This window comes from Ixodes scapularis, unplaced genomic scaffold (genome assembly GCF_016920785.2).
Source record: "Ixodes scapularis isolate PalLabHiFi unplaced genomic scaffold, ASM1692078v2 PGA_scaffold2__306_contigs__length_199485367, whole genome shotgun sequence".
Lineage (NCBI taxonomy): Eukaryota > Metazoa > Arthropoda > Arachnida > Ixodida > Ixodidae > Ixodes > Ixodes scapularis.
Window position 1 is genome coordinate 27,188,557 of NW_024609857.1, and position 72,089 is coordinate 27,260,645.

The 72,089-nt window shown below is 45.5% G+C and overlaps 1 protein-coding gene across 1 annotated transcript; it reads left to right on the plus strand.

Annotated features, from left to right (window-relative positions):
- The first annotated feature begins 27,362 nt into the window (after nt 1-27,362).
- Nucleotides 27,363-44,308, plus strand: LOC115323602 (filaggrin-2). Its single transcript, XM_040504547.2, has 4 exons — nt 27,363-27,377; nt 33,690-33,804; nt 35,513-37,010; nt 44,042-44,308. Coding segments are annotated over exons 1-4 (1,629 nt in total). The 3' UTR covers nt 44,043-44,308.
- The last annotated feature ends 27,781 nt before the right edge of the window (nt 44,309-72,089 follow it).

Consider the following 72,089-nt stretch of genomic DNA (forward strand, 5'->3'; position numbering starts at 1 on the left):
ATTTTCCCTTGCATGTAATGCACAAGTCTCTTGGGCGGCGTATGCAGCCGGTACTTGCAATCAGGGTCAAGTTCACGAAAAATCTTCTCGCTTAGAATGGAGACATGAGAACCAGTGTCAATGAGTAAGCGTAAGGGAAGTCCATTTACCTTAACGTCCGCAATGAAAGCATTCATGCGGCTTCGATCGAAGGTTCGTTGTTCCGTGGTTGATACAGGAACGGCGTTTTCCACGGCTGTTATGCTGTAGTGGTAATCGTACAGGGGGACGTAGTCCTCCTCTTCAATGGCCTCGACCGGACTGTTCGTCGATGCTCGACTGCTGTACTGTCGCGCCGCGTTGCGACCTCTTGCCCGGGACGGAAATGCAGCCGGGCGTTGATCTCGCGGGAAGGACGTCGGAGGAGATTGACGGCTCCGGCAGACAACGGCGAAGTGCCCCATCTTGGTGCATCGAAAACACTGCGAATGGAGCGCTGGGCATACCTCCCTGGGATGGTAGTTCCGGCCGCTGAACCAGCAGTTGTCGCCTCCACTTTCCCACTCCCTGAGACGATAGGGAGGAGGTTCTCGTTGCGGTGGTTCACTCATTCGAACTGGGGCGCGTGGTACATGTCTGGCCATCAATGGCCTACGGGACATCCCAGGAACGACCGCTGGGGATGGCCAAGAGAATCCAGGCGGGTAGTTGTGATGGCCATCTTGCCGAGGCCTTCGTGGGCTGGTGCCGCTCGAGGGACCTGGAACCTCGATGTACTCGACAGGCACGCTCGTCGTTGGGGTAGCAGGCATTAGCCGTTGATTAAACTCGCCAGAAACCCGCGCCAGCTGTTCAAACTCCCTTGCTAGCTGAACTGCGCGCTCGAGAGTTAGCACGTCGGTGCCCACACACTCACGGAGGATGCGATCTTGCACCCGCTTCGACTGGAGTCCTTCCAAAGACGTTTCACAAAGGTGCTCATCAAGAGTGTTACCGTACCCGCAGAACGAACCTTGATGGCGGAGGGCCGCAAGGACTTCCTAGACCGTCTCGCCGGGCAATTGAACTCGCGCGCGCAACTTCTTCTGCTCCAACACGATGCACCCCGAAAACTCGAAGTGTTTCTCTAACGCGCTCACAAACGCGTCGAATTCATTTGCGTCTTCAGCGACGGGCTCAGCATCAAGACGAAAAGCGGTCACAATCCGCTGACCCTCGACGCCTAGCAATGAAAACAGAATTTGCTTCTTGCGCTTTGGCGCAACACCGTCTAACCCAGAAGCGCCAAGAAACGACAGGAATGCTTGCTTCCAAGATGGCCAAGCCTGCAACGGCAAACCAGGGACAGCAAGGAAAGGCGCAGGAAGGGGAAGCGCCGCCATAGCCATAACGACGACAGTTCAATGAAAGCCTAAAATTGCTTACAGCAACGGGCCACTACCCAAGAGACGGAACAAGACTTGGAACTGTATCGAATTAAGCAAGTATCTTATCCTCGTCGCCATTGTGTATTTTGCGAGGTGAATCTCCTATGGGGCATACGTCGCTGGCCGAGTGTTCATCACAACGTAGCCTAGGGCAGGTTGCTCCAAGCCAGCTCACCTCATTTGAAGTTCTGCCGGCGGTAGCCAGTTGAGTCGAGCGAACTCATCCCGAACGAAAGAATCACACAGGACACACGATCTGTCAGGCAGAATCTCTCTCGAATGATTCCCCGTGCTCCCTCTTTTTCTTTTTCTTTTATTTCCCAAGGCGCACAGTCGCGCCATCTACTTCGATTGGACGAGGAAGTAGAAGAATTTGAAAACACTGCAGTCAGTCCTTCCGCCCATGTAATCTACTGTAATCTAAGGTGCTCTGGATCTGGTTTTGCCTTACGGTGATCTCTTTGATATCGTTGGCCATGCATTTTTGCCATTCAAAACTTTCTGCCACTATCCGTTCTAGATTTGTTGGACCAGGATTTGAGTGGACGTCACCAAAATAGCATTAGTAATATATTTTTATAACACGATGAAGCATAAGAACAAAGCACTTTAGAGAACAGCAGCAAGGCGAACAAAAACCTATGGTCGCTTTTATAGTACTTACCACAGCCACATTCACTAACCTGAATGAAAAACAAGAGTGGCATTTTTGACGTGTCCTTCGCGGGGTTGCCGCTTTGATGATTGTCTAGTTGTTTTATTACGAATTGCTTTGTGTCACGAGTTATAGAGAAAGTGATAATTAGAAAAAATGATGACTACGCTATCCCCTTTTCGCTAATACTCGCAAATAGCTGCCGTTTTGGTAAGGTATAAACTGATTGAAAGGGGAACTAAAAAAGTTTCTGGCAGCCGTGTTTTTAAACAATAATATTGAATTATTGTTTTTAAGAACGTGACTGTTCTTACTGGAGAGAAAATTATTGTGAAAGATTGTGGCCACTGTTTAAATAAAAAAAGGAAAAAGGAGGAACAAAGAAAAGAGAAAGTTTATATTAAAATAAACACGAATGTTATTAGCTATAGTCTGGTCGGTAGGCACCGCGTTCACGAGATAACAAAAAAGCCGGAAGATGAAAGGAGATGTATTAGGGCTGCCATTCTCGATTCACAAACAAGCTCCCACAGCAGAATGTCGCGTGTACATTAAAACCTGCTATTTATTTGACACGAGACTCGGAAATTTTCTGCGACTGCTCTACGTGCCTACGAGCGGACAAACGTTTTGGTAAAATTTCGTCTCAAAACTTTAACCCCAACAGAAGTCGACCCCTCCAGTCACACAGGTTCGTAGGTTAGCGCGGAAGGCCTAAAGAGCGGCTTTCCGCCAAATCTCGCGTGTGTTTCTTCTCTCCCCTCGATTAGCCGACGCGCATTGTAGATCAGAGGTAAGTTCCTCACCCCGACGTTCTGGAACACAACGAGCACGGCATAGCGCGTTACTTCACGGAAATAATCAGTACGTGATAATTTGTCTCAACGAGATCCTCGACTCACAGATTTTTCGCCATACTCCCCTCTCTTCCTTTGCCCACATACAATCAAGAAACACACACGCACACACAAAACCTACCGAGACGTCCCCGGGGCTTGTCTATTCCTTAATTTTCCTTTCATCAGCACCTCCAACGTGTAGCTCCGACGCTGAATAGCCCCGAGAAAACCTCGCGGGTTCTATATTAACCTTCCGCCGGCCTCTTTATGCTTGCATCGTTTATAACCCCAGATACACGTAGTATGGCAGCGTTGTCTCAAAACAAACGTGAGCAGGATAGAATGGAGGGTAAGCCCCCCCCCCCCCCCCCCCCCCCCCTTCTTTTTCAACCAACAAGATGCCGAGGAGAGGCTAGCTGCAATTACGATGTCAGAGGTTGAGGGATAAACTTAGATATCCCCGACAAGTTGCTGAGGAGGAAGGCAGGGGCTTCGCTTAGCGTCCGGCTAAAGCTATCGAACTTTGGGAGATCCACCGCGAGTGCCGGCGGGATCATATAGATAAGTGTGAGATGATAATCATTTCGAGAGGATTCGCCTCGTCTGTGTTGGCTCGAGTTACGGAGGGTCGTGTAAGAATCGAACGAGTAATGGCTCTGGGAGATGAATGGACAGCGAACAAAAGGTCGGTGCATCGACGTGTGCACCTTACTCGTCACGGTCTAGGTGGAGAAGAAGCAAACTTGTACGCGGAAGGAAGTGAGATCAGCATTTGAGTGGCGTTCGAGATGACATGTGCTGATAAGAGCGGAGGAATACAAGGGGTATATAACGGATTTGCAGTCCTCCTCGTTCCAGCATAACAGGCCTAATGACCTACGAACAAATCCGAAACTTAAAGGCTGATATAAAGAACAGTTAATGTGCAGGTGTGGAGTATAAATTATTTACCGGGTCATATTTGAACTTTTTATATCGTGTCAAATTGCTCGACGATCAAAGACATCAAGAAGTGGCCGGTAAAAAAGGGATTCAAAATGTTTCTATCCAAACAAAGTGTGAGCAATGTGGCTTCAAGGGGTTGTGTTACTTCTGTGGCAAAACACGAAAGCTGGTTAGTTTGTATTGCGAGCGGCTAATGCTTATTGCTACTATGGCAGCGCACGTCAGAGTCTCACGCAGTCCAATTTCTTGCTAATTAGCTCGTAATCTTCCTGGCTCTCTTCTATGATTGAAACATTCACAAGTTCGTGAGAAAACTCACCGAAAATATAAATCGTTTCTAGCCCCATTTCTGTATATTGCACAATAATGAATTTCTGTTGTTGGACTTCAAACACCTTCAGAACGACCTCCTTCAAATATTCCAAGAACCAGCGTGCGACGATGGGCATGCGCAGTGTCGAGATGGCAAGTTGATTCGCCGATTTTTTGAAGGAGTTTGACCTGAAAGTCTCTTAGGCGCGGTTAAGTAAGGGTGTCATCCCCTGTGCCACGTGGAATTATAAGGTTTTCAAAGTAAATTCTCTTACAAATTCGGCGAATCAACTCGCGATCTGGACCCTGCGCGTACTACTCGGCGCGCCGATTTCGTCGATATTTTCAAGAAGTTCGTTAGGTAAGCCTTTAATATTTTGTGAATTAAATATGTATCATTAACACTGAAGCGTGGTATCAATCGTCGTTCTCATTGGTGAAGCTGATTAACGGAAGAACAATGATTAGTGTGCTCAATGCATCACGGAAAGTAAGAATAGAGTTTCGTTTAAAAGCCTAGCACAAGACAATACATTGATACGGTCTAATTCTTGAGAGAAAAAAAAAGAACATAAAAAAACGCGAAGTAGACCCAGTTTAAGGGAAGTGCAAAATTAGTAACTTCAAGCCTTGAAGCAATCATGAAACAATTAGCCGGAATGGAAGTTCTAAGGCAACCTATACATAGATAAGGGGCGCTAGGACGAATTCACTGGCGCAGGAAAACATGGTTACGGCGAGCAAACACCGGCAAAAAGCACCCGTTCGACGTTGCTCTTCGACGATGCAACGCACGATAAGCTGCTGGGACCCCCCGTTGCCTTCATTACCGCGACGAAGAAAATTAGGCGGAACTTGGAGGATGCATAAGCGGCGAACATTACGTTGGAAGCGAGTCGCACGTTCACCCTCCCCAGTTCCCGCTCTCTTGGAACGTACACGGGTGAAGAAAAGGAAAGAAGAATGAAGACGGCACCATTAAACACTTCCTCCTGGTTCGCTAAGTGCTATAAGTGCACCTACGGAAATCTCGGCGTGGGTTCAAGAGGGCAACTGGTCAGTCACGTGACACATTCTTCACTTCCGCCCTGAGCATGTCTTGGCAGCTGACTTGTCTCTAGAGTTTCATTACTTTGAAAAGAAAAGTAAAAATAAGAACTACATCCTAGTTTTAGATTTATGTCCCGTGTAGAAGACGTCGATTCCCACCAATCTTATACGGTAGCGTGGTACCTAAAAAAAGAACCAATTATATTGCGCGCAGGACGCCGGACATCGGTAGAGGGGAGTTTGAGCGGTGTGTCCTGGCATGCAGATAAATTTGTACCGTATAGAAAGGAAAACAAAAAAACAAGGTGGCTTTTCTTTTTAATAGGAACAAGCTGAACGAACGAGCTTCTTCAGAGTTAACAAGATATGTACTGGTCATTTATTTTCCCGGACGTTCAATTACAATATGGCATCCCGGAATCTTTCCTTTGCTCTTTTATATTCGAGTACACATTTCCATAGGGCTTTTCATTTTCTACCAAAGTAAACAAGATTGACCGATGACAGTCCATTTTATATTGTACAAACGACACCCACAATAAGAAATAAATAAATGAAAAAACTAAAATTATGAATGAATTGAAAACCGCCGAATTCAATCGTGACTCACGACAAGTCGCTCCTTCTAAATTCAGCGCTCTCTTTCGACGCTTCTGTGTATACATTGGACGAGCGAATCGAGCTCATCGGGGTTCATCCGAGCGCGACTGGTGGGGGGAGGAAGGTCTGCAAGAGATGGAGCACGGACGCCGCCCGGACAAACACAGAGCACATCGATCACGAATGTTCCCGGAAAAACCCGAAATTTATTTTCGTATACGTCGATGAGTAGTCGTCATCCTCCAGTTTATATAATGCATTGGTTAATTCTAGCAGGAACAGCTACAGGGAACTGACGTGTCGTGACACGAGACATTTCTTGCTCGCTCCATCGAGGAAGATTCTTATAAAGTTAATTTACGGAATCTATTCCGACTCCCGTGTGTGTGTACTGGATTGCTACAACTCTTGCCCGGAAGCAACACGTTATGCGCCACTTTGATTTGCCACTTCCGGTGCTTACGTACATGGTGTGGTCCCCGACGCTACCGGAAAACCGGATAGGAATGGACACGCCATAAAGAAACATCTACTTTTAACAACTCGAAATTGTTCCCAGTGTAACAACCCGTTATAAGTGCACGCTAAAAAACGAAGACTCCTTAGCTTCGTTGTGGGCGACCACTGCGTCGTTCGTTTTAGTGTTTCGCTTCGAGGTAGACCTACCTACAGTGACGACGGTACCTCAAGATAGAGAAACGTCCCATTGTCTTTCCGTTTAACAAATGTAAGCGCCGACTTTAGGCCGTTTGGTTCGGTTGCGAACCTCCGAAGTAGTCGGCTGCCATAAAAAAGACGACCGGCCTGCCGGGGCTAGCCAGCACTGAAAAAGAAAAGAGCAGCTCCACTAATTGAGGCACGGACCGCTCGGCGGCAGGCAACGTCACCCATTGTCAGGAAACAAAAACCATATACTATATACGCCGGGCTAAATGCGTCCGCCACGCAAATTCGCTCAACTACCGACCGGCCGACTTACATGACAAGCGTGTCTCTCTCTAAGGTCTGCCCAAGTTAGACATCGTTCTGAGAAACAGCCCAGTGACAACGACTTGAGCGAGGCCTTTATTTTCGAACGGGACTGATTGGTCGGAAAGCCTTTCTGGAGGTACGGCCAGCCTCCTGTCGCCCTGTCGTGCAGATGACAGAAGGGACACAAGCTTGTGGCGGAACGCGTATCCCCGTCTAACAACGTGTTTGAACGCTTCGACGCTGCCGTCTGCAAACAAACAGTCCCGCTTAAATCGCGTACTACGGGGGGGGATGTAATGATGATGTCTCAGTGGAGGGAGTGTTTGCCGTTGGCGTCGGGCGCACAGCGCGCGTGCGCCAAACACTCAAAGAAGTCAACGTCCCTCCTACTCTAAAAGGGGGCTCCTTGTCCGCGAGCGCCGTGGCACAAAGGCTCCATTGATCATCGTCACGCGAGTCTGTCACGCCCCAAAGTACCCGAGTCGTTCCCGCTCTTGAACGTGCCTTGCAAGAAGACGCGACAGTGTTGAAAGATCGGGCTACCGGTCTTTGACAAAAATTGAGCGGGTGTGTCGCCGTCGTCGCCGTCAAGTTCGATCGCAGATTGCCGAACTCGTTTCCAATCTCGGAATGGAAGACGGACTTCATTTTTCATAGAACGCTTCAGCGCGTTGTAATGAGGCTGGCATCTCGAAAGGGGCAATCGTGGAGCGGTGGACCGTTAGAACGTTGCGTCCTTCTGTCGGCGAGTTTGGGACGTCGGTCCCCGGAGGTCGTGGGTCCGGAATCAAAAGTCGTAGCATGTTCCTGAAGCTTATAAACGCATTGGAGTGTGCAGAATTCTTTAAGTTGCAACCCTGAAAAAAAAAATCAAGACGCCATTTTTGTTAAAGTCACAAGCCAAACCTAAAAAAAAAGAAAATGAAAGAATTCCGTTTCCAGCATTTCTCGTCCCAGCCCCCAGTGTTAGCGTACCAATAAAATTGGTTGCCTTGATTAGTTACGATAAGTATATCTTATTTTGAACGAAGAAATTTGTTGTAGAAATATTAACACTGCAGAATTATTTCATCCGCGCCAGTCTAGAATGAATCTGAACGTAGGGGTTTTAATTAAAACGCTCTCATAACTGCGAGACAACGTAGAATCAGGCACAAGACCGAATTAATAATAATAATAATAGTGTTTATTTCCACCATAAGATGATCGTGGCGATCAGGAAAAAAAGCTGTAAGGTACAGCTTTCGGGTTCCTGACCGCCTACAGCAACAGCGACAGAGTGGGGAAATAATACAGCAATCAAAAGAGAAACACAAATATACAGAAAATGATCGCCATCACAACATTTTAAGCGCAAGATTTTAGATTATCGCAATGTTGACATATTGGGCATGACGGGCAAACAAAAACAAAAACAAGCTCATAGTATTAAGAACAAAACACGGAATAAAGAGAGCAACTACATCAGTGAAAAAAGGGTGACCTCACTTCACTCAACGATAACTTGTCCCAATCAATACGTTTAGCTAAAAACAGATTAAATAATTTGGGAACAGCATATTTCAGCGTTTGTGTGCCATAGTTTGTTCTCGGTGTGACCACCTCCCAAAATTCAGCTCCGCGGGTGGAGTAACTATGAATGTGTCTCGAGATTTGTGCAAGATTTATAAAAAAAGTCGTATTTCTAATTTGCTCCACTTTTAGGCTAGTGGCAAGCCTGTAATCATATAATTTGTGAACATTTATGACTTGAAATTTTTTGAATAAGCTAGCTGTATGAAAGTCAAACGGGACATCTCCTATAACTCTAAGTGCTTTCTTTTGCAACATATGCAGCTTTTCTAGATTAGCAAAAATCGTTGTACCCCAAACTAAGTGGCAGTAATTTAAGTGGGAATGGAATAGAGAATTATATAATAATAATTTTACTTTTTCTGGCAAAATATAACGATGACGATTTAACATGCCCACAGCCCGAGATAGCTTTGGAATAAGGTAGTTTATATGATTTTCCTACGACATATTCTCAGAGAAAGTAACACCTAAGAGCCTAAAGGAGTTTACCATTTCAATGTTGCTAGAATTTAAATTTACGTCTTTTGTAATATTTACAAGTTTATTTTTCGGGCGAAAAAGCACGGCTCTTGTTTTTTTCACATTTATTTGGAACGCGTTGTTCTCACTCCATATTCCTAATCTAGACAGAGTCAGGTTTGCCATATCAATTAAGGTATCAGCATTATTTGAATTAAAGAGTATACTTGTGTCGTCAGCGTAGTTGACAAATTTTGCATTTGGATTAATATTGGTGATATCATTAACATATATATTAAAAAGGAAAGGACCCAAAATACTGCCCTGTGGTACGCCAGAAAGAATAGGTTTTATCGTGGAGGATTTTTCATTAATACTAACATATTGCATCCGATGCCCCAGATACGATCGTATTAACTCTAAAGCGTGCCCTCGAATTCCATAATTATCGAATTTAGAAAGTAGAATTTAATGATTGAGACAGTCGAAAGCTTTAGTAAAGTCTATAAATATTCCAAGGGCCATCGATTTGTTTTCAAAGCTTTGCAAAATGAATTCTTTTTGAACAAGTAGAGCAGATTCCGTAGATTTGTGCTTTCTAAAACCGTACTGCGACGCTATTATCAAGTCGTACTTATTAGAAAACTTAGTTAATCGTGTATAAATGACTTTTTCGAGTGCCTTGGAAAACACTGGCAATTTTGAGATGGGTCTGTAATTTTCCAGTTCATTTACGCTTCCTTTTTTATGCAACACTGAAACCTTAGCAATCTGCATTCGCTTAGGAAATACTCCTGTGGCTAGAGAAATATTAAATATGTGAGTTATTAAAGTATATACTTCAAACTCCTATAACACACTGGAATGAAAGATTCCTACAATCACTGACAGCTTAGAACCGAAGCTCGTGGCTAAATATCTTCAAGCATCTTGCTTCATGATTCGCTATTCTGCGTTCTTATCGTCTAATGCTACCATTTAATTTGCTCCCGAGCGATAGCAAGATGCTGGAATCTCAACACGCTCCGAGTATCTTGAGACAATGAATCTATTAAAATAAAGAGAGAATGGTGCGGTAACCTTGCAATATGTCATCTTGCGAAACGTTCGCTGTACGCGATCTTCATTTTGAATCTTTCTTCCGTGTCTCTCAATGTAGGCTGTCGGAAGGAACACGAATATACCCGCACCGGACCCACAATAGAAAATGCTCCGTAGTGAAAAAACACATACAGGAAGCCACTCGACTCTTCTGATTCCGAGCACACACAACATAGATATCATGTATCGTCTGGCGCCATCCGCCCACTGGATGAGAGGAAGTTAACAGAACTCCTTGTTTTCTTCAGATTGAGCGGACACTCGAGCAATAGTCTGAACTGAGAGCGTCACGCGTAACGACCCTCATTATTGGACCCCTGACAATCGAGAAACAGGCGTTCGCCACCGCGACATCCTGTTCATTGGTCTTCCTGGTCGATTGCCCAAGCTATTCCCACGCAGGAGTACGATAGAACCGGACTGCCCAATCAATCTGTAACGGGAACAGCTACAGCATGTCAGACAAGCGAGTGAATCTTGCATGCATAGCACGCCGGCCTCGTGGCCGATTACGTTCGTGTCACGGGGGAGGTGGATACCTTTCTCGGGGCATTAAGAGTGCGCGTGCTTATCCGCGAAACTTTCACCTTTCCGGCAATCATACAGCAGGTCGAAAGGGCCGCGGAGTCGGACAAGCACCCACCCCACTCACCCAGCAATCAAAATTACAGCGCGAATAAACACCGGTCGGCACAACTTCCACGTCGCGGGTGAAGCCAGACTCGAACAAGGAGCCCGATGCACCAGGAAGTCTATTAGCGGCTCGTATGGGGCCTCCCTTTCCACACGTAATCCCTATGGTTGAGCACTACGCAGGCAGAGAAAGAGAGAAAACGAGGCTTTATAGTTTTGACGTGCAGCGCGCGCTTCACTCCAGAAACAAAGGAGGGACGACTAAACAAAGGGAACGTTTTCGTTTCTTACAGCATCAATCAAAGCCGCGACTGTCTCGCTAGACAAATTCTAAAAAATATAAGAACATTGGTGCAAAACGTGGCGTTCCGTTGTCGGCTTGCAGCAGTGGGCAGGGGCCTGCGAACGCGGACGGCGGCGAGACGTGCGGTTTATGCCGTCGGGAGCGGGACAATACCTGAACAGCATCGCTCCGTCTTCATCTCAAGATTCAAATTACTGCCCCACATCTCCGTCCAGCTCCTGGCAGGCGAACATGAACCCATTGTTAAGGAGCTCAAAAGTAGGAGCCTTGGACGCTCGCGATCATGATGGTCACAGTATAAAATAAACATATAGAAATAAAAGCAAAGATGTATTTTCGAAAGCTTGGGCGTGCGCGTTGAAGTTAAGAAATGCATAAAGTTCTTATAGTTCTTTTTTTTCTTCTGCACAGTGCGCGTCTGCAAATATGATGAGAACCTGAAATCTAAGATAGGAGATCTGCGCTCTATTTAAGCCACGCCGGCGTGACGGTCACATTTCAATTTTTTTCCCTTCGCTGCTTTACTTTTTTTTTTACGACGCAGATTGGGACGAATCTAACTGCAAATGAAACAAAAGGCGGTACGTTTCGGCCCTTGGTGTCCTGCCCAGAATAGATGAGGCCAAATTGGTGGCGGCTCTGAGAGCCACGGTCACGATCGAAGACGTCGTCCTGGGAGCGCGCTAATGCCGTCTTCAAAACGCCTACGCGCGTGGAGTGTTCGGTCCGAAACTATACGTCTTATCTGACCTGGGAATCTGCGGAGGCTGCTTTCATTCCAGCGGCCCTGTGGGGCGCCATCAGAGGAGAAAAAGAAAGCTTCCAGCTGGGAGCCTCTTTTTTTCCGAGTGCGCTTGACTGACCCCACAAGGTTCAGTGGTATTGAGAGTTCACTTCGCCTTTTTCGCGTGACGAATTTCTCCTTCTTTAGCGACTTTGTGGGTAGGAAGGTAGGCCGTCAGACTTTAAGCGCGCTTAGTATGTTCGAAGCGTTCTTTAAGTCTTAATTTGTACAACTGAGGAAAAGGTAAATGTGTAGCACTAATGGAATGGCATGCTTAACGGGATCCTTATGTGATTAATAAAGCTTGCGCAGGGACTAATTTGTGGGGAGACTGAGTGGGCGGGAAAAAAGTAAAGATGCACTCACAAGATGGAATGCAGTAGCATTCCAAATTAAAAATGGTTAGAAGCATATGCTCCTGGTAAGCTCTGAAGTAGAGATAGAATGCAGTAAACAGCAAGATGAGCACCAAAACAAAACTCAGAAGCACATAAACGCAAGACGGTCATCTGAAAATCACTGTAGTCAACAACAATTTACTTGGTATACTTTTTTGTTTTAGTCCTTAAGTTAAGATTGCCTCCCCATTGAGTCATAAATGCTGGGGTAGTTCGAAGAGTTTCCAGAACCCTAGACTTTTATTTCTCCAAGAAATCAGACGTATTTTGCATTGCCCGTGACCCTCGTTTTTTGAATAAACACTAAAGTTTCCACGATTCTACGCCGAAATTACGCGTTGACTTGGGTTTCTTAATTATAAGAACTTAATATTGGTAATGGGTTTATGATAAGTAAGTTTAAAGTACTCCTAATAATCAATAGACATTACATTTCCCATTCGTGTTTTTTTTTTCTTTATAAACAGTGTAGTTTGTATTTGTAATGTTATGGCTCGAGTATTTAAATATTCGTGACTCAGGTTTTTAACCGTTGAAAAACACATTTCAACAACAGTCACCGCTAGATGATTTTCTGCACGCGAATTGTGTGGTTTTCATATTCCGAAGATATTTGCGTGAGGCGATTATTTTACAAACGCTATAACGATATCCGTAAATCGAAGCATCGGAAAACTTTTGACGTATTTATTTATTCAGTAAATGATAGACAAATTACATGAAAATTACATTTAGCTCTTCATCGAAATTGCTAGGGATAGGTGTATGAATAATAAATTGTTCACCTTAGAGCTTAATTTGTTTACTACGTGTTTGATTCAAATCAAAACCTTAATTATTTTATATGAAGCAAATCAGGAAATGTAGAAAAAAATAGACATATATAATATTTGGACATAGTCCCCATGGCGTCGAATGCACGTATTCCACCGCTTCGGAAGTGCATGGATACCCCTGAGAAGAATTATTTTGGCTGCGCACCGCGGTTCTGCACCACACCTGCACCGCAGTTTTCACCTCTACATCCCTTCGGAAATGCTTGCCTCCCATCGCTTCTTTGAGCCGTCCGAACACAGGAAAATCACTGGGGCGAGGTCGGGCGAATAAAGTGTGGGCGTCCGTGAGACATTCAAATTTACTATCCTGGACTGCCGCAACCGTTGAACTGGTAGGGCAGTCTATGGAATTAGGCGTTGTCATGCTGCTACAATACACGTGAAGTAGAAGCCCTTGTTGTTTACTAGTGATTGCAAGGCGAAGGCGAGATTTAGCAGATCTGAATGAGAAGTACTGGTCACTGTTACTCCCCTTTTCATGTAAGGTTCCACGATTACCCTAGCCATTTGCATTTAACTAGTTTAGCACGTTCAATGCTGAAGAAACGCATCAAGGATCGCTGCTCTATCACTGTGTATGTTGACAATGAGACGGCTATCTTTGCATTGACGCTGTTTCCTTCTACGTATACGTGACGAAGAAAAAAAGCTCAGACAACAGTTAATAATAAAAAAAATGTTTAATTATATCTCTTGTCGTGAGAATTTGCCCCCCCGCCCCCCCCCCCCCCCCCCCCCCATATCATGCCTTCCTGGTTCTATAATTCATTTGCCTAAACCGCATTATTATAGGTTTCACGACTTAAAAAAAAAAATCGGTAAATCTCAGCAAGTTTCTAATTAGAACTGTATATTTAATTGCTCCATTGAAAACGTTAATCAGCACGTTTGATTCATTATTCGACTTACTCTGACGATTTGTTTCCTATAAAGTCAGTGAGTGACTATAGAGTCATTACACATATAAAAATATGTTTTAACATTGGCCCCATACAACCCCGTTGCATATATGGAAAAACGGAGTTGCACGGGGGCCAATGTTAAAAACGAAAAATGTTTTCTCGCCTTTAAAAAATTATACTTCATTCAAACCTTGCTCGTTTGCTGTCTTGGGTACAAGCTACATCTAGGCGTAAAGTATGCAGTTTTATACCGAACACCTTTTGGTTCTGCTTTGAAAACAGTTTATATTTACAGATTTTCAATACTGGAAATTCGCAAAATTCAAAATTTGCTTTTTTGCTTAAAAAATGCTGTTTTGTAAATTTGCTCGTTTATTTTGTCAATTCTAAACTCTCGATAACCCCTGAGTAGATAAACCAACAAGTTTTACGAGTTTTTTTTTATATTTGAGTATTTTGCGTTTTTCTCAATATTGTACGTTTATTTTAGAAAACACAGTAACAAATTTTTTATCAAACAATTTTTAAATATGCCTCGTTTCCCTTACTACGGACACACATACGTTTAAATTTTCGTATGGTATCATGGTTTTCAAAATAAAAGGTAAATATCAGCATTTTATGACAATTTTAACGCATCTGATCCCTCCAAACATTGAGAAATACGTGGCAAAACATATAGTAGAATTTAGAACAATATGTTTACCTACTAAAAGAGGCGTTTATTTCGCACTCTTGTTTCAATCCTTTTCTTTTTTTTAAGAACAAACGATTTTTTTTTACCCTTTGGGGTTTGTTTTCTGCAAAATTCAAATGGTCTTAAAACAAAATAAAAAGCTAAGTGTAGCAAATATATATTGGAAGAGGTATCTTTACATCACCAATAACACGTACAAGCTTTTAGACCGAATCCGGAAAGGCGAATTTAATCCTGGATCGTTCGGTGTGGAAAGACCCTATAATATGTCCCCTTCGTCGTATAATTTATTTGAATATACCGCATTCGTCTAGGTTTCACGGCTCACTTTTAAACAAATCTGTGAAGCTCATAAAAACCAACAAAAACAACATTTGTCTAGATTTACCGGACAACTTTTTGTGTGTTCAATTATAGTAATTGTCTGAGTTCTGCGCCCCCGAAATTGTTCCTGGTATTCGTAAGCTCTGAAATATTTTAAATAACCAAAATTTATACAGCTACCTCCAATGAATAAAAATATTTTGCTACCGCGCTCCACTTCATAATAAAAAAAAAATCAAAGGACACCTAAGCTTCGTATTTAAGAGTGGAACGCGATAGTGTTCTCGGTCTCCGTTCGCATTGCCCCCTCATTCGCTTCTCATGCCCCTCCTGCCAATGAGCAGGAAGGGCATGAGGCGGATACGGTGGCGTGGTCACTAGCGTGTCTGAGTCTCAACCGAAAGGTTGTGGGCTCGAATCCCACCTAAATTTCCTTAAATTTTCATTTACGGCAAATTAAATACCTTATGAAGTGAAATCATTTGGGACATGCTCCGACCTTTAATTCGCATAACATAACATGCTTTTAATAACTTTAATTCACACTTCACGTCACGTTTCACGTGCGCGTTGTGGGTTGTTTGAAATTCCCACGCGAGGTCATGTGGCTGTGACGTCATGACCCTATCGACTAATCAGGATTTTCGCGTCCACGATTTGCTGTCGCGTTAAAATACAAATGACCCAAAAAAATCTATAACAAAAAGCGAAAACAAAAGACTGTCGTGGTGTTTCGTTGACATTGCATCGGCAGCATGTCTGTCCACACCGCACGCTGCGAAGTAAGCTCGACACATCAGATCAGCTTCAATTTCGCCACAAGAGAAAGAATGACGCTATTCTCAATTCAGTTACAAAAGCCATTCCACTTTCTAAAGTTACGCTCTTTCCCGTGGCAGGGGGACGCTAACGCGCGACAGCCGGGATAACAACGGGTGTCAGGGAGCCCGTGTAAACAAAAGAAGGAACAAGGCAGTCGGCGGACAAGTCGACCGTGGTAGTGGCATTCGACCCTGTTGTACAATGACAGTGTTTTCCCACCTCTCATTTTCCTGCGCACGTCGGCCGTCTTAGTCAAGGACAAAACAACGCCGTCTCGGTTCGGACCACCAGGAACTCTTTTCTTGGACGTCTGGGGGCGCGCTATAGACCGGCGAAATCCAATCACTTCCTCCGAATTCAACGTTTCGATCGCCGGTCCTGGGGTCCCCAGAGGAAGAGGGAACTTTACGCGAAAGCGCTTCTGCAATAAACCGGCTTTAAAGGCGGCAGAAAATAAAAGAAAAACAAACAATCGATGAAAATAAAATCCTTTTTTAGTGCCGGGGTCCTTGCTTTGAAGCGACCGCAACGATTAGGGAACTCCGCCAGTTCTATTTGCCATCTCTCAAATTCGACCGTGAGGTATATGATGGTTGCGGCGACTCTGGCCGGACGAATGGAGGATGACCTTTCTCTGCGAGTCTTTTGGGCAGCGTGTTCCATGAGCCGACCTTTTCTTTCTTATTTTTTATTTTTTTAATGCGGAGAGAATTCGCCGTGACTCATGATAGGTACGCGCGCGCACGGCCACCAGAATGAAGGCTCGAAACCAAACGCTGTTCTATAAATGTGGTCGAATGCGAGGCCATGGAACTTTCGCTGCGCGGCGGGACTGGAGACGTCTCTCTTCCATCTCTGCATGTCCAATTTGGCGGTGGCATATACGCGTAGTCTGGCGATCAAAACAATAAGAAGAATAATAAAACAATATTTGATGCTTGGTGATGTTTTTGTTGTTGTTTTTTTTTTCCTGAGAAAGCCACTGAGTGGTGATCTTGAGAATATGAAAGGATTAGAATAAAGAGAAACAAAAATTGAAAGACGTTTATATATCTGTAATGCGTAATAAGAGCGCAGCTCTTGAGGTTTTTTGGTTTTGCGCTATACCGTGCTAAAGAATTTGAGGAAGAAATATTCGTATCTACAAATATAAACATCGCACGCCCGCGTACATAATATAAATTATATATATATATATATATATATATATATATATATATATATATATATATATATATATTATATTTCTATTTATATATATTAACTATTTATTCTAATATCATTTACATAAGGAGGAGGAGGGGAGGGTACGGAGGACACTTCCCTCCTCCTCGTCCTTTATACCCTCCTATCCGCCCAGAGTTTTACCGCTAAAGTTAGCGGGGAAACTGAATGCGCAATGTTGCAATATTAGGATTTGACTGACCTACAAATCAATTCAGTTTCTTCGCTAAATTTAACTGGGAATTAAATTGGTGCATAGGTCTGTAACGTCCCATAATGCAACGCGCGCGGTTAGGCCGACGGCGACGGCGACGCTACGATACACGGGAACAAGCGCCTGAGAACCGCGCTCTAAAGACTAAAAAGGAGGACGTAACTTCTTTTGCCGGACGAGCTGAAGGGTTCACATGAAAACATTTTGATTCGCACTATATCAACAGGATACGCTTCGGCTCGTCATCTCTGCATTGGGAAAGGAGCTTCCTGTTGCTTTGTACAGTTTCAGAATTCACAGAAAAATCTAGGTCGCAATAGTAAGTATAATAATCTCTAAAAATAAAGTTTTTTTTCTAAAGTTAGAAGGCCTTTCCAGTGTCTATGAGGAGAGAAAGTTCGTCTGCTTTTTGTACAGGGGGTGGCGATGATGTCAGAATGCCAAACCCTCATTGGCTAACAAAAAAATGAAAGACGTTTACCATCCCCTGTAACGCCGAAGTAGAGCGCAGCTTTTGAGGAGGAGGAGAGGAAGTTACAGAGATGTGTATTTGCCCCTCCTCCTTTTCCCCCATTTAGGGGAACATTTTCCGCTAAATTTAGCGGGAAAATCTCTCGGCTACAATTAGCGGGGAAATTTTCTCACTAAATTTAGCGGGAAATGTTTTGCGGTAAATTTACCGGGGAAATGTTTTCAGCTAAATTTAGCGGGGTAAGTTTTTTCCGCTAAATGTAGCGGAAATTTTTTTCCGCTAGGGGGAGCATTTTCTGCTAAATTTAGCGGGGAAAATTTTCCGCTAAATTTATCGGGGAAATTCACCCATAATGCACCGCGCGGTTACGCCGACGGCGACGCCGCTCAAGCCGGAAACGGGCGCCTAAGAGCTGCGCTCTAAAAATGAAAATAGTGAACATACCTTAAAGCTTCAAGCGTGGAGGTCTACCCACTATCCTGCAAATCCAAGCCAATCAGAATTCGGCGTCGTTCTGACGTCACCGCACCCCTCCGCAAGAAGCAGACGACTTGCTCTCCCCATTACGTAAAACCGCAAAATCCTCTAAACCTCTTCCCCCGTGCAGGTTTGGGCAAAAAAAAAAAAAAAAAGAGCACATAAAATATGAGTTTACTCAGTAGATTGAATTCGTTTAACTCGGTGGCGTTTCAAAAATATTTTATTCCACGAACCATGGTACGGCAAATATAAACGGTAACCTCACCCCCCCCCCCCCCTCCCCCCCACACACACTCAAGAAATGCATGAGGTCGTGCAATCGGTCGGAGAGGAAGAACGAAGCGGTTGTGTCCCCATGTCGTTCTAAATTCCATTTTTTTTTAGGTTGTGCTTACATTTGTTTAAAGTTTGATCGTCTGACATTCATCACGGCCTTACAAACATAAAAGAAGGAAAGAAATCGGTTCTCGGCAGAATATATCCCCTTTGTTTACCGCTAATGGGCACGAGACGCTTGTGCTGACGGCGAAACGACACGGAAACGCGCGGCCATTAAAATACGGAGCCGATTCCCCCAGGGCACAAACTCACGAATGTAGACGTCAGTTTGGCGTCAGCGTAAGACTGACTGGCGCCACATTTGGTTTCAACACAACTTGGCAAAACACGTAAGCGGCAGCCCCCGCGAGCCAATCAGAGCGGTGGAGTGAAACCCGCCAAAGATTGACGTCGGAGACCGATTTTTCATATAAAGACCCGTCACGTGCCTCGCTTCTAATGGGCTCACTCTGCGTGGCTGCTGCTTTCTTCCCTTGTCAAGTTACGTGGAAACAGAGTAGAATCAGGGGGGCCCAAAAATACACCCAAAGTTTCTCATCCCGGCAGCACCTTTCAATCCACCTGTCGTGGAGAGCCGACAAGAGATTAATGAATGCAAGATTCTGCCGCGTGCGCTCACGAGAGAGAGAGAGAGAGAGAGAGGGGGGGGGGGGGGACGAGAACGAGAAGCGAACGTTCTCGAAAGAAGAGACAGATACATTCCTCTTTACGCGTTCTTTCCTCCGCATTCATTTCGGGCCGACCTCCTCTTCGCTCCTCCCGGAAGAAGTGCTGACGCTTCGCTGGCAGATGACTTCTCAAAAGGCGCTCTCAAAAGCAGGCCAACTGGACTTCGCGAGACCCGAATAGTTCGCGTATGTTTTTGCTTTCTCTAGACACGCGCTATCATGTCTATAGTGCGTTTACGGCTCAAGTTGAAGGCATACTTTCGGATCGGCACCTTGTTTCTTTCGGTCCACGGGAAATAAACAGTCTGATTTTGGGCCCGCGTCTTGCTGCTTTCTCACTTTTTCATTTCACACACAGAGACGATGAGAAAGGTAGGCAATAAAACAGAGGCGTTTTCCCGGAAAGTAAAACTAGACTCGAGATCTGACTACTTTTTAAGTCATTTTAGAAGGCTTAAGAGCTGTGGGCGTTCATGAGGACTCCTTTCATTGAACAGAAACAGCAAAAACACACTACAGCTAAGATAGACCCACCCGACTAACTCCTTCGCTTCAATTTTGTTTTTACAGTTACTTTAACAATTAAACCTTCTCGTTTATTTCTACTCATAACTTAACGGACAAGCTCCTTCTTGTTCTAACACTCCCACCATATATATTACTGCCCTAATCGCATCGGTGTTATTACTATAAAGAGCCATTGTATCTATATTCGCATAGCTTACCTGGCCCTTAAACAAATTAGCCTTAGACTGCCGGCGACCCCTGGATAATCCGCAGTTGTCCCATTCAGGTTTGCTGGGAGCCCCGCACCACTTTCCGTTCCCACACGGAATGTTTGAAAACGCACTTCAAGCGTCGAACTTCTGCAAAGCGTGGGATAGTCTTTTACAGCAAACAAATAAGATCCTCAACAAAAATGCCTCACTTACAAAAAACAACACATACCAATTTGCATGTCACGCACAAAGCGGCGTTGCGGAAAACCTCCCACACATAATTGGGTACATCGAGTTTTTTCTTGTTTTTTTTAGTTTTAAGTTTTTTTTGGTTTGTAAGTCTGGTCAAAAGGGCATACCTAATTCTACTCAGCAAACTACCTCTAAACGCGGAGCGTGGTGCGTAGTCGGTGTACGCACTCGTTTATTTTCAACAACCCTCGACTCGGTTATACCGGGTTCGGAACTGCGAAGGGGCGTCTAACCCAAAAGAGCAATCTTCCTTTTGACCCCTCCCCGCGTCCCACTTCACTGAATTCACGAACGCCGCTCATCGTAAAACAAATGCGTTCCTTTTCGTCGCTGGAACAAAGGCACACTCGGCCTTCCCCCACCTCCTTCTTTGCAGATACACACGCACACACACGATAGAGCGCGCGCGCAGACACACACACACACACATACAAAATGAAATCACAGACAAGCGTAAGTTTAAGTCGACGCTAAAATTTGCGGACCCCTACCCATTTTTGTCTCCGAACACTCGGTAGTCTAACGAAGATCCTAAAAGAGGAGCAAATAAGGCAAGTCAGAGAGGATAACACTAATACGTGCGTGCGCCATCTAAAAAAAAAAAGAAAAAGGAAAGAAAAGTGCCACACGGAAAGCGGGAACAGCGAAGCATCTTCTCGAAGAGTTCCCACGTTTACGAGACGTGGCCCTAATTAAAAACAAGCGGATAATGAGCTTCTTTTTATTCTTATTTACATACATATATAACCATGCAGCTGCTCCTCCACCAGACGCGAGACACGCGTTCATTATTATCCATCAAGGGGACGTCCACTGCGTCGTTGTAAAAGCGTGTCTGACGGTCGTTTTGAGTGGGGGTTCAAAGTTTCGGCGGCACGGCTCTTTGAAGAGCCGCGAACTTACTTGCACGGGACTTTTTATTTTTATTTCATCTTAAGACGAGCAATCTATGTGTTTATCTCCAGCTTCTGTCGGACGACGCGGAAGCATGGCATAAGGATGGTTGCACATTTTTGTAAGACGCGAACCGCTCGCTACGATCTCTTAATCCGGTGCGTATGCCTATTGGTGTGTCCTGAATTGTGACATTTCTGACAATCACTTCCGCAGTGGCTGGCGCGGTGCTAATTATGTTCCCGCGTCGTTCTTTCCGTGACATTGGGACGCCTCTGCGTGTATAAACGCCGATCTCGAAGTGTCTGAAATGAGAAACAAAAAGTGACAAAGTAAACACGGATAACACCGCAGCTTCGTGGGCGCGCAGCGCAGAGAAAAAATCAAAGGGTCTGGTAACTTTGGTTGGCTAAACTGAAGCCCCATGTGGCAACTGTGGCACAAAAGCGAGATCCAGTTAATATTTTTGGATCACGAATTTAAATAGATGAAGCCAAAATTACATTCTATAGCGGAAGCCGATCATTAGGCTATCACTATTGTATCGACAGTTGAGAGTTCTGGATATCTGACATGCAGGAAAAACAAGTTTGAGAGCGCTCAAATAAATAGAGTTAACGAGTATGTTTTTGTTGAAGTGTGTAGGGACTTCTAAAAAGAACACTTGTATGCGGCTCACAAAAGAGAAAGTGTACTAGGCGCTTGTTAGGCGAGGGTTTTCGAACCTGTCTATCGCTAACCCCTTAATCAAACCGTCACGCTTCAGTCGTGATCACAATAACCTTTCGTGACCCCCAGAGCGTTGTAGAGCTACCAAGAGTAGAAATAAAAAAAGTTATATTTGTAGCATGGAAGTTCAAATAATGGATGGTTAGGCCTCAATGTGGAGCCGTGGGATAGCGCTGTGCGACTGCTAACATGAGGTCTTTAAAGTTGATCCTGCAGTCGTGGCTACACCACACCGGAACAATGTTAATCTCTGTCATTTATGCATGCAAAAATTTAGCCACGGATCCCCCGGTTCTGCAGCGCGAGCTTTTTCTTTACGTGCTCCGAACTTAGTACGCTAATACACTCGGAAAACCGGAAGTTCTGCTCTTCTCTCTTAGATTAATAAAATACATATAAAATAAAAATGAATGTTGTTTAAATGTCAAACCGTTTCAGATGCAGTGTTTTCGCTAAAATTTATTTTTGTTGTGTTTCATTTTTTTAAAAGTAATTTTGATCAATAGTTCTGTCTGCACAAGACACGTCCTCCGCACATTTAACCTGGTGATTAAGTGCATTAGCATTTAATACAGGCGATAGTATGCTATAAAAAAAAAAAATGTTTGCCGAACAGGTTCAACAAAGACTGACACGAGCAAAAAAAAAAAAAAAACTCATGCTGCAATTTAAGTTTCAGGACGAAGCAGCTCCCATGGTCGCAGACCGGCTTAAACTCTTGAAGTGCCGCGAGAACACCACGCTCAAGTTTACGTCCCGAGAAACCACCAACAGCTACAGCGCCACCGCCTCCGTAGGCTCATCTTAATGAAAAAGACGGCAGCGTCCCTACCCGTTCCCCATAACCCCATAACCCCCTCTTTTTCCTCTCCACCACCAATTTAAGAACCACAACAGCACCCCACGTGGATAAAATATTGATTAAAACGTGCCCTCAATCAATCCCACTGTCATGGATTGCGCTCTTATTGACCCCATATTAAGTAGCAGACATTAGTGGTTATCGCTAACACGTTACAATAATTTGCAATGAAGTACCGCAGTTTTATGCTGGCTAACTGCGTTCCGCAGTGTACACCGTCGTTAATGAAATAATCGAAGGTTATTTACCTGTCCAGCTATGCAACGTGATTGCTACTAAGAAAAACCTCTGTCTCCTCCGGCAAAGGACGCGTTTTCCTGGGAAGTAAAAAAAAGAAAAGAAGTGTAGTACGAAAATATAAATGAAACAGAGTAGCCGCCAGCATATACAAAAAAACAACAAAAATGACGGTCAAGCGGCGATGTTTTAAAAAATAACGCGGAGGTCCGCGGGAGGTAACGATGTTTCTGTCCAGTTCTCAAGTCGTCCAAACACGATCCTACTTTCAAAACATTAAAAACATAAAAATAAAAATGACACTTGGGAACGGAATGCTTTTCAAGGGGCCGCGTAGGACCTAGAAACCTGACTAGGTCTACTGCCCCCGCTGTAATAAAGGGTCACCTCCCGCGTTCCTGTTACTCGCGGCAAGTGTTACATTAGCCGAAGTGTATAAACCTGTGGCAGAAGAGTAATAACGCTCAAGGCTCGTGAAAGTAAAAAAAAAAAAAAATATAAGCACAACGTAGGGCACGCGAGAGTGGAAGAAAAATTCCTAGCATTATTTCTGAGAACCCGTTTTTTTGTTCAATATATCTTTAAAATGTATGACACCCGAAAAGAAAAAAAGATATTGTGGGTCGTGACATGAAAACGACAGATTTGCATAACATACCTTTACTTGTGTTTATTCTTTTGTAACAAAACTAACTTATTTTCGCCTGCTGAATAATATGCCAAAGCTCGCACTAACTGAGACCATTCCCACGGGACTAAGAATGATTTTTTTAACCACAAAACGTCGCGACCGAAAGACATTATATGACCACAATATGACAAGGGTGGTGACCTGACTACGGTTAACGTTCCGCTTACAAAAATTCGACGTTCCATTTCGTCCGTCTGAATGGTCAGGATAAAATCTGGATTACTCGACCAAGGTTAGTATCAGTGTACTTAGTCTTCGTAGAAACCAGGGAAATATAAAACAAACCAACAGAATAATAAAGAAAGAAGATGGATGTTCGTTTCACGCAACTTGGACCAGCCCATTCAGAGAGCATCGTCTTAAAGGGATGCTGAACCGAAGGTTTATTACGGGAAACAACGCAGAAGTTCTAGGCAGGAGGCTACAAACCCGAAAGCATAACTCATAAAGCAATATCTCCAACGGATGGTCGTTTTTTGTTGTTGTTGTTTTCTTTGTGAAAGAAGAGCGCTCTTCAACAAGGCCAAAAAGGCCCGTGACGTCGCCATTCTCGTTTCCTCCTCTTCTCGCCTTGACTCTGCGATGACGCGAAGAGGGAAGGAAGCAAGGCCGTTTTTCCCCTCCTCCTCAACTATTTTCAGGAAACGCGACGTCGCGATTCTCACTCAATCCCATCCTTATTTTACAAAAGTACGGCCATCTGTTCCACATATATCTTTATGAGTAGTGTTTTGGAATTTATGGCGGGACCCCGTTGATCACTCCTGCTACTTTATTTTCTGATGTTCAGATTTCGGTCATGCATCCCTTTAAGGCTGCTTGCCAGCGGCCGCAGTGTGGTTGGGGAGTCGTGAGTCTACGAACGCACGCTGTGGCCGATAACGTCACACGATCAATTTAAACGTGCATATTTCCTAGCAAGTCGTCGAAGCTCATTTGCCAGCCTAAAGTCACAATAAGAAAATGTAAAAAAATGTATGACCCAAGCATATGCTGAGTTTTCTGCTAAATAATCATGGTCAACGCCCTGATGTCGAGATGGCATTAGATTGCAACACCGGATAAGCAGATGCTACTTTCAGACCTTGACCGATCGTTCGATTTACGTTTCAACATCCCCGTAAATATAAGCACTGAGCTCTCATATGTTCTAGATGGTTCTGGTCATGCCAAAAGCGACTCAATAGTCAGAGTGCCTAAACACCCCAAATTCTTTTCAGGACAGAGTCGGGTCTTTGGAAGCGGTGGCCAGAATATGGCGGCCCCATGTTATCGAATAAGACGGGTGTGAGTGAACCTATTGTCAGTTTTACTTCAAGTCCGACACCTGCCGATGCTGCGGTTAGATGGAGTCAATCAGGTAAAAAGCGTAAAAAACAACAACAACAAAAAAAACCAAGAGGTCAACCTTGCTAATGATGCTAGTCTGGTACTTCGTATTTGGGAAAAGGGAATAGGGATAAAAGAATAGAGAAAATAAAGATCAAAGGAGAGAGAGAATAACTGCTAGATTAGTTAAAGTTGGCTTGTTCAGGCCAGTTGTTCCGAAAAACTCTCTCAGTGCCTTGGTAGCATTCGGGCTTTCAGATGTTGCTTTCTATGGGCCTAGCAAGGTCGCCGTAGTTTTGTTTGGTCAGCGGGAATGGCTAAGAACGTTCGCATATATTTTTTGGGGAAGTTGAAGGCTTCACAAAGGCACAGGATGTGTTTAAGGGAGTGAACCTCTTTGCCTATAAGGTGCAGATACGTGTTTCTATAGCTAGGGAACGACGAGACAAATTTGGTGGATTATGCATTCTGCTGTCCGCGAAAGTATACTGGAGGGACTTTAAATTAAAGGTGGGGGTCGACGTGATGTAGGCGTCTGTAACAATTGTCGGGATTGTTCCAAAGTGACGACGAGATGTCATTTCCGAGTTGAAATATCATGTGTGTTTATATCTGATCGAGTAAACGGCACCGGTGTTACTAACTGCGTTTTGTGCGCATCTCGGACAGCCATGTCTGCGATGACGTTTCCCGCTTTTCCCCAATGACATGGACTCCACTGTGGGACGATGAGCGACCTTCTTGGGGTGCATATTTTAGTACTGTACGCACATGTTACGAGTCAATTGTGGATCTTGCCAGCGTTTATTTAGTGACGATGAAGCCCGTAATGCAGCTTTGGAATCAGAGAATACAGACCGCGTGTTCGGAGGTTCGTCAAGTACAAACTGGACGGCTCTCCGAATTCCTACGAGTTGCGCTGCCGTGGACAATGTTGCTCGACTCAATGTCGAGAGAACCGTGACATAGTTTGAGTGGAGTAGAGTCAATCTAACAACTCATCACCTTTGTGTGTTTTCTATCACCAATTAAATTAATCGCGCACAGTGAAAGCGCCGCGAACCTGCGCTTTTATATGCGCGCGTTGGGTTTAGCCGGTTGCAGAAAATCCACGAAAACAACTAGAACCGTGACGATTCCCTCTTTGGTCCTGCTTAATTAGGGAGTCTTAGGGAACCGTGTCTGCACATCCGATACGGGACGGAGGCCCTCCCGAATGAACTGCGAATACGCTACCACAAAAGACTCGCATATCCGCAGTTCGTACTGGAGGGACCGTCGTATACCCTATCGGATGTGCAAAAGCGGTTCCCTAACACTCTTTAATAGTGAGTTTTAGGGAAGTGTATTTGCACATCCGATACGCTGCGATTGGCCATACGGTAGGAATTGCGCAAGCACTACTGCAGGAGACTCACGCATGCGCAGTTCGTACCAAAGGGCCTATCGTACCGTATCGGACGTGCAAAAACGGTTCCCTTAAACTCCCTAGTGTCTCCATCAGATCGTATATCTACCGTCGGCTACGGCAGAGTAACGGAGTATTGCCGAACCTGGGCGCTGACCGGGTTATTGTCTATAGTTGACGTGGAAATCCATTAGCAGTAACAACCGGGCCGCCCGTCACCTTCTAAGCAGTGGCAATTCACAAGCTGTTCCGAGTTCTTGTGCATTATTCTGTTCTATACGCTACTGTTGATTCTTTCTCCTTGCGTTCACATGTCAAGAAGCACAATTTGCGAGCTCCTTTTGCACGTTCAAGTGGGCGCTTCTTATAGTACGTCTGAGGGCAGTACCGACGCCGCAATACGATAAAGCAACGCCAAGAAGGCATCGTCAGGATGTTCGTCGTCGTCTTCTGTACTTCCTTTTATATACTTGACTAATTACGCACATACAAAAAAGTGCAGGACCGCCGCAAATTTACTCTTCGCGACTGCTTTCGCCCGTGATGGAAAACGCGATAAGTAGACGGGCGCAATGACGTTGAAAACTTGGTGCTACTTGATTTAAATAATCGAATCGTGGCGTCGCTCGGTCTTAGTGGGAAACGAAGTACATTCCGGCCTGCCCTCAAACCAAGTAAGTCGTGACGTCACAATGCCTATAATGGTGTAACAAACAAACTTTTCTGCCTACCCGCGCCGAAGATGCGGCTTCTACGGGCACGGCCACCACATCTTCCAAACCGACCGTACCCTCTCCTTTCCCCCGAGAACCCTTGCCTTCTCTTTCCCGCAGCGTGGACACTGCGGAGAGGATCTGCTCCTTCGGTGCGGATGCCGGCCGCGGCATGCTCCGAAGTCCGCTACGGCGCGCCGTGTGGCGAGCGGGTGGACCTAACTGGATTGGATGATGCGTCTGGAGGAACTCTGCTGGCCCCAAAAAAAGGATCGGAGAGAAGGTCCCCGTATAAATGCGCAATCAGGCTTTCGCGAAGACTCTCACTGTCGAGAGTAAGTGCAAGTGAAAGCGACGCTCGACCCACTCGTTCGCACGTTTGGGCACCGAGAGGACCTCCGCCGCCTCTGGATTGCGCCGTGCAGTCTCGTCCCGTTTACCGCGCACCTGTGCTCGGGCGGTGTGAAACGAGCGTCACCCCCTGGAGTAGCCGCCGCACTCTTTTTGTCATCTTGGGATGCCCACGCTAAAGGTAGGTGTCGGATGGGGGGCTCCTCGCGTTGTCTTGCTCTGCTTTAGATTAGAGCGGTTTTTCTCTGGTAGGAACACGTACCACTCCAACTTGTAAAATGTTTCGTGGAACCTACTTTTTCTCATCTCTGTTTAGCTTATAGGTTATCTGTTGCAATGTTGATAAAGAACGGACACAAGCTAATACCGTTGGCCCGAACAGCAGATCTAGCTTCGGCTTTACGTTTTATTGGGTAATGATAACAAGAAAGAGAGCAACAAGAATTGGTTTTAAAGTGGCTGAGTTTGCTTCGCGGATGACCCGATGAAGTGAAGCGCACCTTTTTGTGTATACATAGCCAAGCGAGCTGTCGCCGTTTCGCTCTTGTTTATTCTAATGCCGGGGAGGTATGTAGAGCCCAGAGCTAAAATGTCCTGTTCATTTTTTTTTGTCATGTACTTTATTTCAAGAGGACAAGTAGATGGTCGTCGTAAACCAACCCTGTCCTTTAACTTCTCCCTCGGACTCACGAACCATTTTTTTTAATTTCTTTGCGAAGATCCTTTCTATTTTCAAGACACCAATATTTGCGTTGGAATAATGTACTCAGCACCTCCAGAAACACAGCTTTAACTTTCTTACCAAGTCTTATTGCAGTACTACCGAAATACCTCTCACTCATCCGAAGATTTGGTGAAAACGAAACCTTTTAAGGTTTTAACGTTTTCTCGGTAGGATGTACAAATACCTGAACAAGTTCTATGTAGCATTGCGACCAAAATGAGATCACTCGTATTATCTTGACCTTGGTACGGAGGTTCACACAAAAGTATCACACCCCAGGGAGAGCTCAAACAGAGTCCAAATTTCCTTAAACTACGAAATGTCGAAGTATTGATCGAATCGAAGTGGACCACAGTATTTTGTTTTTGTTCTGCCTATAGAAGACTGGAACGACGATAGTCAGCATTCGTACAATGTTAATCGAAACCCATAGGAAGAGCATCTACTGCTTTTGACAAAAGAACTACAAGTCTCCATGCTATCCCAACATAACTCTCACCAAAATTATTCGATTATAATTTCTGTCTCTCCAGGTTATGTTCTGGTTTAGCAAATTGTCTCTACGTCACAGTACGGTGTTGAAAACATAGTGCTCGCCGAAGACGATAAAACATGTAGATTGATTATATACCACTAATCGAGCATGCAGTGCTACACTTTGTCACCATATTTTTGGACGTTATCACGTATGCTGCATAGGTGATAACATCGCAGTTACAAGAGATTCTGTTTTGCAATAGGGCATTCGAAGTTGACTGTTCCTTCGATCCTTCCTTTAAAAACATGCGAATTAAGATATGCCACCCATCCTTACCTCTTACGTTACGCACATAGCACCTATGCAGCATGAGATGCTTTAGTTTTTGTATTTTCACAGGTTGTTTTTTAATGCAAGTAATTTACCCAAATCCGAATTCGAACTTTTTAGCTTGATATAAACAAGATCTCAGCATGCACTGAAGTCTGCGCTAAATGTATAATATTACCAAAGAAAAATACTTTTTTGAACCAGGGACACCTTTGCAATAGTATGGATGATTAAGTTTCGCTAGGACCCACTCCAGACAATAATTTATAATCCCTTAATATATAGATTGATCTGTGTGCAAGTGCGGAAAATTTAAAAATTATAAATAAACGTTAATTTTTTGTCAGTGATTTTTTGAGACGAGATTTGTGTCAATATTCTAATATGGGGCTGGCCGTTTAACTGCAGCGTTTACTGATCTCACACAACTCTATAGCTGATAGTTACAGTGCGGAAAGCTGAAATGTTTCTCTTATAAAAAATAAAAAAGTAAGGACTTAAATCGCTGTAACCACTAACATAATGAGATCAATATATAACTTTTCTTGTAAATAGGTTTATAATTTAATTTATGCTCTCACCCTCGCGCTTTGTTTTGAATTATTTTAACTCTGCTTATCCTGCTTTTATCACGAACTATTTGTCAACCTGCTGAAAACTCCTTAACGCTTTAATATTGTTTTCTGACCGAGAGGCAAGTCTAAATAACATTAAAGTTAACGACTACGTCTCCTTGATTGATCACCTATATAAAAACAAAAAGCTTTCGACTTATATAGGCAGTTTTGAAACTCACAATTAAAATATATTTTAAAATTTTCTCAAACTCTTGTGAGCGAAAAACGTGCCCAAAAAGACTGCCGATTTTACTAGTTTACCGTGAAGTAATATGCAACCTCAGTCACGGCACTAAATATAGAGTAATAAAGAAGCAGACTAGAGGTAGGGAAATTTGGTTACGTCGCACTAAACGAAACACGCTGCTATCTTCTGGGACACTTCCAAGCGAGACCCCGAAGAGTCTGCCGCCAGGGGTTGCGTTCCCTCGGCTTTTGTTGCTGCAATGAGCGCAGCTTTGCACCGTCTTTGTTTCATACAAAAGACGTCATGACGCCGCTTTTGTCTTTCGTCCTTTTCATAAGGCCGCAGCTAAGGCAGGTAATAAAACACTATAAAAAAAGAAATGAAAAGAAATTTACGTTCCATCTAGTTCACGCGCTTGCTTTGAAGTCACCGCCGCTTTATTTCCACACGTGTCAGTTACAATACGCGATTGAGATTTCCCCAGACATTGGGTCTCACCATTGTCAGTCGCAGCAACGTTGTCCTAAATATAGTTTGCTGTCGCGTCTCAAAATGGTCAGCGCGGAGAAGTTTGACAAGCTGACCTAACGTACTCCCACAATAAAAATAAATTTAAAAAAAGATGACGGCTAACCCGCAGTAAGGAAAGAAGACACGCAAGACCGGCTAAGAAAAACTCAGAATATGTTTTCGCTCCCACTGAGTACTGTACAATGTCATATGCGTAATGGTTTTAACGCGTCGTAGGGAAACGAAAAAAAAAAAAGAAACAACGAAAAAACATTACAGTGAGTGTCGTGACTGGAAGCATCTGGTCTCGACTTGGTGGTAATTGGAACGGGAAAAATGAGAAACAGTCAAGCGGACTACGACAAAAAAAAATATTTGAGTCAGACGACATTAGGGAGAATAACGGTAAATGCAGCCGTCTAGCAGACTCGAATCCCCCAACACGTTACATATGCGTCCACAATGTCCACTCCAGAAAACTGTTAGCGCGAACAAGCCACCGCTGGTGTTCTTGGCTTATCGCTCGTTATTGAAGGACTATCATAAAAACTACTATAAATATTAAAAGTGCTCAATTCAAGCACTAGACTAAGTGATCACTTTTTTGCCCGCCAATACCCTTTTAAAGGAAAATGCATAACCGCCATAGTCGTGTTTGTGCAGCTAGTTCCGTGTAGTGTACGTATTTACGTATAGGTAAATGAAAGCCTCAAAATTACTCAAACAATCCTTAATCACCCAACCGATTCTTTGGGAAGGCCCGGTTCCTTTAGGAATCATATATAAATACTTGAACTCTCCATGGCGAGTACAATATACGCATATACTCTGCACGCCGCCCTACTCAAATACGCCCGCTTTAATGATTCTTTTTTTTTTCTCAACACTCCTGGAAGTCCGCTTGCGCGTAGATCGTTGAACTTTCGTTAGCGGCTCTTTCTTGAAGATCCCGCAGCGCGGGTAGTTTATACGGAAAAGGTCGGCAGGTCGCATTGACAGACGCTGGCTGAGCCAGACCTAAATATAGAGATCCCCCACGCGCAAAACCTTATCCAGCCGACCTCCCCCTTCGCTCCTGGATCCCACAGCTCCCATGTCTCTCTCCTAGCACTGGTATAGTACACGATCGCCCTCCCCTCCTAAAATGACGCTTAGTATAATTGCCGGAGAACAAGTGCGTGAGCAAGACCTAGCTTTTTGGAGGATGCGACGAAGTTGCAGCTCAGGCGCTTATACGGCTCCCCATTTGTTTCTGTTGGTGTCGTGACTAGGATTCATCATAATCAAGCCAGCACTCTGCAATCTATTTTCTCGGCTTCCCGGCGAACGACCGGAGGCGTCGTGTAATTAGAATGCTCTTCTTGCTTGTTCGTGGCTTGCTCTCTTGAGTTTTAGGCACAAATGCCGCCAGCGCCGACATTGCGAGGGATGCTGCAAAGATTATTTCGTGCCTAATCTTTCACGTGTCTCTCGTCGTAGAAGCATAAAAACAAAACAGTCGTGGCTTCTTTTTTTTCCTCGCCCCACAGACGACAGATTGAGTCATTAAGAGGGGGCGATCTCCCTTTTTGAGTGAGGCTCTGAAATGCAAATGACAGCTTAAGTGGATGGGCGTCCACGTTTCATGGGGAAGTTACGCAATGTCGCTGCGTGGGGCGATCGCTTCGCAAATTGTTTTTGACTGACTGTGTGCGCAGAGGCGCACTCTGCTTCTTTTAGAGCAATAGCTTTATATGAGAACACCGCACTGACCTTGCTTACTCGTGCTGGTGTTGGTCGCAGCCTAGAAATTCCATGAAAGACAGTGTCAGCAACGGAGCGCAGCTGTTGGCTCGAATGTCACAGATCGCACGATCAATAATTTTGTGGCGCAAGGAATGATGTGTGTGTGTGTGTGGGGGGGGCATTAGCGATGCACTAACACTTCCCTCTTTCCCCTTGCTCCAATTAGAAAGAACGATGGGTGTGCACTGGTAGGAAATACGTATTAGTGTTATCACACCTGTATTGCATTGAGCAGAATATCTATGCCGGCCGATTCGTGAACTACTGGAATGTGTCTGCCGTATATCGCGGAGTAGGCATTTGTGTGCTCAAGACAACATTAGAACTGGATTTTATATCAATAGCATCAAGTTTCGTTACCTCGGAGAGCAGTATATATATATATATATATATATAAGGCCGGACTCCAGCCGAAACGTCGAAGAATAAATCGTCCGTTGTTGCTGTTTTCACCAAGGGTTCTTTTCTTCTGATATATATATATATATATATATATATATATATATATATATATATATATATATATATATATATATATATATATATATATATATATATATATATAACATTTAAGATATTATAAGCCATATGAGTACAATTAAAACATATAGAGATTTTCCCCACCACAATGCTTTACCATGTTTAGCACAGAAAATTTTATTTTCCTCTTGCCGTAAGTGTAGACCGCTCCATTTCAATCATTTGAATTGCATAAATCTGACGGTCCTCAGACACCAATTGATTCGGCTAATGGTTAGTTCCAACAAATCGTTTATTCGTGTCAACTGTGTTTCATATCTAGTTGAAATGTCTAGCTAATTTCATTGCCGAATTACCGACGCGTAATCGCGCACCTTTATCCTACGTAGAACGGTAAACTGCGAATCATTTCACAACGTGCGTCATTGTTCAGGAGGGTTTTTCTGAACCAATCGATATTGCATTATTTAATACCGTAACTGAAATTTAAACTTACACTGTCGCGGTTCGTCGCTTCAGAAAAAAGGGAAAAATATACATTTACATGCTCATTCTTTTTATGCTTTATGCTTTTTTATGTTGTTAATCTACGAACACAAAGAGGTTAACCTGCGTAGATGTAGAATCGCTACTTTAAGAGACAGAGAAAATGCTGTGCCTTTCCTTTATCTTTACTTGGGCGAAAGATGAGATTCACAAAATCGATAGGCTCCCGGAAGTGGTAAAATGTATATTTCTTTAGCAACAATGGTTGTCTGGTTAAGGAGGTTCGAGGTCATCAATTTAATATGTAGCGCTCAAGCAGAAAACAACTTTAAAATGTAAATAAACAGTTTCTTTCAATGACTAAATGATGATCGGCTACCATTAATCAAACAAGTTTCTACAGATTCCCAGAACGTAACCTAATTTTCGGTCCAGGGTTGATTAATGCTCGCCTACTTCGTTGAGATTATTTCCCGAGGGTGGGATAATCTGGAGCGGTATGCCCGCAGTGAATAATCTCTACTCGGTGATAAGCAAACATCGTCAAAAATAAATGAAGGGTATCGTTCATTGGATATTCAATCGCGAACGATATTATCTCAAGCACCTCGCATCAGGTCGATGCGGTTTATAGGCCTTAGGAACAGGCGTGACGAGCTAAGTAAGCCTCGTGTTTGTCCAAAGCCCTCAAGGAGTGAACAAAGCATCGTGAAACAACCGTCCACCGAACCGCAAACCAGGAAAGTCTTTCGGTCATGTAAACGAGTTCGCCTCAGAAGGGAAGGAAGCGATGGAAAGCGAGCGTCTTCGGCGATTCGAATCGCCGATGTTCAAAGATTGCTTTTTGTCTTACTTTCGTCTGCGTTTCTCGTCTGGGCAAACTCCTCCCGTTCCAGATCTTCGTCCTGCTGGCGTGCGCGGCGCTCGAAGCGGGCGGCGCACGAAGCTCTAGTCACGGCTACTCCAACCCCAACGCCGGCTACGGTACAGCTGCCTTCTCACACTACAAAGGTAAGTAAGCTGTGAGCCGAAACAATGCCTTCGTGTGGTACGAATGGTGGCGCCGTCGGGCCAGACTTACAAGCGGAAGAGGAACTCAGCCGGATCGAATGAATTTGACTTACGAGGAAGAAAGAGCCGTTAAAAGATAAGCAAGAAAACAGTCTTACTAAAAAAAAAAAAAAAAAAAAAAAGAACGCCGTATCAGACCAGTTTAGCATCATAAACTTCCTTTTTGAGAGGAAAAGTGCGCCGGATGAAAATAAACCGAAAAATATAAGACTAATGCGAGACAACAGTAAAGCTATTCCAAGATGTAGTCTCTATGACACAAGAGAGTCACTAGTTTTATACATATTTTAATTCTGAAGCTGCCACTAGGAAAACTGTGGATCTTTTAGTACAAGTGAATACCACTGAAAAATTAATTCGCATTAAAACATGTAACTCCGTTGGGTTTAAGCTTAATTAATAAGCTTTCGAATAGGAATGCGCAAAACATCCGATTTTACTAAACGAACCAATAAGGGCAGCATAAATATTTGAAGGACTACAACTTATAAAAGCGCAATTAAGTTGTAGTTATAATGGTTTGTCCTGATTGCAACTGCCTGAAAGTCAAAGAAATTTATGTATACGCACTTCCACAATGCATGATACATGTGACAATGTACAACATTTTATATCCACTAAGGCGTTGCATATTAAGGATTTATTGGCAGGATAGTAAGGCTCTCTATACTGCCAGAACTCTCTACAAACTACCGCCAACAATCTGGAAGGTTTTGTTCCTGTTTCAAATACAGTGTATCGCAATGATCACCTATGACCCCATTCTCACACCTTACGTAATTATCTTATATGTAGACATGTACACGGTACCCCCAAATAGTAACTAAATACCATTACTCGTTACTCGCTCAAAAAATAACGAAACACGTTACTCGTTACTGATTCCCAAAAGAAACGCGTCACTTTACCTCAAAAGTAGCGAGTTACCATTGTCTTTACTTTGACGAGCAAATACACAACTATTTTTGCTTGTGGTTTATTGTGTTCGTTTTAGTAGTCGTTGCATTTAAGCAGTAGCTGCCTCTCGAAAGTTTTAGCAGTGATGTTTCTTCACTTCACTGAGAACACATCTTCGGCGACGCTGAAGAGTCGTTCTACTTACGCGCTCGAAGAAACTGCAGTGTTGTGCTTCAGGAAGAGGTGGTGAATCTGGGATTTCCCGCTCTTTTTTTTCTTCTCTGTTTCTAAAGTTCTAAGTTGACAATGGGTACTGTGCCTTTCCGCGTTGGCAACCTCCGGACGTACATTCAGCCTGTACACAATTCTAGAATGTTCAACGAACGACCCTTCTTGTATTCTCTCGGTAAAAAGTATTCCCAGCTGTAGAGTTCGACTCACGTCTTTAGCGAAAAAACGGTGCTATACTGTCATACCGTTTAGGTGCATTCCAGGCTGCCCACCTGCTTTTGTAGAAATGGACGCATACTCAGGTTCGAATTAAAACGAGGTTGTTTAAACGTTGCCGTACACGTTACTCCTCAAAAGTAACAAAGTACGTTAATTAATCCTGTTCTAAAGAAAGTAACTAAATACGTTACTCGTTACCAAAAAAATTTAATAGCTAGAAGTAACTAGTTACTAGTAACGCGTTACGTACATGTCTGCTTCTATGTTTTAATTTCTCGCCTGTCCTTTCTATCCGCACCAGCGGGCAAGTCTCATGTATCCGGACCAGCAGTTACTTATGCACCTGTGCCACAGGGTGTCCCAGTTCAGCAAGAAGGCATAGGATCATCAAAGATCGCCAAGGGCATCCTCCTCTCCATCCGTGTAGTGAACCCGGATGAGAGCTCCGGCCAACCAACGTATGCTGCCCAAGTTCCAATCCACTTCTCAGGAGGACGCGTCCACACGGGACCGGTCGTCTATGGCCGCGAACAACCCTGCCCGGAAGATCATCAGCACGGACAACAGGTGCAGAGCGTCCAAGTGGACGGTTACGGCGCACGGCCAGGTCGCGTTTATCAGCCATCTTACCAGAACGCCCTCGCAGCAGCCAAGAGCTACGGCGTAGGCCAGCAACAGATTCAACTCGCCGTGCCAAGCAACGCTAAGACCTTCCAGTACCATGGACAGTCCTACGCGGTTCCCGTGTCAGCGGTTCCTGCAACGGCTTCGCAAGAAGACACGAAATCCTACGTAGCCTATGCCGGACCAGGGCAAGGGCAACACTACCACCAAAGTTATCAAGTGTCCCACGGACCTTCTCCGGCCTATCAAGGGGGGCCAGTGTCCGCTCCGTCTGCGGCCTACCAAGGCGGACAATTTTCTGCACAGTCCGTGGCTTACCAAGGATTACCACCGGCGTCCGCTCAAGCCTTCGCAGAAGGAAAGCCATACACGTATACGGCCAATGGACAGACGTTCCAAGTAGTGCAGCAGACCGTTAGTGAAGGAGAACAGCCCGGCTACGGGCATGGAGGTGGGCACGGAGGACATGGAGGTCAGGTCTCCCCGAAGGGTTACGGGGCGTATTCTGTTCAAGACTCCTACAGTATTGAAGCATCACCTGCAAAGTCATACGGAGGAGGAGGAAGTGGTGAAGCAAGTGGTCCAGCCGGAAATGCGATAGGAGGACATCACCTTCAGTACGAAGTATCGGGGGCTTCGACTGCAAAGGGTGGCTACGGAGGTGGTGGTGGCGGCGGCGGTTATGCGGGAGGTCCAAGTTACGGAGGTTCCGGGGGCTATGGGAGGCCAGGATATCAGGTCAGCTCGTATCCAGCAGGACAGTCTTCCTACGGCATCTCTCCGACAGCCTACAAGTCGTCTGATGGGGGGAAATCATCATACGGATCGTATGGAGGCGGTAGCGGGGAGCAGACTTATATAGTCTCGGCGGATGGTGGTCAGGGCTACAAAGGAGAGGAACTCAGCAAGTCCTACCCTTCATTTTCTGGCTCTGGGCCGTCGTACGGTGGTTCTTCAGGTCCAGCGCATAAAGGACATCATTATGGTGGCACTGCACAGCAGTCCTTCAATCAATACACGGACCCTTCTTCGTTCTACTCGGGGAGTCCTTATGCACAGGCAAACAGGCTCGCTTTGCTGAAGTACAACACTTTGATGAGTAGAGCGACGTCCGTTCTTGGACAGAACACGAACCTTAAAGAAATTTCTACAAGATACAACCCTGGCTGGAATTGGTACGTTGGATATACTGGCTTTCTTCTTTTACGATACCCTGCAGTTCTAGTATGGTGCATGGATCGCGTCTTCGACTGGTGTGTTTAACGTCTTATCCCGCCCATACATTAAAAGTGGTCCCAATGTGGAAACAAATCACGTTACAGAAACCAGAGTGTCATGCTATTGACTGTCGCGATCCTGGCGGTTGGCCGTAGAAATGCTGGCGAAAAGCACGAGCGAACGCGAGTGTCGCTGTCATCATGACGTCCCAGGCGTCCCAACTTCCGGCTGCTCTAGCTTCCGTGAACTGTCACAGCGGAGAGCGACCTGCAGCAGAACAGGCGTCTGCTAAATGTACCAAACTGTTGGGACGCCGCCAGGGTCACGACCGGCGACAGCATGACACTTCTTTGACGTCATCAGGCGGAAATCGAGGGACCACTTTTTTGGCCGCGGTAAACACAGCAAGCGCAGACGCTTTCCAGGCACCATAGTTCTAGTCTATAGGAAAGGAGCACGCCGGCGGCGGCGTCTGAGTTGCCTATTGTTTGTACAGAGCCTAGATTGCAGAGAAGATCCAACTCAAACCATGGGGCGCGTTTTCAGTTTAATGGTGGACGCCTCCATCGGAGACTGGTCGCAAGTGCTCATGCGCTGCGTTATCGTGTGGCTAGGAGAAAAGCAGGCAGAAAGTCGGCGACGCTCGCGGACGACCAAAACGTTCGTCACCTATAGCTCGTATTGCAAACGCAGATCATAAACCACGTGACCCCGATCGAGCAGTTAAAAATTCTATATAATAGAGGCTTTCTGACTGTTTGCTGCCACTCAGCTGCTGTCACCGCCTACTCGTTGGGGGACAAATGTGATGAATTGTGCGAGCCTAGTGTGCCCGTCAATATTACGACGGGATTTAAGAGTCTTACAAATTCCGCAAGCTTTTTTTGTGGTGCGAAACTTTCGCGAACGTAATCTGAGTGCAGCGGCTAAAAATAACCTGCCGATGAATATGATCTGTTTGCCTCTAGGGGCGCCCTGGTCAGAGCCTGAGTTATGTCCGCTCCTTTCTTATGACTGGTACGGAACAATTCAACTGACGTATTAATTAATACTAGCTTAGCTCGCTTACTTTGCGTAGTCTCGTTGCCCCCCCCCCCCCCCCCCCCCCCCCTTGTGGATAATTAAGTCTTAAGTTCAAAAGAGATAGTTGCGCCTCGAATAAATTATTTTCGGAATTATGTCCTGATGACACTAGTACATATACCTCAATGAATCGTATTCAATAAGCTCTATGTGTTAACTTGAATGGTATTCACTCATTATAAAGAACTCCAGAATCACAAGCACTCGTGCATGGCAGGCACATACAAAGTTTGGGACTGGATTTTGCAGCTCTTTCTTAAATCGCCACAATTTCAGAGTGGTGTATTGCCATTTAGTACATCGAAATAAAACCGACTTGCTCAAGCACTTTTCACTGTGCTTCCTACGTGATATATGCGCATCACATATTCGCATGCATAGGCTTCATTACAAATTTACCTTTAGGTGATAGAGGCAATATAAAGAAATATAAAAGAAAAGCAATGTGAACCCATCATTATTTTCAAGCAGCTATGCGTGTAGCGAGTAAGTGTGGGGATCCAAGTATAATGTGCTGTGACCGTAATTTGTTTTCGTGATCTCTAGTGCGGCTAAGGTAAACGACAATATTACATTGGCTTTACCTGTACTTTGTGGTTCAACATAGCAGACGCTCTTTATAATATTTTCGAGGATTCACGGATCCCTTTACTAACTCTTTCGAGGGTTCTTATAGCTTTACATCTGGTGGTATGAAACAACAGCATGATGTCTTCATGTAAGCAAGAGACCGGGGAATCGCCAAAAAGTCTAGCAGGACAAACGCAGGTTTTGTGGGCTGAATCTACGAAGTATTCACACGGCATATTTATTCTTTATATTTGATTTATTACACGATTTTATAGGGCCCCAAGTACGTAGGTATTGTGTTTTATTCATCTACATTCTCAATGGTTTATCTTAACTCTGACGTCAATACACGTTACCTTAAATATATCTACAGTGTAACATACCGGTTTCAGATAATGAAACTGCGTTTTTTCACCTTTTCAATTACGGACAAGGTACGTTTAAATACATCACAAATATAACTGAATCTTGAAGAAAAAAAAGCGAACTAAATTTATGGCAAATTGCTTGGCAGTTGTGTTACATACATGAAACGTTTTAGCCTCACAAACGTTTAGCGATACTCCTCGTTTCCAGACGCCAAACGCCTACGTTAACGACGCTCTTCACCATATAGTTTAACGCGTACCGTGTGTACACTTGACAGTAGTTTCTCGAATGAAGCGACACTATCGCTAATCAGGCTGATAAACCTGGCGATCTTTCAGAGTCCTCCATACCCTCGACATCGTCTACCTCAGTGCGCACAAGTGGACGAGCTCCTCCTTGCCTACCTCACTCCTCCTCGCCTACCCCTCTGGTCACATGACCTACCCGTAAACCAATAAGCGTCGAGCACATCACTCCTCTTCTCCCACCCGTCAACCAATCAGTGTCGTTCCTTGCGGCCACGCTTCTATCTAGGCTTCACCTTTATCTGGGTTTCACGAAATGTCGAACCCACAGATAGTTTCAAGTTAAAAAAAAAAAATTAAAAAAGATAGAATCCTTAAATTGATAGACGCGAAGACACGAGGTATCTTAGCAAAATGTCCTTGAGCACTGTGAAGGGTCTAAAAATTACCTTTGCGGAGCTAGGAATATGTTACTTTAATGAAGTGTGTCTTGTTTTACTAAGTGCATATTGTAATGAAAAGCATGTGGCTCGAAGCGACGATTTTTTTATCGCCTGTGTAGGCCGAGCACAAGCAGTGTTTTTTTTAATATCCATTGAAATGTTGTATTCTGTTCATGCAACACTTTCCTAACAATGAGCACGTTAAGAAAATAGTCGGATTTGATTGCTGAATCACGGCTATACGTATTTTAGCCGTTTAATTTTGTTAGAGCAGAACTGGAAAAAAATAACCAATAATAACTTTACTTAAACTACATGGAGCAAGACAATTTCATCGCATAATATAGTGAAAAGAAGAAAAAGAAAAGCTTAAAGTTGTTTCAATCAAATGATGCCGTTACAAAAAATAATAATTTAGTGGATCATGCTTAGCTATTGAATACTTCGAAGTGTGAGAGATGAAACATGCGGTGGTCACCAAACCTTCATGAATCGTGCACATCAGTCTTGTACATATCAGCGCTATACTGGCGCCAGTCGAACCAACGGCAGCGGGAGGGTGGCACAGCCCAAGCAGAACAGATGGCTTGCTATAGGCTGAAAACGCAGATGAACTGGAAGCGTTGCAGCGATTTTGTGGGTCGGTCGTTCTCGCCATACGGCTACCCTCTTGCTCAGTATTGTATGGATGACTGCGAAAATCGTCGGTTATTAGATGGCTCATTAAGTAGGCAATTAAACTTTTTTTTTCCAGTAGCTACGCAAGCATATAGCTACGAACGTGTACACAAATGTTCCCGGAAAAACCTTGTTTTGTAACATGTGTATCTAAAATTTAAAATATAATCTGCTAGTTACCTTCAGGGTACTCTCCCCGTAAAACAACAGACTAGTCCAAATGTTGCTTTTTTTTTTTTTTTTTTGCTTTTGAAACTGTTTTGGAACTCTTCAACGGAAACACTGCCCATAGTCGCAAGAGATTTTTTTTCTTCGTACTTCGTCTCTCCCATCACATCACTCGAATTCAATAATTTATTTTCATTCCTTATTTTAAAATAAACGTAATACGGAGCAAAAGCGGGAGAGTAGGATTGATGGAGAGCCAGTGACACGTTGTTTTTCATCAGAAACTTCTGGATAGACACGGCGGTGTAAGCGGGTGCGTTATCGCGGTGACTCCTCTCTACATCTGCACAATTCCGGTCGTCTTCGTTACACACACCAGCGCTTTGTTTATACATAGTATGCTAAAATTTGCGGGCATAATCTTTATGACAAATTCGATAGTCTTTGGACGACTTTTATTAACAGCGCGAAAACATCTTTTGATATTAGCATCACTTCTGCTTGCCGAATTTCGTCCAGATTATGGTTGGTCTTCAACTAGCCCGTCGCCTTTCTTGAAATGGAAAACCGCTTGTACACTCGCGGTTTGTCCAAAGTGTTGTCTTGAAGCACTTTCCGAAGTGTACCAACCGTTGTTGCCACTGTTTTCTTGGAAACAAATCAAGGTTTCACGCATACTCTTTGCTCCTCGTGGCGAGCCATCACAGAACGGCCGAATGTTGGTTGTTCACACATAGCACAAACAAACAGAAGCTCAAAAAATTATTCATTCCATCTGGAGCTACTGCACTCTGTAGACTGACGCGCAAAACTGCATGCTATATTTTATTTGGCTTGAAAGGAAGGCGAAAGAGGTGACCGAATTCACTAAAACTGTGAAAGATTTAATACACGAACCACATAAGTATGTGTTTTAAGTTTTCTTTCGGGCTTATTAGTATGAGTGTCGTAATCACCCATTAACACCCGCCCGTTGCTTCGCACCGAGGGCAGGAGAGTACGAGAGCTCAGAGGAAAACTTGCGAAAGTGACGTCATTGGTCGGGTCAGAAGACCCATACTCGCCACTAAGCTGGCTCGAGGATGCCGACGACAACGTCACGACGCTGTGGACAGATTACAGGCGACAGAGAGGCTCGCCGCACAACCGGCGACAACCGCTGCCCGTATATCTAAAAACAGATGCGGTTTAGGCTTACTTCTGCCAAAGCATACGATGACTAAAATCACAGATGAAAGAAATGAAAGACGTTTACAAATCTCTGTAATGCGAAATTACACCGCAGCTTTTGAGGAGGTGGAAGGGAGGGCACGGAGGGGAGTGTACGCTCCATGTGCTTCTCCGTACGCTGTCCTCCTCCTCCTCCTTTTCTTCTCCTCCTCCTCTCCTCTTCCCGTCTTCCTCCCCTCCTCCTTCTTCCCTCCTTTCCTCCACCTCCTCCTTCTCTCCTCCTCTCCCCCCTTGTCCTCCTGCTCCGTAGCCCTCCCCCCTCCTCCTCCATACCCTTTCCTGCTCTTCTGCGTACCCTCTTATTCTCCTCCTCCATACCCTCTCCTCCTCCATACCCTCCCCTCCTCTCACAGTCTCCCGGCTAAATCTAGCTGGAAAATTGACGCCATGTGACCTCAACATTAATTCAGTTTCCCGCTAAATTTAACGGGGAAAATGACGTCACCTGACTTCGTGTCACGTCACCCATTAACAAGTTTAGTTTCTCCGCTACATTTAACGGGACAATTGACGTCGCATGACATCAACACCAAAAACATTCCCGCTAAATTTAGCGGGGCGGTGACACCGACGCCGTTATACGCGGAAATAGGAGCCTAAGAGATGCGCTCTAAGAGCTATACACGTCCTTTCCCAACTCAGGTTCCTCACAAAGTGTTTCAGCTTCCCTTTAGTTCCAGGCGCAGCCGACGCTACGAGCCCATGATAACCATCGAATATTGTCAAAAGCTTAAAATCATTATGTTTCTAATTTGCTTCTGTGCGTGTCAAATCATCGCTAAGCCCATCGTATACAGGGAGGGCCCATAGACTTGCGCTTTTAGTACGTCTGTTTGCAGTTTGTGTTCGGGACTTCTAGTGCACTCGGACATATGAGGAAATAAAGTACGGCAATACCTGCTGTCCTGATACCTCACTAAAATAAATACTCCCGCAACGTTAAAATTGCGCTAACGTTTGGGTACCCCCTGAAAGAAATCTACGCAACCAATGGGACATCCACTTACTAACAATTTGGGCAATCATCTGTGCCGCGTCCAGCGAGGGGGTAACCCTAAGCATATATCCTACGACCTTCAAAAGTGCAACGGTGTTCCGCGGTTCAGCCGAGATTTCGTTCTTCAGCTTGGGCCTCTTTTCCTACTTGAGCTATTTCGTTGCGCTTCAAGTCACAAATCTGCCGGTTCGGCTGCTGCCAGAATGAAAGCCTAGCAACACCAGTCTCCTTAAGCGCAGTTAAATCACCCCTAACTCCAGTTACGCTCGGCCATAGTGACCACACTATACTCTCGAACAGTTGTTTCGGAAGAAGTGAAGAGTGCGCGTGTACAGCTTTGATGGCCACTTACCGCTCATTCACACTGGAAGCGGATCCGCGTTCGCAAAGCGGTTGCGAACGCGGTTGTATAAAGATCCAGTACAATTGCACGCGCACTCGATGACATCAAGTACGCGTGCAATTGCACTGGATCTTTATACAACCGCGTTCGCAACCGCTTTGCGAACGCGGATCCGCTTCCAGTGTGAATGAGCGGTAAAGGTGTGCAAGCGCACGCGCATGGCCAAACAAAGTTGTCTATAGTGTGATAACTGCGGTTAACGAAACTGAAGTTAAGTGTGCCCGCGTAACAGGAGTATTAGGCTTTCAAGAAATGAGGTGCAGCAGCCGCCGCAACTTCTTTGCTCAAGAACGGGTAATCATAAGCCTGCCAAAGTTACCTTCACTTGCATATTGCACCCGCCCGCACCCACGCAGAACGAGTCGGGACGCAGAACTTGCTCTCGGAACTATCTTCAGTGCAGACAAAGAGACAGCCTTGTAAACATGATACAGTGAAATCATTTGTTTGTATGGATAGCCCGCTATTGAAGCCAGATCAGCGTTCATTGTGGTGGTCTTGCTGCTTAGCACTTATCTTACACAAACCTACATTTCACACAATTGACGTTGTTTATTTCTCGGCCAGAAAAAGTAGTAATGACCGCCAAAATAGCGCATTGATGCCACCTGTAACTCATGTATGTGAACCCTTGGATAGAAGTAACTTCCAAAGCCTCGTGCTCGCGCAATTGACTTTGTCAACGCTGCAGTTGTTTGTGAGACGCGGTCTAAGTTTGATGACCACTGTAGATGCATTCACAAAGAGTAGCTGAAGTTATTAAATGCACTTTCAAATTTTGCTGTCCCTTTTTACGTTCCAGATGACCGTCCATGCAGTTTCAACATTCATCGGGCAGACCGCGTCCGAATTGCTGGAAACTTCTGTCGCGCGTGTCTTGCAGAAGTTCTCAGCAGTTCAGAACAAGCGCTTTCACCAAAAAAAGATGGCAACCACGGGCGCCGGTTTACCCCTGTACAGTACTTTGTAAGATAGTTCTATATTTTGTAATTGTCGTATTGCGTTCTTCGCCTTGCCAGAAGTGTACTTATTTTACCGCATCAATAAACATCATTTATTTAGTTTTCTATTTCGATAATTGATAAGCGAAGGCATCAAGGTAAGTCCAATCGCCTTGTACAACATTTTGTTATGCCCGGTAGTCCATGACAGCTTTAAAAGTGCCCGTGTATCTATAGTGCGGCCCACAGTGTTTTCTACGCTGTAAAATAACGCGGAAAAACCGGCCCCGGCAAGTAGAAAGTTGAAACGTTCATCGTATGTTCATATAGGTGGTTGACTGAACTCTGTAAAATTTTAAGGCGTAATCATGTTCCTTTGAGAAATGAATGTCAACGAACTTGCCAGAGTCAGCGGCGGGCGTGTTCGCAGATGACCGTGTTAACGAGGAATGTAACTTGCGCCGCCATCTCCCGATAGACGCAGCGAGCAGACAACAGAGTGCGTCGTCTGCTGACTGAACCTACCGGGAGATGGCACCACAAGTTCATCGTTAACTGTCTTCTGCGAAGAAGTCCACCGTTTGGAGATTCTGGCAAGTTTGTTGCTTTCACTTGGGGGATCGGTGGCCGAGTGGGCTAAAGCGCACACCCAGCTCGACGCGCGTGGAGCGAAAGCTCGCACTGCAGAACCCAGGGATCCTGGGCTCGAGCCCCACCCCTGCCCGTTTCGATCTGGATGAGCATCGTACCGGCGTGCGGTCGTGTATCACTACTGCGTGGTGCACGTTAAAGACCCCAGGCTAGCGGTTGTACTGCACTGGCTAAATTGCTCATCTACAGTGTAAACCAGTGTCGCCCCTACTGGCAGACCAACCTTACGCTGTATAAATCACTCAAACGTCCAATTTTTGCTTTCATTTATCAAAAGACGAGTATACTCTAGTTTTAGAAATTAACCTAGTTTTATTTTAATTCAGGGCACAGCTGATGCTACCAACCGATGAAACCGATCAAGCATCGCCAAGCGCACACCCTCATGACATCTTTCTGTGCGTGTTCTATAATCGGCTAAACCGATCAGGCGTAGAGAATGCAAAGTGCCCTTGCGCCTCTCACATGTGTGTTCTTCTGCATGTATTTCAGAGCGCGACGCTCCCTGGATTAAAAGATAACTCAGAAAAGACTACATTTCTCAATGCGCAGAGGTCCACCCAAGCCTGCCGTCAAAACAAGAAATGAGACTGTGGGCCCCTATAGTATCTGATTCGGTGCAGAAAACTTTCAGCAAGAAAACAATAATCTCTTTCTTGATAAAAGTGTTTTTTTTTTTGCTAACACATATATTGTTAACACAAGTGTTAACAATATAATTTATTGATTTGACGATATAAGGCTTAGGTGACCGACGGCTCATACTGAAATTTCGCTTTTCTTTATTATTTTCTGAACCAGGTAACGTCACGCTGTCAAGCTTTGGCGTTATGTCGTAACCGCTAGTTTCACATTCCCACGGAGTATGAGCTTTCTACGATGCGTATTTTATTTATCCAGCCAGATAAACACGGTTCACTTTTCTCGGGAACTCCCTGTATAAATAAAGTTTCAGCCTCTCATTCGCGGAGCTCCTTCCGCAGATCGCAGCCACTGACTCTCCCAGATTTTTTGTCGGAAAGTAGACAGGCCTCAATTTTAAGAACGCAGCTTCGAAACCTATCTGTCCAACCGGAAACAATTACTTTTTTTTTTATTGTGCATGAACGCAGAGGGTGCTGGTATTCTTTCAAACTATCGCTTTGAACATCTCGAAAAGCGTTTTAGCTAATACTGGTCTATATTTTGGTGTCCTATTAGTTTTATTGATCATGAATTAATTATTTTACGAACATTTCCTTCGAGAGTTGAGATAATGTAAATAAACCGAAGCTATGCTTGAACTTTCTTACGTCTACTGCCTCATTGTCTTAGTTTCTTGCGCCACGGGTCGACAAAACCTCAATCTCTATATAAAAAAAAGTTTGTCAATTAATTTTTATGCAGGACACGGAGGGAGCCAATTATGATGAACGATGGAAGGATTGTACCTGCTCACGTCATGATATTTCGGTCTCATCATATTCCGAGCTTCGTTATTCACTGGGATCATTCTACTGTTCCTACAGTATATCTCTCTCTGTTTTGTAGGAAAGTAAACTCACAGACGTTTCTCAAAGTGCAGAGCGAAAATAGGGTGTGACGTGTAATTGCCCCGGACTCACAATGTCAGTAGTAGCATCATCATGGTGCCTGGAACGCGTCTATGACTGTCGTGTTTACTGCGTTCAATTAATTAGTCCCCTCATTTACACCTGATGACGTCATAGAAAAATCATGCTGTCACCGGCCGCGATCCTGGCGGCGTCACATCAGCGGTGGAGTATGTGGCAGACGCCTGTTCCGTTGCAAGACGCTTTCCAGTCTGACAGCTCACCGAAGCTTCGGTAGCCAGCAGTTTGGACGCTAGGACGGGCGCAACACTCGCGTTTGCTTTTGCTTTTACAGCGTAGCTGTTAAAAGCCAGTTTCCCCAATATCGTCTCCCCCGCAAAAAAAAAAAAAAAAAAATGTCGACACAAAATTCTGGTTGTCGCCGTCGCTCATAGATGGAGCAACCTTTCGAGCCTTTCCACTCTGGCTTGCTGACTTGCGGACGGCCATTACCTCATTCCCATCATAATACAGCTCCGCTGGTCTTCCTTATTCACCAAAATAAAAAAGCTAAACTTTTTTTTTTTTTGGCTGAACTTACGGTTATTACCAGCATCGAGACATCCGACAGCATGACACTCGGGCTTTTGTGACGACACTTCATGCCACTTCGGCTCCACTTTCGATTTTTGACCGGAATAGGAGGCTAAACACACCACAGGCGGAGACGGGGTCTGTAACACCGTGGCAGCACTGCATATATTTTCCACACTAGAGTTAGTGACAGCTTAAGAAACGTGGCAGGGTGCGGCTCATTTCGTTCGCGCTTCTTGCCTCCTGATTGGTGCTCCGACAGTCTCAGGGGTAAATACCGCAACATGATTGGCTCCGAAGTGATATAAGAAGATACGCTTAACTTGCCATGCCCTGCGCTTTTTACGCTTTCAGGGAGTCTCCTTTGTATACCGGAGGGAACCTCCGAGCTGCTTAAAATTTGTCCGTGCATTAGTTTTAAAAGCTTTATACGATATCACGATTTTAGATAGCGAACACGAAATTATATCGAAATCGCCTCCAGAGCTAAGGCATATTTAACCATATAGAACTTCTTTTGATTAAAATAACGCTCGATGCTGTATGCGGTGTCCTATCGCGGATGTAGACGCACGAAATGCTGGGCGATATTGTCCACATAACATCACAACAAAGCACAGTAGGCATAGTAATAATGTCAATAGGCTCCCTGAAAATAAGCAATTCAGATTACAAAAAAAAAAATGTTGACATGGTTTTTTTTTCTTTTTTGGTCAAGCCTAAATTAAATACGGGCTCGGTATCTTTTAGGCGATCCTTAAAACTGTCACTCCAAGACATGCAATTATATTGGTATCGAGTAGAAGTTCGTTTAATTTTAATTATATACTCAAAATTTCGAACCAACATGAAGCTAAAAGAATCTCTCGAAAACCGCCCATAAATTATGGGAATAACGCTAATAATGTGTCGGTCTTGCCATGGGCACGCGTCTGTAAGGACCTACAACATTTGTAATGAATGTAAAATAGGAAAAAAAATGATACCGATAATATTTATGCTTTAGCAAAAGTATTGAGGAGCAGTAATGCGAGATATTGCTCTGTTTTAGATCGAGGTAACCCTATCGGAAACTTGTATTCTTCGAGTGTGTACGAAACTACACCTTCTTCGCTTGACAGTCACATCAGTAAGTAGTCCGTTGGCGAGGCTAATGGCATACAACTGTCATTAACTACTACGGAAACGTAATTGTATCATTCTTTAGACTATTTAAATAAACAGCAATTTGACGTGTTCGTGGTTTTATGAATTACATGAGGAATAAAGATTTAATTGCAGCATGAAGAATCAAAGCTTTGATTTGCGATATTTCCTTTTAGAACGCATGAAATTCTGCCAGCCCACGTCACAAAACGTGGGACCACTTTTCTATAGAAAACGAGAGCGAGAATGACACCAATATTTTTCACGAACGTTGTACAGTCTTCTGAGTTTATCCTTTCTCAAACGCTACCGCTCACGGGCTGGTGCGCGACCACAGCGTGGGAGAAGAACAGGAGACCATTGATCATGCACAGCACGCTCGCGAAGGCACCGAGCGTGTACGGTTCTCCCTTGGACTCATGGCACATATAGTTGGCGCTACTTGGAACGTACGCTGCCATGGCGATCGACGTGTGCACCTTGACGACGCAACTGTACGGCAGGTGAGGCGAACCATAGAGGCACGCGAAGAGATGAACGACGGAGGTAACCAGGAAGACAGTGGCCACGGCGACCATGATGGCGACGTCGACGCGATGGTGAAGAATTGACAAGTCGTGGGTTTTTAGCAGGATGCCCAAGGCCGGGATGCCGCAGACGACCTCGAACATGTTGATCATGCCCATAGGCGTGCCGATGTAGTCCAGGTTTCGGCTCATCCGGACTCTGTATAGTCATAGGTGCTATTTCGGGTGAGAACCAGAGGGTGCCTTGGCGACGGCCATGGACAGATGGGAATTTCTTCCTCCTCGTCTTTGTTAGGGTGTCTCTATATGTACATAAACGCGCCACAACTCGGGGTAAGTGGAGCGATAGCTCGCGTTGCAGAAACCACTCCTGCTTATTTTAATCTGGATGAACACCATACCGGCGTGCGGTCGTGTATCACTACTGCGTGGTGCACGTAAAAGGCTTCAGGCTATAGTATAGCGTTCGCTCAGTAGTGGCTAAATTCGCCAGTAACAATGTCGCCACGCTCTGACAGACTAAACTTCTACTGTCTAAACAACAAACAACTATACTTCGTACAGAATCAAAAGTTAAAAATATGCCCTGAACACTTCGAGACAGATAAAATGTGATCCATGATATCCGCAAATGATAATCACATGTTTGTATTTTCAGTGGATGGCGATATTTTTCGTACAAACCGACAGATTCTGGCGAGCGCTTCAAAGTCAGCCATCGAGGTGGCGCGATGCGCCTCGGGATATTTGCCCGTGACGTCATGCTCGCAACGTCACGGGTCCATAAACGGCCAGGGGTACCGTAATTATGACCGTCGTCACTGGTTGGCTCCAGGCTCCAGCTTTATCGTCAACGCGTTACAACCTCGCCAAGTGTGAATACCCGAGGAATGGTGTACTAGAACTAAGTAGAGTTCCTGTATAGGCTCCCTACGGGAGCAAGAGTTGCGCGTCTGTTTGCCACATGCCGCCGCGCCGCTATTCCCCGAGATCCGATCAGGTGCGAGATCCGATCAAATGCCGTGCAAGAAAGTAGACGTTCCACGCGCCCCGGCGTACATACCCCCTGCTTTTGAGCGCGCTGGGCGCCTCAAACGCGCGGCGCCGCGATTCGCCGAATTCAGTCCCATGAGGAGCAGGCTCCAAATGCCGCACAGGAAAGCTGGCGCTACGGGGATGAACGCGCAAGTCTAGCTCCCTACGGGAGCCTATAGGGAGTATTCACTTGACGCCATATTTGTGGGTGTTGTTTAGAGCGCATGCTCAGAACAAGCTCACATCAATAGGCTGCTAAGGCCGGCAATCTTGATGGTGCGGAATGCACGTTGCAAAAGAGCTGTGGAAGCTCGCCATCAGCACGCGCTCAGTATTCGCACACACAGCTATGGCCGCCAGTGAATACTCCCTATTAGCGATGTGCGCGGCCAAAAGCGTCGCTGCGGTCAGCTTTCTACGATTGGCCATACCATGGGCATATGAGCACTGTTAGATTGTCAACTTTGACGGTGTTAGTTTCGGATTGCGATGGCTCCTAGCTTCTACTGTGCTTTTTAAACACACCATCGAACTCGTCGTCGCCCCCGATGGTAAGTAGCCAGAATAACAACTGGTGACGTCACAGCGAGGCAGATCCCAGTCGTGACGTCACGGAGGGAAACCATAAGAGGGCGCCACCGAAAGATCTCGGCGCTAATACCGGAACTCTAGAACTGATATGTGTGCCAACCGCCGGTCGTTCCCGCGCCTCTCTATCGGACACGCCCCGCCGTAGTGCTGTTCCAGGATAGGACCATGACGTGAGATATTTCAACGAAGCTCGGCACCCCCCCCCCCCCCCCCCCTCAATACCAGATGGTATTGGGAAACCATTTTATTTGTTTTAAAATTGCAATTCATGCGTTTGCGGACGAAAGACTGGTGCTTGCGAGCTGCTGTCATAAAGGAGACCACGTCTACACAAAAAAAATAGGCGCTAAAATTTCGCTTCCCTACCTTTTTAAGCCCAGAAGCAGCCTATGCTACAAGCACGAGCTCCGGGCTTTCAGCGTCCCTGCCAATCACGCGCGCTCGTGCAGCGCAAGCACTGTTCAGGACCGCATGCGCGCGCTTGTAGCATCAGCTGCCTCTGGATTTGAGTTGAAACGAATGGTATATTCAGCTGGTCACTTTCGAGCGCTCCAATCATCCGAGTCGGGGCTACCAGACCCCGCAGCGCCTCCACATCGGAGCGAGAGAATCGGCGCGTCCAGCCGAACGCTCCTCAGCTCTTCGGAGCGGCAAACCGAGCGGATAGAGGGTGGCCTGCGCCACTAAAGGACGGCGCGAGCCGCCCCCTAGCGGAACTTTTGCTTCTCGGATTCAAAGAGTTCAGCAGTATTCAGTCCTCCATCCATCCGTCAATCCTTAAAAAATGGCAGCCGTCAACGCGGACGCTGATAAGGTCATCACAAGCCAGCCGTGTCAAGGGGAAGTTCCTGCGAAACTATCACAAAAGGCAACATTACAGCCTGAAAACTCTCGTACTTTTGTTCGTACCGCTTTGTCCGAGTAGGTTCGCACTATAGAAACATAGGTCTTGACTAGAGCCACTAAATGAGCTGCGCTTAGAGTATCGGCACTCCGTTCCCCGACATTGTTGTGGGCGCCGCCATCTTGGGGCTTGTGCAGAGCAGACACAACTACCGATCCTCATGATTTAAAAGGTACGACTTTCTCAACATTAAATTCGGTGTTAGGAAGCTCATGTAATATTGCTTTGCTTTTTCGCGAACTGTTTAAACATTTGTGAAGGACGGAAAAGCGTTTCTTGTGATTTCAGATAAAGCTTCAGATAACTGGCAACCATGATTTTAAGCCACAATATGGCCAAGTGTCGTTACTCTGAAGCGTAGCTTATTTAGTGGCACTAGTCTTGACCTTGGGCACCGCACAAGGTGCGTCAAACAACTCAGCAAACTTCGCTTCGTAAACACGGCCCTCGTCGTCGTCGTCGTCGTACAAGGTGCTCGTGTTGTCGCTGTCTGCTAGCTTCGCCAGCAGCACTGACGGTGCCACCCCTAACGTTAGACGTCTTCGTTTCAACGACATTTCACCTCAATTCGGGGAGCACAAGACAACGGTGACGGCGTCGAGACTGACGACTGTTTTTCGCAGACCTTTTTCTACGCAGTAGCTGCGTTCTCGCCGTCCGCTTCCGACACAAAAGCAAAATGGCGGAATGGCTGGAGTCATGTGACCGGTCGGCAGCCAGATCTCTCGCGCGCTCCCACTTCCAAGTCAGAGCGCCTCAAACCGCTCCGATTCGGAGGACGGCGAGAGTCGGAGCTTCGAGAGCGCTCCGAAAGAACAAGCCGAATATACTTGGAGCGCCTGGCATCGACAAGCCGAATGCACACCGGCTTATCAGAGCGCTCCAAGAGGCTGAAAAGCGACCAGCCGAAAATACCAGAAGTATAATTGATTGTGTTTTCGGCCTGGGTTAGAGCCACTAAATGAGCTGCGCTTAGAGTATCGGCACTGTTCCCGGACATTGTTGTGGGCGCCGCCATTTTGGTTCGTATGGAGAGCATACGCAGCTGCCGATCGTCATGATTCAAAAGTGCGACTTCCTCAGCATTAGATTCGGTGTTAGGAAGCTCATGTAATATTGCTTTGCTGTGTCGCGAACTGTTTACACATTTGTGGAGTACGGAAAAGCTTTTTACTGTGACTTGGGATAAAGCTTCAGATAACTGACAACCATGATTTTAAGACACAATACGGCCAAGTGTCATTACTCTGAAGCGTAGCTTATTTAGTGACACTAGTCTGGTTGTGTCCTTCAGCTCGCGCTGCATAACAAAGAAACCAATGGTACCCTACCTCGGAAGCAAATGGTGGCGGAGAACTCGCTCCTTGTACGTGTCACGCGTTTCCACAACAAGGGTTGCTGGCACTTATAAGAAACGCGAAAAGTGCTAGCACTTGAGCATGACGTTTCCCCATGCTTAGTGCCACAGCGCAGATTGTGTTTGTAGGTACAAACAAATATTGGGTCTCGTCCTTCGCTAAGCTCCCTCCTTGGGTCGCGGCGATTGGCTCCCTCGGGTGCTCTGCAGGGATACAGACGCTACATATTGTTTAGCGAGTGCGATTCCAAAACAATTTTGAAAATATCATATCTTTCTGAACTGAGTTGTTTGGGGACAAAACAACACAAAATAACGAGAACTGGATTACATTTTATTCCTCTATTTTATATATATATATATATATATAATTCGTACGTTTTTTAAGTCGGTGTTGAAAACCCCTTGAAATAAAATTTTGGGGACGTATCTAGAGCATATATGCTAATAAGTTCCACACTTCTACACGATACTGTAAAAAAGTGATCGAAAAATTACTCTAAAGTAATCGATTTCTTCACACGTTACTTTTCATTCAACTTGTTTTTTATTGCGGTTGCATAATCCTTGGGGTTTCGCGCTCAGTTGTTTCGAAAAAAAAAGAAAGCAAGCCTTGACCGTTTTTCCTTAGAGCTGAGTGAGTGACGCCAACACACCCAGTATTGCCCAGTCCCGCTCGCGAAAAAAAATGAAATAAAAAGAGCGCTGTTTAAATACCTTATTCACAAGAAGCAGGATAAGGTCATTTTTTATACCCAAACGTAGTCTCCGGTGTACCAAAAAAAAAAAAAAATGTACCCAGGAAACGAATCATAGTGAAGTGGCCTATTAATCCTCGAGGCCCCGTGCCTAGTGGCTTCCAAAAATGAAAAAAAAAACAACCTTGCCCGGTCTGTCTATGCTGGAAAAAGCGGTGGAGAAACTGCATTGTGACGTCGACGGTGGGAGGAGCCTAATCTCCGCCGCCAGCAAACTACATCGGAAGAGAACTGCACCGTGACGTGTCCGGTGACGTCGCCGAACAGTGGCGTTTGAGTTGAGACTACATCGTTTCTTTTTTCCCTACAGGGAATTTCGGAGAGTCACCGAGCGGGCTAGCGCACACCAGCTCGGAGCACGTGGAGCGAAAGCTCGCGCTGCAGAACCCAGGCATCCTGGGTTCAATCCCCGCCCCTGCCCGTTTCGATCTGGATGAGCATCGTACCGGCGTGCGGTCGTGTATAACTACTGCGTGATGCACGGTAAAGTCCCCGGGCTAGCAGTCGTACTGCACTGGCTAAATTGCTTATCTACAGTGGGTAACAATGTCGCCATGTTCAGGCAGACTAACCTCCTGCTGTATAAACAACTAACGACCAATTTTACTTTTTGACTATATTTGACTGCGTTAGTGCAACTTCTCTCGTGCTGCATGGGTAGAAGAAATGTTCCTTCTGGGGTTACATTTTCGGTGAAGAAGGAAGCAAAAAAGACGAAAGAGAATATTTCCCTCAAGTAGGGTTTGTAGCAGAAGAGGAGGAAAAAGAAAATCAGTTGTTAGTCCCACGGTGTGTATGGTATTTTCTTTATGTGTATATTTATTCTAGTTCAATTGACGATTTGCAAAAAAGCTGCTGCGCATGCGCGAGCAGAGTGTGTTGTTGCCAGCGCCCCCTGCTCGGTTGGAAAACAAATGGGCGTGACGGCTATTCCTAGGCGGCAACAGGCGCGGAAGCGGGTTTGATTTGTTTGTCGCCATGCCAGCCCACTGTGTTGCGCTTGGTTGCACGAATTATTTCTACGGCAAAGAGAACGCCAAGTTTTTTAGATTTCCGTTGGCCAGGCTGTATCCTGCGAAGAGAGAAGCTTGGGTAGCTGCCGTGAGGAGAAGAAACACAGACGGCTCACCATGGCAGCCGAACGAGCACTGCCGGATCTGCAGCGCGCATTTTGTCACGGGTACGTCGATTTTGTACGCTCCTGAAAATTTCGCTTGATTATAATTTTAAATTTAACTCTAGGGCGCCGTCAACCTTCCAGAAACACCCCGACTTCGTGCAGACAATCTTCAGCCACACGAAGATTGTGAAGCACCTGGAATCTCCATTTCCCGGTGAAGCACCGGGAAATGGAGAAGAGGAAGCACGGAGGACAGCTTGCGTGCACGAGCTCCAAGGAAAACCAAAACCATGCAGCACGAGTTGTTTTCCAACCACCTTCTAGCCTCGCACCCAAGTTTCCGGCGTTGCGCGATAAATGGCGCGCACTTTTTTGCAAATCGTCAATTGGCCTTACCTGAAGTATTTGCTTTAAAATAAAGTATGTCTCTCCCTCTCTCTCTACCTGAAGTATGCACGAACTAGCTCAACTTAAGCCTGTTACCGTTGCTTGCTTGGCTTTTCGCTCAGCCAAATCACTTATATCGGGTGCACTCAAATGAAAACAATCACGTTGAATCATGTAAGAGTATTTAAAATATTTATCGATCACGCCGCTGAAGTTGCATCGCTCAAAAAACTTCCTTTTTGTGAGCGCCTTCTCTGCTTGATTTTGTTCGAAACACAGCCACTTCGATCCGAGGCAATCTATGATAGCGTTGGTGCCATCACCAAGTACGCGAATTACAGAGCACTAGTGAACACCAATGTTTTCGTTGCTCCCGACGGTTCCCTGGAAGCCGCCAGCGGAGTAAAAGCGTAGAGCTGCGAGGACGTGTTGTTCGACCGTCAGCACACGGGGCCCTTCACGACAACGCTGGAGCTTTCCCCGAAGCTGGTTGCACACCCAGCGAGTCACCCCTTTGGTCAGCCGGTATTCGCCCACAAACCTCGCATCGCTCGTCTCGAAAGCATCCCGGTGATCTCTAAAAACTCGATCCGCTGGCGAACCCGACAGTAGAGATGCATATGTTAGGGTTGCCATTTTTTACGATGCAGATTGATCTCTGGCTTCGTCTCGACCACTCAGTTAACTGCATCGTCAAAGTGCATCGTGGCGACATTTTGACGTCACCGCCAACTGCATCATTTTACGAGCATAGCTCGAACTGCATAGGGAAAAACTACATTTCAACGTCATGTCACGTGACCCGAGAGAATAGCCAATCAGTGCCCAATGCAGTTTTCTACATCATTTAGTTTGCGTTCCAGCATAGATAGACAGAGCTGAGGACTCCAGCTCATCTAACCACTCCCCCCTTCCCCACCCCCAAATAATAATACATTGAGAAAAATTGTAATTGGCAATTTTGTAATCGATTAGAGCAAACAGTAATTCAATTACAAGGATCGTTACTCCTTAAAGGAAGTAGTTGAAGCGTTACAAAATTGCAGTAAAATCGATTACAAGTAATCCATTAATTGTAACGAGTTACGTACAACTCTGCAGTAATAACTAACGGGGCGGAAGAGCATTATCGATCATAGTATTTCTCCCTTTTGTAAACAACTCGCCAGTCCGGAATAAATGCGAACCTTTTAATGCCCGCGCTAATAATATCGAGGATTTTCTGCTGAGTAATATTTATTGCTAGGAACAAACTAGAATCTCATTTAATAAAATATTAAACGCCAAATCACATAATTTCGTAACTTTTTACGCCCTAATGTAACTGGCAAACGAACTGAGAGACACAAAACTATAGCGTGCTTTGTGCGGAGAACAGTCACCAATACTGCGTACAAAAGGAGCAGGTTGTAAAGACTGACTTAAGCAAGGCTAGACGCTCTGTCATGTTTTGGAACATAAAAAAAAAAGATACACGGAATACGTCACAGAACCAAAGACGATAGTTGGAGTTGTTTACACGCCAGTTTGAGCTGGACAGAACACAAATAATTCTTGACGGACAGACCTACCTCTTTCTAGACCGAACACGCAATCTTCAGCGAACATATCCTCTGACAACGTAAAGGCATATTTTTACATACCTATAAACACATTATCTAAGGATACATTGTGTCGCAATTACTACAAATCAAATCTAATTGAAGTACATACTTAGTTGTTTTTTTTCGCAATCCCGGAGGACCAAAAACTAAAGAGCATTGCAAAATTACCATACTTTCAGTGAAGTCAGGGCACTCAGACTTTCAAACAATTACCGGCTGGAACGCGATGACGGCCGAACCCACATAACTGAAGCAGTTGATCACAGACGTTGCAGCGGCGAACCGACCATAGCTAGTGTTGCCTAGTAATACCTCTTGAAAAGTAAACGTTATGGCCCCCACAACGTAAGCTAGACTGCCGGTAGTCAACGTTGTTCGATACACTCCGCGGAAAGGAAGGTTCGGGTCCAGGGACGAGCAGGCGAATAGGAAGAGAGAAAGCATAAAGAACGTGGCCGACACGCAAGAAATGAACATGGCGTCGACCCGGAGGACTACGTGCAGGGATTCTTGGTACGTGGTCGTGACCAAGAAGAATATTATCGGACCCATTACCAGCTGGGACGCGTTCAAGCTGCCCAGGGGTGTCTTCAAGTAGTTAGACAAGGGCATCTGGTGCCGATGACGACGACAATTGAAGCTGCGTTTCAGGGGGACCCCGAAGAGGACTGTGATATATCCTCGGTGAGCATGGTCCCAGCGATCTGTCCCTGGATGGGTTGTCGAACGATGATCTTGGGAAGGCTGAATCTGGTTTGGTTCGAGTCGATAAATGGCTGTTGTCCGTTTACAGATCGTGGTGGTAGACTGGGAAATGCTCTTCAGAGAAGATGCTTTGCTTTAGGGTAGTTGCCCTAGCTGCGAGCTTGCGAACGAATGCTTGTGTATTGCCCAAGCTGGTCCGTTTGAACGGCATGTGACTCTTTGTTTACTTCTTCTCCTACAAACTGCTCTGAAACTGATATACTGGTACAGTTATTGTTTTATATAATGGTGTACAACAGCGTGGTATAGCTTATACTTTCATGTTCAGGAGGACGTATATTTGCTGGGTGAGGTTTTGTCCGGTCTACGAGCAAGTGCCTTCTGCGGCCTAGAGTTCGCACCACCGAATATGTTTTTCTCGGCAAGAACAAGTAGGAATTGCCACCATTATAGTGCAAACTGATTACTGTGTCAGAGTACCGCATCCCCTTTCTTTAATGCTTTGCCGACCACAGTCTCACTTTAACTGAGTATGTTTTCATTATTTACGGCACAATTAGACGGCAGCAGTCATGTGGGGCAAGGACCGTCACTATCATTGTCAATGTTTCGAATCGCCACCATGAGCCACCATATTGTGGCCGGCTAGCTTCGGCTGCAACGCCCCGGGTCGCTTCTCGGCCACTTTGCGCCATGACACATGTATTTTTGAGGAGTCGCATCCTTACGTTCAGTATTTCATTTTTATGTGCCTGCATGCAGCGCCTTCGGGTGCCGATGCAGGTCAGAAAACGGCAGAAGACTGCAGCTTCCCGTCAGGCAACTTCTTAGTTGAGGAGTACAGTACTTGGCTTTACATTATAAAATGAAAGAATTCCAGGCCCAATTCGGGAAGCAAGCTTCTTGAGGTGCGTGCATTTCACTGGTATTCTTCACGTGTCGCTCGTCACCTCGCAGCCGATTAGGCTCCTTTGACTGAGCTTGGCGAGAGAAATCGGAAGCACAACTATTTGGGTTACTCATAACGCAATTTAAGAAAACGTTATTCTATGGATGGGCTCTCAAAGCGTTGTAATATGCGTTTTTTCCTTATTACTTTGCTGTTTTCTTACCTTTTCTTGACAGCACGGTCTTAGACATTTCACTTGGTGCCCGAAGTAAAATAGATAAATGTTGTTGGTGTTTCCGGTTTAGAGAGTCATTTATCTCATATCGAGCTATTCTCGTAGCTCACCATCAGTTACGTTTATCTGCATTAAGGCTGCGGTCCCATGGCAGCCATCTTGAACAAGGCGTTAGTTCAACCAATAGATGGCGACACGCACCCGTGGGGTGGCCGAAACATTGGTTCACAGTGGGATGGCTCGAGCACCATCACGTTCCCCTCGTGGCCTTGCTCGCGCCTCTGCCAGCTGTGCTTAGCTAGCTCAAGTAGCGTGGCCCAGCAAACGGATGTATGCGAGAATGTCAGGCTGGGTATAAATTGTTCTCTGATATAGGGAGATGCGGTTCGGCGGTTGTAACGGGCTTTCGCAATAAATCCCACCAAGAAGGAATCAAATGTTGATTGACGTGTCAATATTCTATCAATGAAAATTTCTTCTGCAGGAATGCACGCTCAGTAGACTCAATCTTTCAAGACACCAGTTGGAGCGGACGTCAAGTAAACTGCTTTGCGATTTACGGTACTTACCTCACCATTTTAATGACGACTAAAATAAGGTCACGAAATATTGTGTTTCACGGGGTCCGGAAGATGTTGTTAAGGTTGTTACATTATAGGTTTCAGAAACTTACTGGAAAGACTCGAAGTCTTCCTTCAGTCCAACGCCATCATGAGCAGTAACTGAAGACGATCCACTATTCAGTCGGTGGGTGGCGAAACGTATCCGCATCTGCGGAGTCATGGTCGATGCGTACTCTAAGTGGCTGGAAGTTTACACGATGCCTGCCACGACGTCCAAACACGTCATTGACGTTCTACGGTCTCTTTTACCTACCTTTGCCCTACCAAAAATACTTTTCTCGGATAACGCGCCAAATCTTGCTTCGAATAAAATAAACAAGTTTTTGAAAAAGAAAAAAAAACGGCATCAGGCATCACATTAGTGCACCATACATCCTGAAACTAACGGGCAAGCAGAACAGATGGTTTGCGAAACGAAAAAAAGCCCTTTTGATGCTTACGGAAGAAGCAGTTCAGTGAAAAATCGCCAGGTTCTTGTTCCAGGACTACGCGACGGTCTCATATTACACGGCAAAAACACCCGCCGAAGAAATATTCGGTGGACGAAGAGCCACACCCCTCGATCTCATGATACTATGGCCTACGAACGAAGATTGAGAGATTCCCAGATTGGGAGTAATGGCAGTTAATTCGGTCGGACAACTCGTCTACGTGAGGAATTTCAGCGGAAGTCGGGCCTTCCATGTAAAACATAAGTAGAAAAGGCTCTTTGTGTGTTGACCAGAAGGTGTCATCCCTCTGAATACGTTGGATATCAATGCCCTTGAGTGTAAATATAACTAAATAAAAAAAACTCTCTTTGTGTATTGTGTAACTGCCCTTGTATTTGATAGTAGGAGCTATGGTGGTGATTTGGACCTTTCACATCAGGCTCCTTTTTCTTATTTTTCGCCTCATATTCCTTTGCGGTTTAAGTATACTTCAAGAATCTTTTGGAACGGTGACACTTTACGTCAACGAGGCCATTCAGTCAATGAGGGAATGCTGCTAGAAATCCGTCCCTCATATTAACGATTAAGCCGCACTTTGCATAGCGCAGTTTTCCTGTTCCACGTACAGTTGTAAAGCAGCATCCTGATTGATTCTACCATATTCTGTTGCGGGTGAAGAAAGTCTTTGGGTACACGATACTTGAAACAAGTTTGGCACTGTACGTTGTGGTTCGACACCCACTAATGTCGTCGTCCTTATAGAGCCTCATCATTTGATAATTACCTCCTCACCTCATATTGCTCTTCATCAACAGTAAGTACAATAGGCTACCGCCATATTACAATCCAAGAATTGAAAAATTGAGTCGTTCAGTCCTTCAACAAATTTATTATTTTTATAATGTTATTACGTTACATTATCTCGAGACGATCGACGTCCATCGTCGATCTTCAAATTATTATACCTGTATATAAATTAGACGCACAAGGGCGGGGGGTTAGACCATGCACTCGGTGGCCGAGTGCATGGTCTAGCGCACACCAGCTCGGAGCACTTGGAGCGAAAGCTCGCGCTGCAGAACTCACCTTGGCCTGCCCGTTTCGATCTGGAAGAGCATCGTACCGGCGTGCGGTCGTGTATCCGTACAGCGTGGTGCACGTTAAAAACCCCAGGTTTGCGGTTGTACCGCACTGGCTAAACTGCTCATCTACAGCTGAGACACCAGACGCCCACTAAGGCAGACTAACTTCCGGCTGTACAAACATACACACAACAATTTGCAATTAGACGCATAATAACTAAGAACACAGCGTGCCGCCTCTTTTCTTTGCATGCCCTTTTTAAACCAGCGAAAGCTCGCGCGTTCTCTCTTTTGAGACGGTTAGAACGGTCGCACATAAAACCCGCGTTTCTCCTACCCGGCCGCTTCCTCCTCTCATTATGTGTAGTTGGTTATAACTAAATAAGCTATAAGAATGATGTATTATTCATATTTACTTTCAGTTTCAGTCAGGGAAAAGGAGTTTCGCGGGAACTAGAGCCAATAAATGAGCTGCGCTTAGAGTATCGGCACTCTCTTCCCCGACAGTGCTGTGAACGCCGCCATTTTTGTGCTCGTGCAGAGCAGGCGCAACTGCCGATCGTCATGATTCAAAAGTGCGACATCCTCAGCATAAGATTCGGTGTTAGGAAGCTCATGTAATGTTGCTTTCCTTTGTCGCAAACTGTTTAAGTGGAGGACGGAAAAGCGTTTGTTGTGATTTCAGATAAAGCTTCAAATAACTGGCAACCATGATTTTAAGCCACAATATGGCCAAGTCTTGCTACTCTGAAGCGTAGCTTATTTAATGACACTATTCATGCTCTTGTTCAAGAGGCTTGTAATACCTGAAGGGGCCATGACGTAAGCCCCGTGGATTCCAGAAGCCACTACCTTTTGACACCTGCCTCTTCCTCATTGTTCCCGCTTGTGCCAGTAAACTAGCTACGGTTCAGAGTAAAGACTTGGACATATTGTGGCTTAAAATCATGGTTGCCAGTTACCTGAAGCTTTATCTAAGATCACAGGAAACGCTTTTCCGTCCCCCACAAATGTTTAAGCAACCCGCGACAGAGCATTGCAATATTGCATCAGCTTCCTAGCACCGCATCTAATGAAGTCGTTCTTTTGGATCACGACGATCGGCAGTTGCGTTTGCTCTGAACAAGACCCAAAATGGCGGAGGCCAAAAGAATTCTGGGGAACGGAGTGCCGATAATTTAAGCTCATTTAGTGACTCTATACTTCGTTTCAGCTTCGGTCCAGACGCAGCCGATGCTACAAGCGCGAGCATGTGGTCCAGAACAGTGGTTGCACTGCACGAGCGCGCGTGCTTGGCAGGGATGCTGAAAGCCCGGAGCTCGCGCTTGTAGCTTTGGCTGCGTCTGGACCGAAGCTGAAACGAAGTATAGGCATGAACTCGGGTGTATTCTTTTCCTCTTCGTCTTTATTGCTTCTTGATTTTAATCATATCGAATAATGAACACATTATATCACGCTACGCTTGTGTAATTATTTGTCTTAGATTTATTAACCTGACCCAGTACTTAAACCATTCATTTATCGATAGTAAATCTTCCAATATATTTTTTTAAATGTGGAGGCAAAAAGACACGGTGATTGATGATGATATAGGCGCCAACGCCGCCCTCGGAAATTTTTTGAACATTAGAAATCAGCAGTTTGTCTGCCATCCGCCAGGTAGCGCAACAAAACACCCAAACAGTTTTTAATTGTTTTAAAATTAGCTAAGCTCTACATCTATTAAAAAACCAAAGCAAGATCATTGTGAAAATTTAATACATCGCAATGTTTATCTATTCAAAACAATAAATGTTATTAGATGCCAATAAATCTGTTTGAAGTCAAAAAAGATATACGTCAAAAACGGGTAAGTTTGAAGGGCTCCAGGAGCGTTATCACTTTGAAAATGAAAAAAAGCCATCGTCCACCTCTTGGGCAACGATTGTAGCCCTAAATGTTACAAAAAATTTTATCATAGTTTAATTATTTCCTCAGTGGCATTTGAAGTACCATGACTCGAAGCACAAAAAAGTGCTACGTTTGATATAAAATATCTAAACAAAAAAAGTTTACACAACATTATATTTTTTTCTGCATATTACCAATTATAAGCACTACATCTATAGCTAATTTCATTGTCCTAGCGCTTTTCATTAAAAACATATTTGTGCTAAAAAATGTCAATTTTAGGGCAATATTTGGAGGGATGAAAAAAACTAAGTATTGCAAATACCAAAAAAGTGTATCGTTACATTCTGCTCCGACATCCTCTTAACAAAACTGCTATATTGGAACCGTGTTATCTTTAATGGATCGTTCATAAAACATGAACTAGGGGAGCAAGTGAGGGTCCGCGCCGTCATATTCGCAACGCTACAAATGCGCATGAACAGTAAAAACTAGGGCTGGGCGTCGATTAAAAGTTTTAACCCGATTAATCGCCACCCTTTAATCGATTAATCGGTCTCGTTTATTTCATTGGAAAATATTAAAAGAAGTCTTTTTTTTTGCTGAATCTGTGATAAACGGTGCAATGTACAGCTTGGATTATTAATTAATCAAGATCACTATCAGATATCTTTCACAAAATATTACTTTTGCTGCGTGAGGCAAAGATGTTCGTTGATATTCTCTAGAAAGAGCGACTTCCTTTCATTGTTCACAATAGTCTCTACTGCGCTAAACAGACACTCGAACGACATTGAAATGGCCGGGGACTTGCGTAACCTCTGCACTAAATCTCATGCTAAAAATATATCGCCTGTATACAGTTTACCTTACTCTAAAATTTGACCTAAAGTTCGCCCTTCGTACAGGCGTACTCGTCCACGTCTGCGTTATGGAAGGGTTTGACGGAGGCTTATTGCGGAAAAGGCGCAGTGTAACCGAGCTTTCGGTTGCACGTCAAAAGATCCCCAGGTGGTCGAAATTAATCCTCAGTCCTCCGCTGGGGCGTGCCAGATGCCCGTCGTTGGTTTGGCACGTAAAACCCCCAAATTTGATTTTGATGGAAGGGTTTAATTTAGAGTTTTTTGGTTCGTCTAAATTTTTCCGATTAACCAGTTAAAAAATTTAATCGCGATTAAAGCATTAATCGATTAATCGGTAGGTTAATCGATCAATTGCCCAGCCCTAGTAAAAACCAACACACACATAATATCAAATGAAAGAGGATTGCATTGCCTTTCGAATGACATCAATCCCACAAAACAGTATTTAAAAGGAGATGAGTAATGAGCTGCCAAAAAGTACCCAAACTGCCACATTCAGTGGGACCGTGGCCTTAACCATTTGCAGAGATTGCGTCAACTGCCAACTGCATTGAGAATCGCCATAGGAAATCATTGCTGGACTTCACCGCAAGCTTCATCTACCCAGTAAAGCAAATGCAAAGCTATCACAAGAGCTTGAGACTATGTAATATTCTATCTGGTGCTATGCAGTCCTTAACATATTGTGTGCAGTTGTAAGTAAATAGATGAAATGCTGCTGCGTTGATAATACAGTATTTTGAATGCTCACAAAGCGTTAAAAATGGTGGGGTGCCAATCCACGCTGTGAAGGTGTTTGTCCAGCAAAATTGTGGTATCACCTGCAACGGTTGCCCACTGCACTATACCAAACGATTGACGAAAGAAAAGTAAATGCACTGTACCAAAACATTTTATATAGACCCTTTTCATGGCAAATGCCACCAGTCGACACACCAGTCTCTGACGTCCCGAAAAACTTCCAGTTCATAAAAATTATTAACAAAGCCCAGAAGAACGTCAAAAAAACGAAGAAGCGCGAGATCTATTAAAAATGTTTGTATATTCTTGCAAAGCAACTTGATTCCTCCAATTCATTAAACTGTACAGCCGAAGGCCCGCGTTAAATCTTGATTCCTCGTGTATACTTTGTGCTTTCTAGCACTGGTGACATAAGCAAGCTTGACAGGCTTGCAAATCGGAGCGACCGGACATCGCTTGGGACGCATGCGGCTGTTCATGTTTGTAAACAGCAAAAGGGTCATACAATATGAAAGGCTAGTGACATCACTCCACGTCACAAGCTGTAGTCACCGCGGCAGTTAGCGCAACAGTCATCTTTACCGAGAAACGTACGCGGTGAGCGCTACGTGTTTCGCATTGTTACCAGGACCGCCTGATCATCGATTCTCTGATTCGGATGCTTATTTTGCGCTTGTTCTTTATTGAAACGAATGCTGTGGTGTATGTTGCATGCGTGATATGCACTTTTCGCTTCAATGACTGCAGGTTGTTTTTTTCCGTGATGACGAAACAAAAATATTCCAGAAATCGAACCTGTGGATAATATACAGCTTCGGTGTAAAATGCCAGCGCATTAATTTGATGACAGAAATAGGTGGCTGATCTATAAGCGATAAACTTCGGCACTGCAACTGGAAAACGGCACAGACCATCCTCGTCGAGTGGATTATCGGTCTGTCTGGATATAGAGACCGTGAGAGATGACTCATCGCCAATTAAGATATTTGACTAGAGCGGTATAACGTTTAACCTGGGGTCTTTAACGTGAACCACTCAGTAATGATTGCACGAGTTCAGCTAGACTGCAATGTAAATTATGCCGTAAATGATTTAGGATGGCTATTTACAGCGCCATACACTTACCTAGAAGACGTGTGAACAACGCCAACGGCATGCTCTGCGAACAGTTTCCATACAGCACTATGCAACGCTCTAAAATGGCGGCAGAAATATAAAATAATTTGAGCGTCGCGGCACGGAGCTTGGGACTTTCTGAACCCTGTAAACCTATTCACTGACCCTAGCCACCATCATGGTGCGATGAAGTGACGTGAAAGCCATGTATTCCAGTTCTCGCTGTCTTGTTGAGAAACGGAATAGAGTACTTCGAAAAATCTCTTTACGCAACATTGAACGCATTGCATTATGGTACGTATTTGGCCTTGGAGAGGAGTGACATGGTTTGGGTTTTGATTGACCCGTTAACGAAGTAGTGGATCTCGGCACTCCATAAAAATAAAGTGAGCGCTCGCTTGCATTGCACCCATTCATCTTCTAGAAAGCCCCCGTTGAAACACATACATCCAGCGGCCGCAGGAACCTGCTTAGACTTAGCGAGGAGTAGAAGTACGTCCGGCCGCGTTGCACACCTTTCAGGCGGCCTGAGTACCACTCCAGTGTGCAACATGACAGGACAGTGAGACGATAGAGCAGGGCTACCGGCCCTGGACACCTTTTCTTGTGTTTACCGACTCGCAAACTCTGGCACGTCCAAAGCCACCCCCCCCCCCCCAAGAAAAAAAAAAAACTAAAACGTACTGTAGCATTCTAGACAGAATGCTACGGTACGTTTTACCAGGTGCCGCCTACCTGCTGTGTTTAGAACACTGCATGTAGTCAGCACCTGCAGTGTTCTAAACTTAAGGAAAGTCACATATTCGAAAATTCGTGCACTGTATTTGGTCGTGACTGGATGTCGTGAATCGAGCTTGGCACATAGAAACCGAAACCGTGACAAATGGGTTCCTAATACTACATTCACGCGGCTAGCATAAAGCCGGGGTCACACTGTTCATACATTAAACAAAAGACAGTCTTCAAACAAGAATCACCGTAATATCCGTGGTTCGGATGCCGCGTGCCAAGTTTCTTTTTGAACTCATTGCCATGTGGTATTCCAAGCACGAATCTCGCGGTGACTCGTGTTCGAATCTATATGCGGACTGCCTGAAAATGGGGTTGTGTGTATGTTTATACAGCCTAGAACTTGGTCAACCTAAACGGGTGATGAAGCCTGGTTCAGACAGTTGCGTTTGAGTGCGTTTGACTGCGTTGCGGCAGCGAGAAACCAGGACATCCCTGCTGCTTATATCGCGTGCCAAGATGATTCCTTGGATTGGATTCCACGCTCCATACGAAGCACAATGTGCCGGTGACTAGCTTTCCGCACTCGACGCAACGCAGTCAAACGCACTCAAACGCAAGTGTCTGAACCGGCCTTAAGTCTCCCACCTGTAAATGAGAAATTTAGCCGGTGCAGTACAACCGCTAGCCTGGGGTCCTTAACGTGCATCACGCAATAGTGATGCACCACCGCACGCCGGTACTATGCTCATCGAGATCGAAACGGGCTGGGGTGGGGATCAAACCCAGGATCCTGGCTGCGCCAGCCCACTCGGCCACCGATCCTCCCTGCGCGCTCTCTTTTCGATGATATATAAGCAATGTGACCCCGGCTTTAAGGTACGTTTGCCATAGGTCTTGTTGCAACCGGCGAATCAGCCCGCGCTCTTGGATCGCGAGCACACGCCGCGCGAAGAGGAAAGCGAACTGGTTCGTCCCCGACCATAAAGGCCCCTACCACGGTGAAAAAAACATTTAGGTGATGACTCTCCGTCCGACGCGGCGGCCACGTTATGTTCGGGCACCGAGCGCGCTTCACTCGTACGGAGATAGAAAGTGCCCAAGTATGGAATCCCTCCAAAACCGTGTTTCTTCCCCCGTGCTCCAGGCTTCACTCACACAGGGATGGATGGCGCCCAAGTATGGGGTCCCTTCCAAACCGTGTTTCTTCCACCACTACTGCAGGCGAGCGTTATACAATGGAGATCTAAACAAGGGCACTCGCTCTGCAGAGTTCCGGTATCCCGAATTGCAGTTGGGTACGAAGCACTTCTTTCCTATCCTTATAGCACGGCTTCTTCTTCCGGTTAAGGCTCACCTTCGTGCACGATGGTGGCACCTGCGATTGACACAGCACCAAAGCAAAGCACGAGGCCAGCCATTGGCCACAGACCACCACCACACCACCACACCGCGAAAAATGCGAGCACGCTACGCCGCCGAGGAGGATGATGATGATGATGATGATGATGATGATGATGGTTTGCGGCTGTTCCCTTTTGAATCGGGCGGTCCCGTAGAGTTTGGAACCTAGCCAGTGGGAATTCGGTTATCCCCGTTGGTGAACTAGCATCCACCAGTTCTCTAATCTTCGCTTCGTGGCTTCCACCTGCTCACGCCACCCTCCGTTGGTTCTCGGTGTAGCGTCGGTGTTGTTGTTGCCGTTAGTCCCACCCGCAGAGTCTGCCACTGAGCTGGAAGCAGACCCAAAGCCGAGTGCCTCTGCCAGTGCGAGCTCCCGGGTTGCCTGTCCACACTCCGCCGGTTGAACTGGTTGCAGACCGGTGCGCGACAGCACAATGTGTTCAATTGTCTCATCCGCCTGACCACACACACGGCATGCTGCAGATTCCACCGTCTGGTCGAAGCGACGGCGATACATCTGCGGTCGCAGCCCTCCTGCGCGTGACTCAAAGAGGAGCCGGCTGCCCAGGCTGTTGTCGTATAGCCTAGTCTCTGCCGAAATGTTGTGCTTATATCGATTGTACATATATAGCGTCGACTTGGACTTCGCCGTTTCTGCCCACCGAGCTGCCTCCTCCTCTCTCACCCTGTTTTGAATCTCCATTTCCCACTTCCTGTCTGATTTAATAGTTACAGGGGTTGAAAAGAAGCCGTATTTCTTCTCTAACTGATACAGCCGCTTCCTCCAGCCAGTCTGCATTCCCGTGAGATATGTGTAGACGAAGAGTCTCTTGGCCCACCGGCCGCGGTCCATGAGACGGAGACGACTGTCGTAGGTTATCTTGCTGGTCGCCTCCCTGGCCTCAAACGACGACCACCCAAGATCTCCCTGGACCGCTTCGGTGGCCACCATTCCGTGACAGCCCAGAGCCTGCCTCCCGACCTCTCGTTGACGACGTTCCATTACTTCCCGCACTGTGCCAGGGACACGAAGAACCGCGTTGGCGAAGGTTAGTCCAGGCACCACAACCGCCTTCCAGAGTTCGCGAGTCACCAGAAAACGATTGCAACTCCAAAGATTACGTTTTCGGAGTACATTCGTACCTCGCACGGCTGCCTGTCGGAGGTGGGTGTAATGATCGGACAAGTACTCCGGCTTGTTGGCCAGTACAACTCCCAGGTATTTGTACGACTCCTGTACCTGTGCTTGCTCGCCGTTCAGCACCAGACTGTTTAATTTAGCCTCATCGGACCCGGCTAATTGAAGGACTGCCGACTTTTTGGCGTTGAAACGAAGGCCCAACGTAGCCGCCTCCGTCTCACATATACATATTAAACGCTGCAGGTCCTCCACCGTCTCCGCCGTCAATACAATATCGTCCGCATAGGTGAGGCCCGGCAGCATCCACCTCACCTCTGCGCCTCCTTCCATGTGTGTCAGGGAAAAACCCACCTCCGACTGGATCAGGCGTTCCTCCAACCCTGACACATACAGGATATAAAGAAGCGGGGAGAGTGAGCACCCCTGTCGGAGACCCCTCGTCACTGTGACTTGCTCTGAGTCGACTCCCTTCAGCTGCGTCATTACTGTATTGCGTGAGTATAGGCGCCGTATGACAGATAGCCACCGATGAGGAAGGTGGAGCTCCTCCAAACGTCGCACGAGTTGAGCGTGCGGCACACTGTCATATGCTTTTGCCACATCTAGAAAGCAGCACAGCAGTCTTCTTTCCTGTTTTCGGGCAATTTCAATACACTGCGTGAGGGTGAACAGGTTGTCTTCCAACCTTCGACCCCTCCGAAATCCGCCCTGAAGTTCGGTGAGCAGTTCGTTCTCCTCAGCCCATGCTGCCATATGTTCCTTGATAATGTGGGCGAAGGTGCGGTATACCGTAGAGGTCACGGTCAGGGGCCGATAATCCTTGAGGAACTGTTTGTCGCCCCCTCTCTTCGGGATCAGAACCACGCGGCCGACCCTCCAGTCTTGGGGCACAGGTTCCTCTCCCCTTAAGATTGCTCCAAAAATATCCGCCAGCTGCTCCACTGCATCTTTTCCCAAGGACTTGAGAACGCTCGCCGGGACCCCGTCCAATCCCTGGGAAGTAGCCCCTTTCAAGCGTGCCAGTGCACGCACAACCATCACTCGGCCGATGTCCCCCTCTTGGTTGGAGTTGGAGAGGTTGGAGGGATCCCATACCGCAGCGCCCTCCGCGGTGGCGCGGAACTAACTACACCTGGTTCGAGGCTAGCTTCGAACACGATCTGTTCGCTGGCTCCTCGCAGGAAGGGCGGCGAGTGGCATCACCTAAATATATTTCTTCCACCAAGGCCCCTACGCACAGTCACATTTGAGAGCGTTTGAGCGCGTTTGACTGAGGAAATCGGTGGCCACTAGGCCACCGATCCCCTCAGCGTACACCAGCTCGGAGCACGTGGAGCGAAAGCTCACGCTCCAGAGCCTAGCATAAAAAAAATTGGTTTGTGTGTATGTTTATACAGCCTAGAACTTGGGTCTACCTCACAGGGGCGACGAGTCTCCCAGCTGTAGATGAGAAATTTAGCCAGTGCGGTACAACCGCTAGCCTGGGGTTTTTAATGTGCACCACGCAGTAGTAATACACGACCGCACGCCGGTAAGATGCTCATCCAGATCGAAACGGGCAGGGGTGGGGCTCGAGCCCAGGATACCTGGGTTCTGCAGCGCGAGCTTTCGCTCCACGTGCTCCGAGCTGGTGTGCGTTAGACCACTCGGCCACCGATCCCCCCAGAGCCTAGCATACTGGGTTCAATCCCCGCCCCTGCCCATTTCGATCTGGATGAGCATCGTAGCGGCGTGAGGTCATGTATCGCTGCTGTGTGGTGCACGTTAAAGACCCCAGGTTAGCGGTTGTACCGCACTGGCTAAATTTCTCCCCTACAGCAGAGAGACCAGACGCCCACTGAGGCAGACTAACTTCGGGCTGTGTAAACATCCACACAACAACTTGCTTTGCGCGTTGGCTGCGTTGCCGCTGCGAGCCAAGAGGACTCCTTGAATTGGGTTCCAGGCTTCATACGAAGCACAGATGTGCCGAATTTGTTTTTCTCAGCCACAAGTAGCAATAAAAATAAAATGCTCAAATCAATGCCGTGACAGCTCTTGGCAGACGATGAAGACGAGAGCTTCCGCTGCCCCGTGGTGCTTCCCCTTGTGGTTGAGTTACCCATGACAAAGAAACCAAGCAGGTTTCGAAACATTGTAGCAATTTTTCAGGGCTTTGGTTGGAGTATTTCAATTTATTACTCTAGATCCACCCTATAGTCACTGGATCCTGAGGAAGTTGCGCCAACCTCCGCGTATGGCCGACGTTTTCGTTCATGGAATGAGCGGATTCCACTTGAACACGCGATTTTGGGTGAGCCGATTAAAACTCCCCGTGAGAAGTTGCTTTTCGAGGCATTTCTTGAATATCGAGATTTTGTTATGCCCACACTGGTGAAACAAACACACATCATCGCACAGCCATGAGACGCATTGGTGCTTGCCTACATTGAAAATAATTTCCCTGTCTTGGAATACGGAAGAACAACAATACCGCTGTAAGAGACCTGTGGAGATACGCATGATTGCGAACTGTATTGCATGCTCAGTGCCATAGACGCTTATAATGGCTAGGAGCGATGATTCTCCATAGCGATCTTGGAGGGAGCGGTTCCAAGAATCCCTTTCAAAGCTTCTCGGAATATAATGGACCGAAATGGCGATTGCCTTGACAACTGAAACCGATCAGCCAATCACATTGCGAGGACTGGTCGTGTGTGTTGGTATCTGTTTGTGTCTGGCTAGCAGGCAGAGAAGGTGATGGCGCCATTTTCCTAGAATCCAGTGACTTTACATCCAAACAGATGGATTTTTGTCTAAGATGTTTACTCTCCAACAAGAAATAAGAACGACAATTATCATGTTCGCTGACGTCACATGCAAGCCATGGATCACGTCCTCTGCGATGTTCACCCGCCCTATACAAGTTCTACTCCTTCTGGGATTGACTGAAAGGTCATGTAAGACTTTTTTCCCTTTCACATTAACTAACTACAAAGGTTACAGGCACGAGCTGCGTAGGTTGAATGATAATTCGGCTTCCTGATCGCTGATGCATGGTGCACCACTCAAGGCTACCCGCCGGGGCTAGCAGCCTTCTTGGTTGGCAGGGACAGATGTGCGAAAAAGCACCCGAAAAACGCTCCAAACTTGGGACTCGAAAAACTAGGTACACTCCATTTTTCGACAAACGAGCCACACAGATTTGTTTGCAGTACGGAAACTTCACATATGCTTTTAACGAGACGCAATTGGCGGTTTGTAAGCAATAAATATGCTCCGTTCTAAACAAATTTGTGAAGCCTTGTTTAAATTTTCGTTCAATTTTTGGTTGGTGTTTCGCATATGTTTTTCAGATTTTAGAGGTAAGGAACAACAAGACAACTTCAAATTATTCTTGGTGGCGATGACACATCTCAATTGAAATTTCCGTGGCGCTGTCAAAGAGAGGTACGCGTTCACTGCTGTAATATGTAATATACCCTCAAGGTACGCGAGAGCACGCACTCCCGGCAACATTGCATTCGTTACCATCAACTCTGCCTTTTAACTTGCATTTTTCATTGTTTCAACGGGAAATTGTCAAGCCAACATTGAGCCTTTGAAATAAATAATATTTGCTTCGGCTTTAGCGTGAACCAAGTGCCTGTTATTCGAGCAAAGTTGACTGAGAATCTCAATGTAATTCTTATAGTCAGATACAACTTAAGAAGGACATTGCGAGGAGGGAAAGGGCGGAAACTAAGAAAGCTGAAAGCGAGAAGAGGAACCTCCTTTCCAAAACGGCTTCTCTCTTCTGTTGTTTCTATATAACGTACAGGGGTTTCCTTGAGGCATAAATGATTTAGATGTATGCTACAAGGACTGTGATATAA

Excerpts from the sequence above, each read along its gene's own strand:
- LOC115323602 (XM_040504547.2), top strand. Across the intron at positions 33,805-35,512 it reads TGCCTTCTCACACTACAAAG|CGGGCAAGTCTCATGTATCC; the intron begins GTAAGTAAGCTG and ends TATCCGCACCAG.